The sequence below is a fragment of the Molothrus ater genome, chromosome 10 (assembly GCF_012460135.2).
Source record: "Molothrus ater isolate BHLD 08-10-18 breed brown headed cowbird chromosome 10, BPBGC_Mater_1.1, whole genome shotgun sequence".
In the NCBI taxonomy this organism is placed as follows: Eukaryota; Metazoa; Chordata; class Aves; order Passeriformes; family Icteridae; genus Molothrus; species Molothrus ater.
The window spans coordinates 24,564,671-24,625,618 of NC_050487.2; the positions used below are offsets into that span (position 1 = coordinate 24,564,671).

Consider the following 60,948-nt stretch of genomic DNA (forward strand, 5'->3'; position numbering starts at 1 on the left):
GGTGTTCCTCAGCTCCTGGAGGTGCCTTGTCCATGTCCAGTGTTCCTCAGCTCCTGGAGGTGCCTTGTCCATGTCCAGGTGTTCCTCAGCTCCCAGAGGTGGTTTTGTCCATGTCCAGGTGTTCCTCAGCTCCTAGAGGTGATTGTTCATGTCCAGTGTTCCTCAGCTCCTGGAGGTGCCTTGTCCATGTCCAGTGTTCCTCAGCTCCTGGAGGTGCCTTGTCCATGTCCAGGTGTTCCTCAGCTCCTGGAGGTGCCTTGTCCATGTCCAGGGTTCCTCAGCTCCTGGAGGTGCCTTGTCCCTGCTGGCACACACTTCTCAGCTCCTGCCCCACAAGAGCCGGGTAAGCCTGGCCAGCCAAGCCAGCCTCATCTTTCTTTTTCTGTCCTTCCAAGCTGCAGATTCATGAGGAAAGCTCTAAAAATAGTTCAGGGGTCTCGTCATAGTGACAAATGCGCTCCTGCCGGAGCTGGAGCTATATCTGTCCCTGATGTGAGCCGTGCAGGATACAGCCTGTTCTCCTCTGTCCCCTCTGAGCCAGGGGCTCTGCCGTGACCTGCTCCAGCTGAACGCCCTGACCTGCCCTTCCCTGCTCCCTCCTGCTCTGCCACCGCTCAGCAGGGACAGACTTGGGACAGCCACACCTGCACACAAGGACAGGGGAGGGGATGGACCCCAAGGACAGGTTCCCTGCTCAGGTCTTTCCCCATCAGGAGGATCCAGCGTGCAAGAGCCCCTCGCTGAAGCAGAGTGGGTTTGGGAACCCGGGTCGTGCTCAGCATCATCTCTCCCAGGTGCTGTTTTCCCACTTTACCCCAGCTGGGAACCCCAGCAGACCCACAGCATTCCACTGGGCTGGATGGGATTTCAAGTGACACACCGGTGGGGGTGTCACCCAGGCCAGGCTGCTTGTGCGTTTCTCGCCGTTCCCAAAGGTGGCCAGCAGGGGTTGGCACAGCCCAGGACCGGCTGTGCAGCCTGGAGCAGCCTGTTTGTTCCTGTCACACCTTCACGGTTTCGGGTGTCACCGGCAGTGCTGAGTCAAAGCCGGGGCGCAGCAGAAACCGCCTGTCCTGGGAGGCACGAGGCAGCAGAGGTGTCACCAGATCGCTGTCACGCTGCGGGGCAATCACCCACTGCCGTGCAAAGCTCTCCTTCCACCCCTGCTGCTGCCCACGCAGAATTCCAGCTGCTCGTGGCCAGGCCATGCATGGACACACCCTGGGGAAGGGCTGAGGCTGCTCACACCCAACCTCTGCACACCAGGAGCCCAAGGATCCAGCCTTAAAGGTCGTTATTGCTGCTGATCCACGCCCCAGTGGGACTTGATAAGATCCAATAAATCAAATTCCACGTGCAGAAAAGCACTGGAATACCGGTGTCTAAATGTGCTGGAAAATAGGTTTGAACTTCAGTGACTTCAAGGCTGATGTTCAATTTGTAAATGCATCAAACTGCTATATTTGTATATTTGTTTCTATTAATACTGCTGCTGCAGATAGGTGAACAGGTGAACATCAGTATGTAGGAAAAACTAATTTTAATACATGGTGAGTATTCCTTACTTCCTTGTTTTCCCAATACCTCTGGTGGAAGTTCAAGCAATCTGTGTGTGTTGTGATGGGAAACCTGAAGCCTCGAGTCCATAAATTCATGAACTGAGAGAAATGGGCTTCATTTAGGCACTAAATCTTCGAAAAATCTGTATAACACTCACAAAAATGCAGATTTACTGAGAAATCAAAAGGCAACAAATGTCATGTCTTGAGTAAGAGGTTTTAAGAGCAGAAATTTTCCAGTTCCACAGTGAATTTTACGTTCTAGATGACAGAATCATTGAAACAAACCTGCTTTCATACGTGAACAATGTTTAAATCGTTTCTCGGTACTTTAAGGCAGTCGTCAGCTGCGCCTCCGCTGCAGTAAATGAGAAATGAGCGAGAGGAATTCCGCTGAAACCGAGGCAGGGAGGGACTGGGGGAACGGAAGGTGAAGGCTCAGTTAAGCTGAAACAGAGAAGCATTTAGAGCCAAGTGTACCCCGACTGCCCTGGTTTCACAGCCGGTTATTCACCCTGCAAACTGCAGGGTGTGACTCCACCGCTCGGTTCCTCTTTTCTCTTTCAAAACCGGTGAGTAAGAGCTTAAAGAACTCGCCCTCTGGGAACGATTTCAAATAATCCTCCTTGTTCCTCTGAGCTGTTAATTCAGAGCCCCAAATTGGAGTCTCCATCAATCTTTCATAAAGGTATCTAACGAATTTCTCTTCAAGTTATAATTTGGCCGAGCAAAACACTGTTTATCCAGCTGGAATAAATCCCATTGCCAAGGTTTTTTTGGCACCAAACTTTTCTATCAATGCAAACCCAGTACTTGACACATGCGGGGGCTGTACTTGCCACAGAAGTCCTGTTCCAGCTGATAATGCAGATTTTTATGACTGAGATGGAAGGGAATTCCAGATTCTCAGTTAATTTATCACATTCAGCATGAAGAATTAAAGTCAATCTCCTAAATTACTTGATAGAAAAAAAAAGGAAACTAACACCTTTCAACTGATGTTTTACTTCAGAGAATTTAGAATTTATTGAATAAATTGATCAATAAGTTGATCTAAGCATATTCTGCATTGCCTTAGTCTTGTCTATTTGATATGACAGCAGAAACTTTTAGATATCAGCTCGTGTCAAAATATTTTGCTGCCTAAATTCCTGTCACGTTGTTTTCTTACAGCCATCATTCTTCAAGGAAATCAGATTTTCTGTCATCACAAATTCTTATTTTCCCAAAATAATCCCTTCTTTTCTGTTAAGGTAATTGCACGCTGTAATTTGTGTGTAATTTTCTTAGTAATTTTCTAAGAAACGTTTTGTATTTTATTCTGGGAAACATTAGCTGCCAAATGTGTAAATCCTGAGGGGATTTAGGCACTGCTCACCAGAAGAGAGAGTTTGGGATATCCAAAACTCGCTTTCCATGAGGTGTTTCCTTTTTCCCCTTTTTCTGTCGCTCAGCGTTGGTGTCTCTCACTGCAACCAGACACCTGGAAGAACAAAATCAGTTTACATTTGTGTACAACTGATTTGAAGAGGAGCTTCCATGGCCTGCAGAGCTCCAGGCCAAAGGGCTTCCAGGAGGAGCAGGCTCGTTAATGCCTCATCATGACTCAAGCAGCAATTATTGATTGATGCTATTTTCCAGCAGTGTCCTGGCAACCAAGCACTGCTCCTGCTGCCGAGGGGACAAGACACTGCTCGTCCTGATCGAGTTCAAAAATACTCCCATAAAAACATCAAGGAAACGGTCAGGCGGATTGAGCTGCGTAAGGAGAGCCAGAGCAAATCTCTCCAGCTTTTTGAAATATCAAAGGGTAACCTGGAAAACTGGAGTGCGTTAAAAGCTATAAATGATGGGTGTGTGCATGGAAAAAAAAAAAAAAAAAAGGGCAAATTCCACTGTGCTGACACCTGCTGCTTCCATGACTCGTTCTTGCTCCTTTCCAGCCCCTCTGGCACACGGTGGTACCTGGCAGAGAAATGGAAAGTGCAGTTTGCCCTCTGCAAATACCACCTAACCCGGGATTTCACTCCAGGGTAACCCAAGGGTCACACTCAACTGCTCCCAGCTCTCCTTTTACCACTATTTCTTTAACCTCCAGTGCATTCTGTGGGCTGTAAATTGCTTTTGCCATTGCAGAGGTGTTTGGCACCAGCATTTGGGTTCGTAGGACTTTTTTTGGCTCTGTTATCACAGCTCCAAAGACTGTTCCAGGTGGGTGGTGAGATTTTTTTTATTTCATGTAAAATTGTTTTTAAATCTCAGGGATTGTACAGCACATGGCTATAAAAGGGGAGGTTGTCAAAGGGCCAGGAAAATAGGGTGAACTATTCCAAATAAGTGAATAATAAATAATGTCCTTTCCAAATAGCCAGGATCCCTGCTGAGCCATGAACCTACACATAAAACAGCTCCCAATTAAATGCTTTATTTCCATTAAAAACCGACTATTTTAGTGATAGTTACAGACTCTGAAGTCTCAAAATATAACTGGAAAAGAAAGGTGAAAACCAAACGTACTGTGGTGACCTTTCTAAAAGACGTGTTTGTAAAACTGGCGAGGTTTATTAGCAACTATAACTGTGGTGTGAAACAAGGCGCTGCTCCACACCCTGTGAGGAGGATGAGCAGACCATGAGCACCTCGGCCTCCTCCTCACGGCTGATCCCGTGGATCCTGGGGGAGATGGGGAAGGGGCTGGAGCCCAGGAGGGGCTGAGGGAGCTGGGCAGGGGCTCAGCCTGGAGAAAAGGGGGATCAGGGGGGCCCTTGTGGCTCTGCACAGCTCCTGACAGGAGGGGACAGCCGGGGGGTCAGGCTGTGCTCCAGGGAACAGGGAAGGGAAGAGAGGGAACGGCCTCAGGCTGGGCCAGGGCAGGCTCAGGGTGGGTATCAGCAGGAATTTCCCCATGGGAAGGGTTAAACTTTGGCAGGGGCTGCCCAGGGAGCTTTGGAGTGCCCATCCCTGGAGGTGTCCCAGAAAGGGCTGGACGTGGCACTCGGTGCTCTGGGCTGTTGCCAGCGTTGGGATCCGTCACAGCTTGGACTCGATGCTGGAGGATTTTTCCAAACGCTGGGATTCTGCGACGGCTCCCAAGGGCCCCGGCGGACACGGGCAAGGCGGGGCTGCCTGCTCCCCCCACAACATGGCGGGCACGGCCCCTCAGGTGCCGCTGCCACTCAAACCCAGCGAGCCAATCAGGGGCCGCGGGAGGGCGGGGTTTCTCCGTTGGCGCGCGCGTGTGATGATGGCCGCGGAGGGATCTGGGACGCGCGGCCGTGCTGCGGCTGTTCCCAGAAGTGACGCAACCGCCGGGGCTGGCCCGGTGACCGCGTCCCGCGTGGTCGCGACAGCGGCGGGGGATGTCGCGACATGCGGGCCTGCCGGGAACGCTGAGACACTGCTGGCGCTGACACTGAACGCTTCCAGGGTAGCGTTCGGAAGCGCGGTGTCTGGGGGCAGCGGCGTGCGCGGCCGCTGTGCTCTTCCGCGCCTCTCGCCATGTGGGAATGTTTCCTCGTTTATTGTGAATTTATTACGTAGAACGGCTAAAACTACTAGAATTGGTCCATTTTTATTTTGTTTTTCCTTAATATTGAAGTTGGAAGTAACTTTCCGCTGTATGTTTCCAGAGTGGAAAGGCGCAGCACACTTTTTGTCAATACTAATCCACAATCACATTTTTATTGAAGTTTACGGATCTTTTTCCCTATGTGACATATTCCGAGCGCCAAAACCTCTAAGGCAGGGCATGGATCCAGATCCCGAGCCCTGGTTAACCACCTACGCGCTATTTCTATATTTTTATGTTTATTCTGTACCACGTCTCTGCCTGTGGCAGGAGTTGGACTGGATTGACCCTGGAAGAGCCTTTCCAGCCGCAACTCCTGTGGTGATCCGGCTTTATCCAGCACTATTCCCGCTCCCTCCGTTATTCTGCACTGCTTTCACAAGCTCCCGTTCCTGTCCCGTTCCCGGTTCCAATTCCCAGTTCCCGGTTCCCGTTCCCGGGGCGTGTCCCGCGGACTCTTTTTTCCCGCCGCCCCCCGCGCACGCGGCGCTGGCGCGTGCGTCACGCGCGGGGCCGCGCAGTCGGCGCGCGGCCGCTGCCGGGAGCGCACCCGGACCCAGCGCCCGCTCCGCCGCCATGGCCGCCGCGCACCCGGGCCCCGCCGCGCCCGCTGCCCCCGCCCCGCCGCCTCCTCCCGCCGCTCCGGGCATCCTCATCGGCGACCGGCTCTACTCCGAGGTGTCGCTGACCATCGACCACTCCCTGATCCCCGAGGAGCGGCTCTCGCCCACCCCTTCCATGCAGGACGGGCTGGACCTGCAGTGCGAGACCGACCTGCGCATCCTGGGCTGCGAGCTCATCCAGGCGGCCGGCATCCTGCTGCGGCTGCCGCAGGTGGGCCCTTGCCGGGGCTTCCAGGGGGGCCGGGAGGGACGGAAGGGAAGGGAAGGGCGGGCGCCGCCATTGTGGCGGCGGGAAGGGCGTGAGGCGGCGCGGGGGGGCGGCGGCGCCTCACACAAAATGGCGGCGGCTGGGCCAGGGCACTGACTCGGCTCCTTCTCCCTCCTCCTGCTCTGCCCTCACAGGTGGCCATGGCGACGGGGCAGGTGCTGTTCCATCGGTTCTTCTACTCCAAGTCCTTCGTCAAGCACAGCTTCGAGGTGAGCGCGGCCCGGGGGCACCGGGAGAGGGCGGCTGGGGCGGCCACGCGCCACGCAGGCCGCTCGCTTCGAGCCTGGCGGATTTGCTTCTAAGTTACGTAATTCTCTCTTTATCTGGGTTGGAAATTGTTTGCTTAACGGAAACGGGGCTTCTTTTCAGATTGTTGCAATGGCCTGCATCAATCTCGCGTCCAAAATCGAAGAGGCGCCTCGTCGGATAAGGGACGTGATCAACGTGTTCCATCACTTGCGGCAGTTAAGAGCAAAAAGGTAAGATCAGCTTCGTTATGAGCATAAGCACCCGTTACCACTAATGTTCGCTGCAGTTCTCAATTCACAGTATTTTTCCAGGCTAAGTTCAACGACCTAAAATTGAGAAGGGAGTGCCCGTTGGCTGCTGTGTAGGCAGTACAGTGCAATCTCGGCTGCTTCTGCTTTTGTTCGCTTGGTAGACCCGTTTGTCGTTGTTGACGTAGCTACGAGTTACAATTTGCAAGTATTGGTTCTAGTTTTAGGACCATGGTTGTGGTTTCAGGTCTGTTTGTTGGTTTTTTGGCGTCTCATAGTTACAGTAAGATAGTCTTAGGAGTGCCTAGCCAGTTAGTGAGTTGCTGTGTATTCTCCACTTTTTTAGCTGTACTTAGCAGTACTGATGCTTTTTTCTCGTTAATATGTGGCTGTCCAAGCGTGGTTGTGGTGTTAAGAAAGTACCACTTAAGAAGGAGCTGAACTTTCAGTGGTGCTAATGCCTTTTAAAAAAAGCTGGTTTAGAAAGTACCTGAGGTAAGGCCTGGTTTGGCCTGCAGTGTTGGCAGCTGTAGTGGTGAGGAGCGTGTAATTGAGTCTGGGAGGCTGAAGGCATTTTTAGGTGCAGAAGGTGAGAGCGGCGTTGTTCTGGTGTGCTTTGTGCAGGTGGAGTGGGGCTCACCTGGCCGTGTGCAGCTGGGGTAGAGCTGTCCCAGAGCTGAGTTCTAATGCTGCTCTTTGTGTTGAAAGCAGCGTTTTTTATGTGTAAAGCAAATAACCGATGCATTGAAAGGAGGAAGGCGTGGTTGAAGGGAAAGAGTTCTCTAGGTTATTGTTAAACACGAAATCTCCTTAATTCTGTCTGGCAGCAGTGTCACAGTCTGGGAGTGGAGATTTCACCTTGGTTTCTGGTGCCTGATTGCTCAAAGTTTCAGGTACTCTGTAGTTACAAAAGGATTTTGCTTTCAGGTACAGTGTTAAATTCACACTTCATTTCCTTGCCCTGTGTCACCAGGTGACGGCAGGAATTTAAACTCGTGTTGTGCAAGCTTTTCTGAGAAACAGAGTAGAAATCCCTTAGGGAAGCCAGCTGTTTGTTGGCGTCTTTATTCTGGTTATGCTTCTGTTGAAGCCAGAGCTTTGGCTTTTACTGCCTCCTGATGGCGTTGTCCTGGTTAGTTCTAGATCCAAGAAGGAAGAATTGGTGTTACACTTTGGAGTTTAGCTTTGTTCTGGCTGGCCTTTAAGGCTGTTCTCCCCGATGGCCCTGAGAGAGCTGTGTGAGGTTATGCCAGGTGTGAATTCAGTGGGATTGTGTTCCACTCTTATGAAGGGAGTCTGGCTATTGGAATTACTGGAGCAGGCTCAGTGATTAGTAACGTTCTGGCCTCCGTCCAGGCAGTGAAGGTTAATTAATCATATGCCTTGCTTTTCTTTGCAACGAGAATACAAATTAGTTGTTTCTTTGTGCTGTGTGAAGGATCAGAGAAACTGAACTTAACCTGTGAATTTAAATCTTTCCAGCTAGCCTGTTCCAAATCCCAACTTGTGCATGTTACGTGGTGCCTAAAGTGCATCATGTCCAGAGAAATCGTGCACTGCTACCCATTATTTTCGGGAGAAATGGGTATTGTTGCTCTGCGATTCTGAGTGAATCTGCATGAAATTAACCTTAAAAGTGCTGCAGTCTGACATTCAGACTTGCACAACCCCCTCCCCTTTTTTTTTTTTTAGCAAGCAGGATGTAAACGTTTTTCTGTACTTTTTACAAGCTGACAATTCCCATCACCTGTACACGTTATTAACTTCAACTCTTTTTTCCCTTGCAACCGACTATACAGCGACCAGCTACATTTACCAAAGCCTGGGTGATGTGGAGTGGTACATAAAGATGAAGCTGTCGTCATGGCAACAGTGAGTGAAGTATCGAAAATCCCCAAGGAGAAGCCAGTGCTCTGAGCATAGGTCACTGGAATCGGGGGACTAACAGGTTGGCCGCTGGTGAACCATTTGGAAGAACTCCTGTATCTTGTTATAAGCTTTTTTCTTTGCTGTCCAGGTTTTTAGAATACTAGCTTGACCTTTTTTTATTTTATTTTTTACTGAAGCTAACACTTAGGCTGTAGTTAGTCTCTCATACACAACCCAGAACTGAAACAGGCTGCTGTACTTTCTTTTTTAGTCTAGCATTTCTGTTAACTGAAGCTCTTAACCTGCACACGAATTTGGGGTAGTTTGGGTAGGCTTTGCTTTCTTTCTTAACCAGTTTTGGGTTCTTAGTTCCACTTTCTGGCTCTGTATAATTGCAGCTTGAATTCATAGTAAAACAAGGGTACAGAAGTCTTGAATTTGTATATTTTTATCAATTATGATGTAAGCAGTCCCTTCTATGTACTTGTTTGCAGAACTGGGAATTGCATTGGAATTTTCTTTTTATGAGACATGTAGTCAACCGAGGTGGTATTTCTAATGCTGAGAAGTAAGAAAAAGCTAAACAAGTGTTTTGGACAAGCATATTTTCTTTGGGATCTTTACGAGCATATGTGATGTAGAACTGCATGTAAAAATGTTTGTGTGCATGGAGAAAAGCTCGTACTATGGAAAAACTGCTTTTTAAATAACTGTGTGCCAAAACCTCTCTGTTCTGAGCAAAGTGCAACTGTTGTTTAATGTAGAATGTAGTTTGAAGTTGATTTTATTTCTCTGAACTGTGCCTGAAAGCTGCAGAAGGTCCTGAGACTGGAAATGTGACTGGAGTGGTGCTGTAATCTCACATGGTGCTTTGAGGCGCTCAGTCAGCTGTTCCTCACTCAGGGGCCCTGCACTGGGGCTGCATTAATGACAAACGTCCTTAGTGCCTTCAGACTGCTGCAAACCTGTGCTGCTTGTGGCTGTGATCCTGGAGACAAACAGAGAGCTGTGTTCTTGTACTGACCAGCATAACAGATCTCTGCTCTGATGTGAGGTGCTGGTGCCCTGCTGTACTTGTCACGAGTGCTGTGCTCGTTAGGAACAAAACTCCACGCAGGGCACTGTTCCTCCCAGTATTAGCTGTGCCAAAGACATCAGAGTTCAATATTGCACCAAATGAAGCTGCAGCTGTGTGGAGAACTTAGGTCTCATTTGTCAGTGTGATTTTTAAAAAAGGTATTTGTAATTTATTTATTGTTACAAACACGTTACAGTGTGTGTTATTCTTCTGGGTTGTTACACAATCTGAATCCCAGTCAAGTTTTTATCTAAGTGTTGGATTGACTTCCTAGAGGGACCACTGTGTGCTCTGTTCTTAAAGATGAAGTCTTGCCTGGAGCTCTAGTGCTGGTCTGTAGGAACAGATTCCCAGTAGGAACTTGCAACACTCCTTGGCTATACAGAGTTTGAAGCTTATATTTCATCTATAAGCTTATAAATTCTTTTTCTCTGCTTTGGTACTTGGTCCAAAGATAATTCTTGGACTGAGAATTAAGTGCAGCAAATGCACTGGCAAAGTTCCTCTTTTTTTTGGAGTAGAAAACAAAGAAGTTTCTCAAAGGGGAATTTCTGAAGTTTCTAACTTGTAAATAATTGTTTACCAACATTGCAGATCTTATGGCAAAAGTATTAAATTGGTGAATCAATGCAGTAGAGAACTTGCAGAACTTACCTGTGCCAGTTATAAGGTGCAGTAAAACACTTAAAGTCTCCTGCAGATTTTTCTTTTTCCATGAGTGGATAAAAGGCTGTATGTGGAAGTCCTGTCTGGATAAACTGATGGTTTTCATGGCTTCCTTAGGGCTGTAGAACTCGTGACCAAAGGAGTGTGGGACAGCAGAGTAAAGCAAAGCACACTGGGCACCTTGGGTTTGCTGTCCCTGTGCTGTGGAACCTGGGCCAGGTGTCACCTGTTGGTGCTGATCCCGTGGCCCTGTGCAAGGACAGTGAAAACTTCAAATGCAGTCAAGGCTCCCATCTGTCCTGCTGCACTTGGAGCCCCCTGAACTGCCTGCCAGAGCTCTCAGGGAATGCAGGGACATGTGCAAGGTGGGCTGGATGATCCTGAGCAGTCCCACTGGAGGTTGTGTTAATGGACTGGAAGTCATGGCTGTCCTAAGTGTGTAACCCGAGATCTCCCACCTGTGATGAAGCTTTCTGCTGACACACAGCCTGAGCTCCTGTGGGTGCTGCTCTTCAGATCCTGTTAATGCCAGTGATCTGGAGATGAAATTGTGGAGAGCGGTACTGAAGGAAAGGTTATTAACACCAGTAAAATTGATGGGAATGAGTTGGAAGTGAATCAGCTTCACTGCTGGGAAGAGCTCAGCTGGGTTGTTCCCCGTCCCACTCCAGAGCACTGTTCAGCCTGTCTCTGTGGTGCTGAAGTGTTGGACAAAAGCAGCTCCTCACTGAAGTAGTTATCCTAAAGAGCTTGAAAAACTTTTCATTTTCAGTTAATTTATGGGGAGAAAAGAAAACCAGCCAACCATAAACAGAAGAAAAAATCTCCCGATTTTGGGCTTATTTAGAGGAGCTGAAATGAAAAACTGTAAACTTGCCCTGATGAGTGAGAGTAACACTTAACTGGAGGAGTTACTCTGCTGGAACATGGAAAAACCTGGAGAACCTTTAAATAATGAGGCAGTAGTTGGATTGCAGGTCCAGCCTGGCACCAGGAAGCTGCAGTTGTTCATTCCAGAGCTGGCAGCTGCATCTCAGCCCCTTGGGAAGAGCAGGGACAGCTCATGCTTCAGGTGCATGGTGGTACAAGAAGATGCTTTCATTAGAGATGGTTGTGATGTCCTTTGCCTGTGGCCATCACTGCCTGTCCAGGTGACTGCAGAGGTCATGGCATAAACTGGGTTATTCCAGCCTTGGCATTAATTAACCCTTCCTGGGTGGGAACCTTGGTTTTTTCAGTATTTTTTTCTGTTCTGTGACCTGTCAGGGAAGAGAAGTGAGATCCACTCATGTAATTTGCCAGTTGGCAGTGAAATACTTTGTCTGATACAACAAAAGCTGTGTTTTGAATCCACTTTGCATTACTTTTTTTTGTTTTGAAGGTAACATAAAATAAATTTGTGACCGGTGCTTGGGGTGTATCGTGTACACAGACCGTGGTTTATTAGAGCATAACGAGCTGCAAAAACATTATTCTGCTTTGGAAAGCACATGGAATGTGTGAGGAATATTACAGGGAAAAAGCTGGTCTGTCTTCAGGAGGAAGTGGAGTAAAATATCCCATGTGGAATGTTGAAAAGTCAAGTCTAAGCACGGACAAAGCAAATGTGCAATGGAGTGTGACACTTGTGCATCAAGTGTACAGAAGGTTTTAGGGATTAAACATGCTCTAGACAGTTCAGGGTTTGGACTTGGGAGGAATTAGGATTGCCAGTGCTGGAGTTTAAAATGTCTCTCTGAAGTGAGCTGTTGTTCTGCACATGCATACAGCAGCAGGATCATCCCTGGTACCCCTGGAGAGGGGAGCAGGCCCAGAGTCCCAGGCAGCTCCGTGTCCCAAGTTAATCCTGTGCTTTTCACACATCACAGGGCAGGGCTGGCTTCTCTGAAGGGCCAATCAGCTGCTCTTCAGTGCATAGGAAACTGCAGTTTCTAGGGCATGAGTTGCTACTTTAATGCCAGTGAGAACCCTGGTCTGGCTTCTGCTTTGAAATCCTGCCTGGCAAATCCTTCTGCCACCTCTGGCACGGAGAGGAAAAGTTCTTGGGAGCGCCCCCATCAAGCCAACTCCTTCCAGCAGCTGGAGCAGTGCAGTTTGCATACACAGGAGCAGAAGGTTATTTTTTTTTATCTCAGCCATCTAATCTGTAGCTAGCCAAAAGCAGCAACTAAACTAGTTTATCTAAACTTGGACAGCACAAGATTAATGCTTAAACTTGCTTGCAGGAGTTGAAAACCGGTTTCTGTTGCCATTAGTTGGTTGGAAGGGAAAACAGAGTTGCCGTTATTTTTGGATATGCAAAACAGTTTTGATTTTATTTCTTGCAAACTATAGGACTCCAAGCCCACTGATACTTGATCAGAACTACATAAACACCAAAAATCAAGTAATCAAAGCAGAAAGGAGGGTACTGAAGGAGTTGGGATTTTGTGTTCATGTCAAGCATCCTCATAAGGTGAGTTCTCAGTAATAATGTAGTTGTAATTCTTACTCTACCTTGGTGGCATCACTGGGAGCTGTGGAACAAGAAACACAGGTGTCAGAATGACCTGAATTCTTCTCTTTATTCCCCTATAGTTACTAAAGCTTTTGCTAGAGTACTTGGGCAAACACCCTTTGGACTGTGAAAAAAGTCACTTCCCTGGGAAAGGGTAAAGGTGGCTGGTTTGAAAAGAGCAGAAAGTAGTGAGATAAAGAATTGTCTGAACGTGGTGGGCTGGCATGAGAGCTTAGAGTGTGTGCTTGGAGAGAAGGAGCCCCCATCCTTTGGGCATACTGTTTGATTTCATTTTGATATATGTATACAGATACTCCTGCTTTATGTGTTGAAACTGAGTCTCTTTTTTTCTTTCCCCCCTCCTTATTCCTCAGATCATTGTTATGTATTTACAAGTCCTAGAATGTGAACGTAATCAAACCCTGGTACAGACAGCCTGGTAAGTTGCTATTTTCCATTCTTTTCCTAGCCAGGAAAATAGTAGCAGAAATAACAAGCCTGCTGATCCCTAGGCAAAGCAATGAGATGTAAGTCGCCACCCAAACACATTTGGACAATCTCGTGGTGCTTGTTTCTGCTTACTATTTTCATGGCTTGATTCCAGCGTAGCGATGGAGAACTCAATTTAACTTTGTTCTTTTTTCTACTCTTTGATTGAAGGGTAGTCCCTGCTGGTAAGTCATAGAGCTCTGCCCTCTGCACCTCAGCCCATGACCTGGGGATGGCTGCTTTGGCTGCCCTTCTCTCCAGCCAAGCCAGTGCAAGCCTCAGCGAATTCACTGCCGTCACCCAAAGCCATCGGGCAGCACCTCCTAGTTCTGTCCTGGCGCCAGGATTTGTATATTTGGTTCTAGAAGTAACTCTTACAACTGTTTCTCAATGTCTTTGTTACCTACCTGCTGTATGTTAAAGGACACGTGGGGGACGATTCTGCCAGCGTTTCTTTGGTTGATTGAACATTTAACCTTGAGTTAACAGAGGGTGACAGTGCATGCAGCATGTTCACTTAGCAGCCAGGCTGGGCATGGGGGTGTAGAGTCCTCACTGACTGACTGCTTTTCTCTCTCCCATGTTGGGAATTTGGAAATCCATGGAGCTCTGCTGCTCACCCCGTCTCTGGGCGGGTGTTACTGGCAGTGCCAGCTCTGTGCAACTGCAGCAGCTCTGGAGGTCGGGGCCCAGTTCTAACTCACACATCTTTTCCAACACTCAGAGAGCAAATGGGGTGCATCTCCCTGGATGAAGTTAACGTGGCTCAGAGCACACCAAATTTAAATGTGCTCAGAGTTTTACAAACTCTGGCGGTTGCACGTAGCCTCTGGATAATGGCAGGTTGAAAATGCACCTTGCTCTCCTGATGGCTCTTGAGTTCTACATTGATCTTTAAATACAGACCCATTGCTGTTTAAAACAATCAACTGGAGAGATGCAAAAGAGTTATTAAATTGTAACTCAGTGGACACTTCCAGGGTAACTTCAGCTAGGAAGTGGCCATTCCACACTGCTTGGATTTCTGCTACACGTTACTGCCTTGGCGTTTAAAACGGTGGCAGTGCTGCAGACTGCCACAGTGACACATGTAAACATCCAGCACAACCTGAAGGAAATCACGTGTTCAATGTAACAACAGAAAAAATAATAAAGTCAATTGAGTCTCCAGTATTGTTATCCTCTAAAAGAAAAGCAAACAGGAGTTCCAACCGGTGCTGCTTTGTTTTTTCAGGAATTACATGAACGACAGCCTCCGGACGAACGTGTTTGTTCGCTTCCAGCCGGAGACCATCGCGTGTGCGTGCATTTACCTCGCTGCTAGAGCCCTGCAGGTGAGCCCTGCCTGCACTGAGCTCTGCCCTCCACTGCTGCTGCTCTGCTTCCAAGGAAATTCATGGAAATATTTCATCAAAACCTGACCTGAAATCTCCACTAAGCTTCTCCTTGTTTGATTTTCAGATCCCACTGCCTACCCGTCCCCACTGGTTCCTGCTCTTTGGCACCACGGAAGAGGAGATTCAGGAGATCTGCTTAACAACTCTGAAGCTTTATACCAGAAAGAAGGTGAGTTTGACATGTTGGGGTTTGATGCTCAGTGCAGCTTGAGCTGAGTTATGGTTGTCTAGAAAAGTTTGGGAATGCCTAATACAGATGTGCTAATGGGAAGGGCTCCAGTAAGGAGAGAACAAATTCTGGAAGTTACATTACTGGACAGATCATTAAAAGCCAACTCAGTATTTTTCAGAAATAAGATAAAATATAAATTACATTAGTTCACTTTCTTATCTGGTTGTTAATTCCACAGCCTAATTATGAATTTCTGGATAAAGAAGTAGAAAAGAGGAAAATGGCATTACAGGAGGCAAAACTGAAAGCAAAAGGTTTAAATCCAGATGGAACTCCAGCACTCTCAACGCTGGGTGGCTTTTCTCCTGCATCCAAACCATGTAAGTCTGTTTTCTGAATAGAAAAACTTTTTTAGGTTTTTTTTTTTTTGGTTAAACATAGATTTTAAAACCAGTCTCAAAACCTTGAAACCAGATTAGAAAGAAAAGAGATGCTTTATTCCACATTTCCCCAGATGCAAGAGTGATACATTAATAATATGCACCCTTAAGAGAATAATGAAGCAGAAGTTGCTGTGTGTTCTGTGATGTGAAGAATGGCTTTTTGGATTTAATTTGGGGGTGCTGCAGTAGCCTTCATGGCTCCTTTTGCAGTAGATATCTGTGAAAATTCCTGCCCCTGATGGCTTTTAATGTGCTTGGCAACTGCTTGGTGCAGTGAGGGCAGACAGCTGGTGGGCAGGAAATGGAGGAGGGAGAGGCCCAGCACTGCCTTGGCATCACAGGGAATTAACTGCAACATGTATTTTGAACTGGCCAGTCTGTCGAAGCTCTCATGGTTTCTCCTGAAGAGTCCTGAGTTTTCAGAGGTCTCTGGGCTGGGCAGTGTGAATTTCTGATGGAGCAAGGGAAGTGTTTTCTGCAAGGAGGGAGCCGAGGGTGGAACAGTTTAAAATCAGGAGCTCTGGTGGGCTCTTATCAGCCCTTCCGTGAAAAGTGAATCCGTCTCTGAGCTGTACCAACTGTCTGTAGAGACAGACTGACATATTAACTGGTAATTTTATTTGTTACTCATTTATATTTGTGCCATTATTGTAAAGATGAAATCTTACCTTGCTGGGCAGGCTTAGTCCTTTCTATAGCATTGGAAATAAATGGCAAGGTAACACATTCTGTATTGTGGGGTACAAGGGCAGCTTCTGTTTTGTACCTTTTGGCCTCAGGCCAGCATGGCTGTGTGCCCTGAAGGTGCCAGTGCTGTTTTTCCTTCATATGCAGAGGGTTTCCCCATGAATATCCCATTCCAGGAGTGAAACAAGTGGAGAGATGGGATGAAATAATAAATGCAGAGTTCGTATCTACACTTAGTGCAAATCCTGGTGAAGGTGCCTGAGCAGTGTACAGTGTGTTGATGACAAAGGATGAATAAAGAACTGATTCTGAATTGAAATTTAATTCCTAGCTTCCCCAAGAGAAGTAAAAGCAGAGGAGAAATCTCCAGTGTCTGTGAATACCAAAACCATTAAAAAAGAGCCAGAAGAGAGGCAGCAAACCTCCAAGAGCCCTTACAATGGGTAGGTAAAACTCTCCAGCTAAGAGAAAGCTTGAGTACAAATGCAGTGCAGGGAGCTCCTCCCGAGCCCCCGTGGTGTGTCAGTGCTGAGCAGTTGGGTTTGTGCCCTGCAGGCTGAGGAAGGAGAGCAAGAGGAGCCGCAGCAGCCGCAGCGCCAGCCGCTCCCGCTCCCGGACAAAGTCCCGCTCGCGCTCCCACAGCCCCCGCAGGCAGTGAGTGGGGCTGGGGATGGGGATGGGGATGGGGCTGGGGATGGGGATGGGGATGGGGATGGGGATGGGGCTGGGGATGGGCTGGGGATGGGGATGGGCTGGGGATGGGGATGGGCTGCTGGGGGGTTGCTGCCTTCAGGGGCACTCCTGAGTGCCGGCCAGCAAAAGGGAGGGGGGGAAGCTTGGCTTCACTTCAGGCTCTCAGTGCTGCATGTGGGGCTGTGCTTGAGAGCTCAGGCTGTAAAATTAGCCTGTCCTAACTGCACTGTACCTGGGGAGTCAGTGCTAGGCTAGTGCTAGTCTTCCCTTGATAGTCCTCACAAGGATCCCATTACAAGTGAGAGCAGTCTGTGGGAGCACAGTGCCCTTGGAAAGGGACAGAAGTGTCCCAGGTGTGCAGCCTCCTTGTGTCAGTGCTCCCTGGTGCAGTGCCTGGCTCTTCAGGGCTCTGCCCCTCTTGTGGTACCCGAAGAGAGGGATGCAGTGAGAGCTGCTGGCTTTAAATAGGGTTTCCTAAGAACATTCAGGCTCACATTGGAGGCTGCCAACTTAGATCTCAGTGTAGTCACTGAAGGAAAAAAGCAACACCCAGTCAGTGATCTGGTGTTGACAGAAGACCCTTGAGACAAGGTGGACAAAAGATGCTGCCTTCTGGTTTTAGTTTGAGCTTAAATGAGCTCAACTAAAAGACTCACAAGAGTGGTTGGGGTTGGAAGGACCTTTAATCCCACATCACTGACCCCAGCCTTCCGTGGGGCAGTTTCCAAGACATTCCCTGTCCTCCCTCACTTACCCTGAGGGACAAAGGCTCATTCCTTGCAGTACCTTGGGAGCTGTAAGCGCTGATGTCTGTTTTTCCCGCCGTGGGGACACGCTGTAACTGTTGTTGCCTCTCACACAGCTACAACAACCGGCGGAGCCTGTCGGGCACCTACAGCTCCCGCTCGCGCAGCCGCTCGCGCAGCCACAGCGGGAGCCCCCGGCGGCACCACAACCACGGCTCGCCCCACGCCAAGGCCAAGCACGGCCGCGAGGAGCTCAAGGGCAGCAGCAGGCACGGCCACAAGCGGAAAAAGTCCCGCTCCCGCTCACAGAGCAAGTCCCGGGAGCACTCGGAGGCGGCCAAGAAGCACCGGCACGAGCGCAGCCACCACCGGGAGCGGCGTGAGCGCTCGCGCTCCTTCGAGCGCTCCCACAAGGGAGGCAAGCACCACGGCAGCGGCCGCTCGGGCCACGGCCGGCACCGCCGCTGAGCCCTGGGGCCGTGGGGCTGGGCCAGCTCCGGCACTGAGCCCTGGGAGCGCGGGGCTGGGCCAGATCTGGCACCGCCGCTGAGCCCTGGGACCGCGGGGCTGGGCCAGATCTGGCACCGCCGCTGAGCCCTGGGACCGCGGGGCTGGGCCAGATCTGGCACCGCCGCTGAGCCCTGGGAGCGCGGGGCTGGGCCAGCTCTGGCACCAGCACTGAGCCCTGGGACCGCGGGGCTGGGCCAGCGCCGAGCCCTGGGACCGTGGGGCTGGGCCAGCTCCGGCACCAGCACTGAGCCTGGGGCTGCGGGGCTGATCCCTGGGGCTGTGGGGCTGGGCCAGCCCTGGCACCGGCACCGAGTGCACAGACTGGGGGGCACCGCCAGGGCTGCAGCAGCTTCAACCCCATCTGTTTTCCTAAAAGGTGTAGAAGAATTTTTTTTCTCGTGGGAAAGAAACTGTTACCAACTTTTGCACATAATACCTTAGCAGTATCCCAGAGGTGGCAAACGATCAGGTTCACTGTATGTATTAGAGTTGTGTATTGTTTATTGAGCTGAGAACTGGAGAAAGGATTTCTGTAAAAAAGCAAAACGTACATTATTTTTATACCAGTCAATTGCAGACGCTTATATTTAAGTATAGTTATTTGTTTAAACATGGTGGAGACTTTCTTACACTGGTTTTAGTCTGCATGTGTTCAAAGATTTTTACAAAAAATAAAATATAAAGCTTTTTTTTTTTTTACTGCCTGTTGGATGCCAAATGTGTGGAAACTAAACTTGGTTTTCTTGCACACCACAGCTTTGACCCCTGTGCCTGAGTGGGAGTCGGGGATGTGGGTGTGCTCCTGTTGGGAGGGGAAAACTGGGAGAGCTTTGGATGTTTGTGTCCTCCTGGGGGTGCATCTGGGGAGCCACACAGCAGTTGGAATCAATGGTCATGGACTTGTCTGAAGTTCAGCAGGGTGAGGCAGGGCTGGGCTGCTGCTGTGCCCTGTGAGAGCAGGAGCTGCTGGGACTTGCCTGGAGCTGTGCCTGCTGTGGTACAGGAGAGCTGCAAGGGGAGAGGAGGATCTGATTCTTCAGCTGCTGCTCAGGTAATACCAAACCTGGAGTCTCCAGGTGAGAGGTGTTTGCTGTCCTGCTCTCCTGGGCTCTCCCCAGGTGCCTCTCCCCATTCTGGCTGGGGCCCAGGTGCTGCTGGCTGGTCTCTGCCACAGGGGCACCGCCAGGCTCTGCTGGGCAGGTGTTCCACAGCCCTCAGAAAGGAGAGGACACCTGAGCAGGAGCTCCATGGTTGGTTCATCCCTGCCCTGTCCTGCTGGGCCCCCTTTGCAGCTGCTCTGGAAAGGCAGAAAGTGAGTGAGTATTTTCGAGGAGGAAAAGAAAATGTCTGTTTCTTGGTTACCACTGTTTTTCAGTCTGTAACAACTGTGTTTGTGTGTGTGGTGTTCAGGAAAATGTGGTTGTTGCTATGGGAATTGAAGGAGCTTTTTTCCCCCAGAGAGAGCTGCTCGGATAGTCCAGAGCAGAGACAGCCTGGGTTTGGAGGAGCAGCACCTCTGCCTGCCTTGGGTGTGGGATTTGTGCTGGAGTGACCCGTGGAGGGCTCAGCCCTGGTTTGTGTGAGCACTGAGCACTGCTCTGCTTTAGAGCTTCCCTTCCCTGAGCCCAGGGGCTGTGGGACCTGGGGGACCCTGAATGCCCCTGAATGCCCCATTCCCTGCAGCACCTGGCAGGAGGAGCTGCTGGGCACGGCCCCTGCACCACAGCTCCTGGCTCTCCTAAGACTTGGATGTGAAGTATCCCTGAATTTTGATGTTTTCATGGAGCTGAGTCACAGAAATTAATCATTCGGCAGGGCTGATGGACTTCAAGCGCCTGTGCTGATCTCCCGAGTCACCTGAGGTTACACTCTGCTCTTATCTCAGTAGCTATGACAATTTTTTTTGACTCCCGGTGTTCCCCCCTCACTCCCGGTGTTCCCCCCTCACTCCCGGGATCCCCCCCGCCATTCCCAGGATCCCCCCTCACTCCCGGGTGCCGTTCTGGGATCCCTCTGTAGGTGGAAGTGTTGCCGAGCCCAGCGGAGCCTCCCGGCTTTGCCGGGGCTGCGCACACCGAGGGACACCGAGGTGAGCAGGGGACAAATGTCCTGCCTTGGGCCATGGGGACAGAGCAGCCCCGTCCCTGGGGCATGGCCTCGGCTGGACACCCCAATTCCAGCTGCTGGGAGCCCCCAGTTCCAGCTGCTGGGAGCCGGGGATGGATCAAGGCCTCCAGGGGTGGCACCGGCCGCCAGCTGTGGGAGATCTCCCGGGAGTGAGCAGGGACAGGGGCAGCTCCGGGGACAGCCTGAGTGACCCCAAAGGGGAGGGAGGGGGGATCCCTCACCCTGGCCTGGGCTCTCCAGGTGTCCCAGAGGAGCCGGGGCTGCCCCATCCCTGGAATGTTCCAGGCCAGGGTGATCCCTCTGAGGCCCGGCAGGGGCTGGGCAGGCCCAGGGCCTGTGCGCAGGAGCCGAGGGGGGAAATCCACAGCAAAATTGCCTTAAAGCAAGTGAATGTCCTGAAAGGCCCTCACAGATTTAATTACCCCTGTTCAGGGATTGCTGCAGCTTCCCAAAATTCCCTGTGACTTGGGAGCCCAGGTTTGTATGGAGCAATCAGGAGCTGAGACTCAAATGCCTGAGGTCCCCTTTTTAAAGTGATTTAGAGGGTGAGAAGCTGAGGTTTTATTCAAGGCCTGAAGGCTTTTCTATGCCTCAATACCCGTTTAAAGGGTGAGAACCTGAGGTTTTATTCAAAGCCTGAAGGTTTTTCTATGCCTCAATAGCTCTAAAAAAGGAAACGCTTTCAGCCTCTTTCTGCCAGGTGGAGATGGTTCAAAGTTTGCCCCCCATGCTGAGGATACAGCGGGGTGACAGTGACTGAAACGGGACAGAGTGGAGGGGAGAGGCTGGAGCTGTCACCCTGTCCCTTCCAAGGGCATAGAACACCTCCTCCAAGGGCACAGAGCACCCTCCTTCCTCCCCCTCAGCATCCCCCGGCAGCTTCTCCGAGCTGGGAGCCCCGGGCCAGCCCAGCCCCAAACCAGCCCTCCAGAATTCCGTATTTTTCTCCACCGGGATGCTCCGATGCCGTGGCCAGGCAGGGTGAGAGCACAGTAGTGCTTTGCGGTCAAGGAAACCGCAAGAACGAGCGGAGATGTTATCTCTGACATCTGGCTGCGATCAGCGAGCTCTGGCTGCCGTCCCTAATGGACGGGATGGCCCCGGGGCTGCTTTTTGTTTCAGGGCTCCTCGTGGCTTCCCCGGCAGCAGCGGAGCCGACACTGGGATGCCAGAGCTGGGGACACAAAGGCAGCATCGCCACCCTTCCCCTGCCCTCTGCAGAGCCAGCGGCGACCTCGGCGTGGCCAGCGCGCAGTGACGTGTCCTCAGCCATCTGTAACCCCAGGTGAGACCGGCTCATCCCTGCCACGGCAGGGACACCTCCCCCTGTCCCAGGTGCTCCCAGCCCTGCCCAACCCGGCCTTGGGCACTGCCAGGGGTCCAGGGGCAGCCCCAGCTCTGTGGACACCCCGAGCACAGAATGTCCTGCTCCTGCTCTCAGGTTGTGGTGATCATGAGCTTTAAGGTCCCAGAATAACTTTCCCTGGGTCAGGCTAAGAGGGATCCCTGGAGACTTTTGCCTTCTGGGATTTGTGCATCTCCTGCACATATCCTGCTCTGTGCCAGGAGCCTGCCCAGATGTTTTGCTCTCCTCTTATTTCAGGCACTGCCTTTGGATTAATTGCTCATGATATGAACCCTGAGTTGTGCTGTGATCCAGGGGAAGGGATGTCCCACAGATCCTGGGGAGAGGCTATTCCACAGATCCTGAGGAGGGAATGTCCCACAGATCCTGGGATGGGGATCTGAGCCCTGGTTCCAGAGCCCTCCTGCACGGCTCTGCCAGCCGTGGTTCCCCCAGGTCTCTGCTGCTGCCAGGGTCAGGTGCACACACAGATCCTCTCCCGATGGAAGTCCTGTGGACAAGGGGCTGTTTCCCTGTCAGATGGATCTTCAGCAGGTTTGGAACATCCTTTCCCAGAGCCAGCCAGAGGAAAGGATTTCTGTGGATTTCTGTGAACACAGAAAATCCTGAAAAAATCCTGAAAAGCCACAGAAAATCCTGGTCTCCAGAACCAGCCTTTCATCCAGAGATCAGACATCCAAGTTCTCCCTGTGTCCAGCTTGAGCAGGTGAATTTGTGCCTCATCCAGCTCCAGCTACTGCTTCCTTCCACCACCCTCCAAGGAGCTGCTGGGGTTATTTTTAGAAGGAACCCACAAAAACACCCCCTCAACCCAGACACCAGCAAACAGGATGGGGTTGGCAGCCACTGACTGGGGCCGTGCTGCTCCTGGGTTACACCCACGGAGCCTGCTCTGCCCGGGCGCCTCCCAGCCGTTCCCGAGGAGCCTTTTTTGGGTATTTTCCCCCAAAGGCACACGTGGTTCTTTGTTCAGAACTTGGTGGTGATTAAAATGACCGCTCAGTCCCGGAAAGTTAAAACAAGCCCTGCAGCCAGCACAGTGCACAGGAAACAGCTGGGGAGAGGATGCTGGAACGGATTTCCATAAAAGCCAATGATTCACGGAAATGTTTGGCGAGCGGGGCCAGCCCCGGGCTCCTGAGGAGCTTCTCCCGACCAACACAATTCCCGAGCCAGGCCCACCCCGCCCGTCATTCCCGAATTCCCAGCGCCCGCCCCCAGCCCCGGCCGTGGAGCAGGGCAGAGGGAACTCCCAAAATTCAGCCTGGGGGATGCTTCAGCCCCGATTTCTGCTGCCAGTGAAATGCTGCTCAGCTGCCCTGGACTGGGGAAAGGGATGTCAGGAGAGGGCAGTGCCTGAGTTACAGGGGCTGGAGGGACAGGACACAGGGAATGGCCAATCCCAGAGGGCAGGGCTGGATGGGATATTTGGAATTAGGAATCCTTCCCTGGCAGGGTGGGCAGGCCCTGGCACAGCTGGGGCTGCCCCTAGATCCCTGGCAGTGCCCAGGGCCAGGCTGGACACTGGGGCTGGAGCCCCTGGGACAGTGGGAGGTGTCCCTGCCATGGCAGGGGTGGCACTGGATGGGATTTAAGGTCCTTCCAACTCAACAGAGTCTGTGATGATGATGATGGTGATGGTGAAGGACATCTGGGCAGGACAGAGTGTGACCCTCCAGCAGGAGGAAGAACCTGCTGCATTCTGTGGCTCTCCAGGCTCCTTTCCTCTGTGCCCACCAGATTTCTTCCAGGACTCTTTCCCCAGAGCTCCAAGCAGGTACTGCCAGCTGGGCATTGCTCCCTGGAGTGGTGCCAGGCCAAACCAAACCACTTTCCACAAACCATAAATCAGGAGATGGAAAATCCCCTTTGGTTCAGCTGCTCCTGCAGCGCAGGGCTGCTCCTGCCAGGACATTTTCCATGGATGTTTCCCACCCACTTGGAATGACTCAAGCACAGGGGCTCCACCACTGCAGGGATCCTCCCTGGCTGCACAGCTCCAGGGAGGGCATTTTCCTCTCTCTCACACTGAGACTTTCCTTTCCAGATGTCAGCTCTTTCCTCCCATCTGGACCCCCTGGGTTATTCCCCCCTTTCCCTGATGTTTCCCACCCTGAGTTAATTCCGTGCCTGGCACCAGTGCCTGGGCCCTGCTGGTCTCAGCCACATCCCCCTGCAGGGAGCAGAGGGGAGGGTGGGGTCTGGAAAAGTGGCCTCAGGGACACCCTGGGCCAACCCCCTCCGTGGAAGGGTCTCCATCCCCCTGAGAGGTCTGGTGGCACCCGTGCCCCTGCCTTGGCTCTCTGGGCAGGAGCAGAGTCCCCTGGCACTGAGCCCTGTCCCCACTCCAGAGCCTGGAGGGCCAAGGAGAACAATCCATGGGAGCCGGCCATGACCTGGGAGCAGCTCCACACAAATGACATTCCTGGTGTGAAAATCCCCCAGCATTAATCTCAGCCCTTTTTATCATCCCACCCCAATGAATTCTGCGTGTGCTGTGAGGATTAAACCCCTAGTGTTTCACACCATCACAGCTGTTTGGGGTTTGTTCTTCCTTCAGCAGGGCTCTCTCAACCACCTGTAACCACCAACATCAAATTTTCATGATGGAAATAAGGGCCTGTTTTAAATAACTAAAAATGCAGCTCTGGGGGGTTGTCTGTGAAAGGAAATCTCCCCAGTTTCATTATCCTACTCCTATTTTGGTATTGAAAATGCACAGCACAAAGAAAGACAGTCATGCTTTTATTCTGATTAATACATTTTAATGATCTGTGGCATCAGTTTCTATTTCCATGCACTTTTAACACTGCTTGGGAACTAAGATGCTTTTTCCTGCAGTCCAATTTCTTCTTTTGTAGAAAAACTCCATCTGCAAGGCACAGTCGGGATCCCAGATCCTACACACACCTCAGAGCAAGGTCTAGTGATCATCCCAGCTTTGGTTTGTGATATCCCAGTGGGAATGAAGTGATATCCATGGCAAGCTGTGCATGGCCACTGCTGATCCCAATTTCTGCTGAAGGAGCAGCAGGACCAGACAGGGGCTGGACTCTCCATCAAATCATCTGTGGAGAACATTACACTTTGGGCAACTTCAGGTGGGAAAAGGATGAGCCACACTGAGGCACTGACTGAGATTCCAGGGCTCCTCTTGTGCTGTCCCTTTGTCCCCTGGGAGCAGGGACGGATCCCCCTGCCCACCCTCCTGGCAGGGTCACTCAGGAGGGGTTTGGCCACACCAGGGATGTGTCTGGGGCTCACACAGAGCACCAGCCCCAGCCCACCGAGCCCCATGTCCCTGCCTGGCACGGGGGATTGATCCTTTTTGGAAAGGGTCAGGGCTGCAGGAGCTCCCTCCAGAGCAGGCACCAGCCTGGCTCTGCCAGGGGCAATCTGAGCCTTTGCAGCAGGGCAGGACAGGACAGCCCTGTGCCATGGGGTGTTTTCTCCAAGGGAAGGGCTGGAATTCTGCCCACAGCCAGCAGGGCAGGATCCACAGGAACAGGTTTGTTCCTGGAGCTTTGTTTGGCTTTGCCTCGTGCCACGAGTCCTGGAGGGCAAGGCCCCTGACACCACTCCTACAAGAACTTCCTGCAGGAAGCTGGACTTCCTAAAATGTCAGGGCTCTAATGAGGTGTCCACATCCTCCGTGGCATCCTCCGTGGCACTTTGTGCTCTGCCTCTCATCCCACCATGGAAAACACTTGGTAAACTTTCCTTGACGTGGTGAGATTCATTAAATTGTTTGCAAAGCCAGCAAAAAAGGGTCCCTGACATTTCCATATTTTGTTTATTGCTTAGCAGCAGAAGCTCTGGGTTCTGGGAGGAAGGGGGAGAAGGGAAATATTTGTTCTGGACTTGGTTTGGCTCCAGGACCTGGCCACTCCCTCGTGCCTGAGCCAGTGATCCCGTTCCTGCCCCCGTTATTTTACGTGCTGTTCCTCCCTGGCCACGCTCCCCCTTTACTGCAGCTGCTGCCCCAGGACACAAACAGGGAGATAAGAGCCCAGGTGTGAGGTGATGGAATCATGGAATCACAGACTGGTTTGGGTTGGAAGGGACCTCAAAGCTCCTCCAGTTCCTGTCCCAGGCTGCTGCCAGCCCCATCCCTCCTGGATCCTGTGATGCTGGGCCATTATTCCTTTCCCAGGGCCAGGACATTGGAATGGGATGAACTTTAAGGTCCTTTCCAACCCAAACCTTCTGGGATCCAGGGATTTTCTGATTTCAGTCCCACTCATTGAAGATGTGCTACTCTTTGTGCTCCTCTTGGAGAGACTCTTTTCACTTTTCCCATCTTGAAATGCGCCCAGCATTTAATTACACCATGAATAAATTATTGGACAGATAAAAGTCACTGCACCAAAAATAAACAAATATTTAACTAGATTTTAAATTGTAGGAATGGATGAGTTCGGGAGCTGTTCCTTGGGAGGCTGGAATGGTTTCCCGGGCGGAGCTGTCAGAGCTGGCTCGGCCGGTGCCTCATCCCGGCGGGGACCCGGCCCCGGGGCTCGCTCGGCGGGGCCGCCCTTCCCTTGGGAGGCTCCAGGGATCCGGCGCTGCTGCCGCCGTGCCGGCCCGAGCCGGGGCCGCGGGCAGCCCTGGCCGTGCCCAGGGCTCCGGAGAGGCGGAGATCCCCGGCGGGGAGCGAGCGCGGCGAGCCCGGCAGGGTCCCGCTGAGCCGCCGCAGCTCCAGCACCTGCTCCCGGGCCCGGCCCAGCGCCGCCGTCAGCTCGAAGCGCTCCTCGCACTCCCGGCGCACCGTGTCCTGCAGCAGGGAATTCTGCAACGAGAAACGAACACCGGGAATGGGCCAGCCATCACACCCAGAGCACAGTCCCTGCGGCAGGGAATTCTGCAACCAGAAACGAACACCGGGAATGGGCCAGCCATCACACCCAGAGCACAGTCCCTGCGGCAGGGGATTCTGCACAGAAACACCGGGAATGGGCCAGCCATCACACCCAGAGCACAGTCCCTGCGGCAGGGAATTCTGCAACGACAAACACCGGGAATGTGCCTTCCATCACACCCTGAACCGTCCCGGTACGGTACACTGTCCCTGCAGCAGGGAATTCTGCAATGACAAGCAACACCGGGAATGGGCCAGCCATCACACCCAGAGCACAGTCCCTGCGGCAGGGAATTCTGCACAGAAACACCGGGAATGGGCCAGCCATCACACCTGAACCGTCCTGGTACACTGTCCCTGCGGCAGGGAATTCTGCAATGACAAGGAACACCGGGAATGTGCCAGCCATCACACCTGGACTCTCCTGGGACAGGCACCCGGCCTGCACTGTCCTGTATTCCCTGGGGAGCCAGTGGAACATCGAAGGGAAGTGCCCAGAAGCTGTTCCTGCTCTCCTGCCCAGCGGGGAGAACTGGGAATGCTGCTCTTGGGGAGGGAAGGCAGTAATGGACAGAGGTGCAGTGACACCAAGGGGTTAATGCTGCTTTTCCCTGTAACGCTCTGCAGTGGGAGAGCACAGCCTGCCTGGAGCCTGGAGCCAGGAATGGAATCAAATGTGGAACCAGGTGTGGAACCAGGAATGGAACCAGGTATGGAACCAGGTATGGAATCAGGTATGGAATCAGAAATGGAACCAGGAATGGAACCAGGTGTGGAGCCAGGAATGGAATCAAATGTGGAACCAGGTGTGGAACCAGGTATGGAACCAGGAATGGAACCAGGTATGGAATCAGGTGTGGAATCAGAAATGGAACCAGGAATGGAACCAGGTGTGGAGCCAGGAATGGAATCAAATGTGGAACCAGGTGTGGAACCAGGTATGGAACCAGGAATGGAACCAGGTATGGAATCAGGTGTGGAATCAGAAATGGAACCAGGAATGGAACCAGGTGTGGAACCAGGAATGGAACCAGGTGTGGAACCAGGTGTGGAATCAGATATGGAAGCAGGAATGGAACCAGGGATGGAAGCAGGAATGGAACCAGGTGTGGAACCAGGGATGGAACCAGGTGTGGAACCAGGTGTGGAATCAGGTATGGAAGCAGGAATGGAACCAGGTGTGGAACCAGGGATGGAACCAGGTGTGGAACCAGGGATGAACACATGGAATCATGCAATCACTCATGGTTAGGCCGTGCAGTCCCCCTGCTGTCCCAGCACTGCCAAGGCCCCTGTCTCCCATCCTTGGGCACAGATTGGGCACAGCCTCACTGGAATTCCACTCACACCTTTCCCAACCTTTCCAAGGAATAAATCAGTGCCAACCCCAGCACCAATTCACTTGGAGAGTTTTATTTTCACTGTTGACCAATTCTTTTTCCTGCCACTGAATTGCTTTGGACATTCCAGCCTAATCTTATCTGCAGTTCCTGACTCCACATTTCCCATGGAGCAGCTCTCTCCTCCCTTCCCACTATATTCCAAGCATTCAGCAAATGTTTGTGGTCAGAATATCAACCAGTTGAATTTCGCTTTGCATTTAATTCATTTTGATGCATTCCTGAGTTAGGGAACGTGGCTGCACTGGTGGGAGCTGGGGCACCAGTTCAAGGAATGAGAAATACCCGTGTCTTCTACTCTAAAAACTGGGAATTCTTCATTGCTTACTCATGTTTGGGCAGTGGGATGTGAGGCTACCAACTAAGAAAGGTCTTGCAGGATCTGAAAAATAATTTTTAGTAATATATTTTTCTATGAAGCACTAATTTAAGCATTTGCTGAATTACAAGTTCACATCTTTTGTGATGTACCGTATTTAGGAAATGATGATGGATTTGTCTGAGAAGTCTTTGCATTTCAATGGATTTTCTGGTCACAGACCTTTGAATGATTTTAGAAATCACATGTCTCCAAGTAAAAATAACCAGGCATTTCCTGGGTCCTGTTCCTACCTCCTCCTGAACTTGACTCAAACTGTGAATCAGCTGTGTCTTCTCCTGGGTTAATTTTTCCAGTTCATCTGACTTGTGCTTAATTTCTTTCCTCAGTTTATCCAGGAATGATTCATTGTTGCTCTTTTCCATGGTCAGCTGGAACTCGAGCTCACTGATGAGCCTTTTAAGGCTCTGGATTTCTTTTTCCTTGTCTCCATCCTTCTCTGCCACTTTCATTTGGGCATCTTGGAGCTTCTTCTCCAGAATTTCCATCTCCATCCTCAAGCTTTTGGTGGCACTGGATATTAAACCTGGGATCTGGATGAGATCAGACAGGAATTAATCTCAGTACCTCTAAATATGGAGAAGTAATAGCAGACAAATGGTGACTTGAGGAAAAAACCAACAAATTCAAACTTGCAGGTCCTCAGAGAGAAAAAAAAGCTCTGAATTTACATAATTCCCTCCGAGGACACCAGAGAGCTGTAAATTAATCACCACTCACTGAGAACACAGAGATTAATTTGTGTGTTCAAGATCAAATAGAGACACTGAGGTATAAAAGGGGAAATTTAACTTCAAGTTAAATTTATTGCAAGTCGGTGTTTCCTCAGGGTTTAAAAACCATGGTTAAACATTTGCCAGGTGAACAAAGCCAAACTCATTTTCAGCTCTAAATCACCACGACCCAGATTTTAAATAACAATAAAACCTCATCACATTCCTTTCGTCTTTCCAGATTTCCCAGGTTCTCTCAGGAATTGTATCAAACCTTTTGGAAACTCAGGTTCCAGGTACAATTTCTCAATTTCTGCATCAAACTTGAGGGGGATCTGGAGCTCCCAGCCCCCTGTGGTGCCAGCACCAGTCCAGCCCAGCAGGTTTTACTGGCCCTGGAGCTGCTGGGTTCCCTTGGGAAGGGGAAAAATATGGGTGGGATGGTGGCACCTCATCATAGCCTGAAAGAGCCCCAAGCTTTTAAGAAGTGATGATGTCAGATTAAATATATAATTAGCAACTCTGGGGACATAGATGGAGTTTTGGTGGTGAAAATACGAGATGAGAAAGATCTTCCACACCAATTAACTTGAACTGGAATAGTTATTTTCAGCTTGTTCCATTAAAAAAAAATAAATATACAAAGACGGTGAAAAAGCACTGTATCATCCAGAGAGAGGATGACACACAGAGGAGGTTTTATCCCTTCACATTCCCATTTTTTACAGTTTTCTGTGATCTTCTGCCACAAGTTTTCTCTGGAGCATTGCACACCTTCTGCTGGAGCTCCTCGTGTTCTCTCTGGTACTTTGTGATCAGCTCCTGCTGTTTTTGTCTCTCCAGCTCCAGCTCCACTCTGGCCTCTTCCCTGACTTTCAGAATTGCTTCTTTGTGCCGAGCCTCCCCTTTGGCCAGGTCCATCTCCAGCTGGGGGACAAGAGGGGTCAGTGCCATTGTCACACTGGGATGGGATGATGGGATGATGGGATGATGGGATGATGGGATGATGGGATGATGGGATGATGGGATAATGGGATAATGGGATGGTTTGGGTTGGAAGGGACCTTAAATCCCACCCAGTGCCACCCCAGCCATGGCAGGGACACCCTCCACTGTCCCAGGTGCTCCAGCCCCAGTGTCCAGCCTGGCCTTGGGCACTGCCAGGGATCCAGGGGCAGCCCCAGCTGCTCTGGGAATCCCATCCCAGCCAGGAATTCCCAGTTCTCAATGTCCCACCCATCCCTGCCCTCTGGCACTGGCAGCCATTCCCTGGCTCCTGTCCCTCCATCCTTGTCCCCAGTCCCTCTGCAGCTCTCCTGGAGCCCCTTCAGGCCCTGCAAGGTCACAAGGAGCTCATCCCAGACCCTTCTCCAGTTGGAATACTGGGTGAAATTTCTCCAGTTGGAATACTGGGTGAAATTTCCCAGCCCTTACAGCATCTCCAATAATTTACATTATAAATTCAGCCATCATTTCCCCAATAGAAAAATCTGGATTCTGGAGGAAACCCTGAAGGCTGCATTTAGGAGAACACTTTTCCTTTCCCAGGCTGTTCCTATTCCCTTTGAGCAGCTGATTCTGATGGATTTAATTGCAGCAGGCTGAGAGCACAACAGGCACATTAAATGCACAACACAAACCTAATTATTTCAACGATTAAAAGCACAAAAGCCCACAATGAGCTTAATTACAATTATCTAATTCCACACATTATTATGAGCAGAAGTATAATAAATCTCCCCAATGTCTTTAGGGGGAAAAGAGAAACTGGAAATATTTTCATTATTTTTTAAAGCAAAATTTACCCAATTCAGGGCGTGGAAGAGGTGCAAAATCCCCCACTAAGTTATAGCTTAAAAATTGCTGTATTTCTAGGATGCCCAAAGTAGACTATTATAATAATTACAACAATATCAAAATTAATAATAATAATAATAATAATAATAATAATAATAATAATAATAATAATAATAATAATAATAATAATAATAATAATAATATCAATAATAATAATTTATTGTCATTATACTAGAATTATATTATATATAGTTAAATTATATTAATATAGTAACAATAATTATATTAGTATAATTATCATTATTCCAAATATAATTATTATGTAATTAATATTAAATAGTCTATAATTCTATAATATTAGTAATTAATATTATGTGATACTAATATTATTATATATAATAATTATTCAATAATGATATATTATTTTAATGATTATATGAAATATATTATTGATTATAATTATATTATATGTATATATGATTATATTATTTATTATTATTAATATTAATATTTCTATGTTCTTAGATAGGAGTTGGGATTCTGAACATAAATTCCCAGATTTATTAACTCTACCTATTATTGCAGATCCTGATCACTTGTTGGAGGCTCCTTGACTCCACAGACTAAACAATTAAAGGCAATATAAAAACCTGAGCTCATTCATACAAAACATTTCCCATTTAATATTTGAAATGAATAAAGCTGAGATCCAGGACAGAAATAAAGTGGAGGTTGATGTTCCAAGAGAGCACATTGGCCACTCATTTATTTACAGCCACTTACATGCCCCTGGTTAATTAATATTTAAACAGGAAGATAGAAGTGTGCAGCCATCCTTCCAGGAGGGATTTCTCCATGGCAAGGGTGGCTCAGGCAGGACAGGAGCACACCTGGAGGTGCCCAGGCATGACTGGAGTGGCACTCAGGGCTCTGCTGGCACTCAGAGGAAACTCAGTAATCCTGGGATTCCATGAATCTGCTGCGTTCCAATGGAGTTATTTCTTAAATTACTTCCTGAAAGTGACTTCTTTTTGTTCCACTCAAACCATTTCAGGTTTATGTGTATTTTAAACAGAAAACTTGACCCTCTGCTGCTCTGCAGTGGCACCATCCAAAGGCAACGTTGTCACTTTGTCACTTTGTTGATTTTTTTGGCTGCTGAGCTGAATTCTGGGGCCTTGCTGTGGCTGCATTTTAATGGCTCTGACACCAAAGCTGAAATTGCTCCCTCTCCCCCACACCAATCTTTATTTTGTCCTCATGTCAGGTTGAAAACCTCTGATTATGGAGCCAGCCTGATCCCCTTCCCAAATTATATCCTGTGACAGGGAAGGGAAGGGGTTTCCAAAGAAATGTAACTGATCCTAATTGCTACCAGTCCCCAAGTTTTCCTGGGACTAAATAAAGCTTTCAGACACTGAAACAAAAAATACAGTAATTTCAGTCACCAATTATGTGAGGCTAAAATCAGACAAGTCACAGTTATTGCTCAACTCTGCTTTTAAATATTCCTTCACTGATATATGCACTTGTTTTAGTTTCTTATTCTTTTTAATAAATATTTTTACTCTTTTTAATACATAAATATATTTTTATTTCTTGTTCTTATTAATAGATGAATATATTTTTATTTCTTATTCAGTTCAGGGTTTTTTGGTGCTCATGGAGAAAGCTGCAGATGAAAACACAGATGGTTGACATGGTGACAGCTGTTCATGGGAAGCAGCTTCCCAAATCCCACTGGAAGAGGCTGGCAGGAGAACTCCTTGGACAAAGGGCATTAGGGACAAGCTGTGGCTGCCCCTGCATCCCTGGCAGTGCCCAGGGCCAGGCTGGGCAGGGCTGGCAGCACTGGCACAGTGGGAGGTGTCCCTGCCATGGCAGGGGTGGCACTGGAGGGGCTTTAGGGTCCCTCCAACCCAAACCAGGCTGAGATCCTGGGATTCCATGAACTTGAGCCAACGTTAAATGTGCTTTTGGAAACAGGAGGCTCCCCATACAAACCCTTCCCTGGGAATTCAGGGGTTTGAGGCCCCAGAGGCCAAAGGCAAACACCATTTGTGTGTTCCTGACAGAATTTTTGGCTGAGTCACTTCCAAAGCAGGCTGTGTGTGATTCCATGGCTGCACCACCCGTGGCACTGGAGGAGATCATTCCCTGGTTTCCTTTTCCAGTGCCCTGTGTGGAACTGAACCCCCCAGAGCAGAGCCCCCAGAGTCACCTTGTCCCTCCAGGAGTCCTCACTCTGCACCTTCTGCCTCAGGGTCTCCTGCAGCTGCTCCGTCCTGCTCTTCAGCAGCTCCCTAAAAACACAAAATCCATGTAAACCTGGGCTCTGGCCACACTGCTGCAATCCCCTTGCCTTGCAATGAAGTCCTGCTCGTCCTTGCCCAGGAATCACCACTTGGAATCCCCACCATGCACTCACTTGACTCCTGAATTCAATGTTTTCATTTAATGTTTCAAAGAAAATACAGTGCTTGATCTTCCACTTCAAATGGCATTTTAATACTTCTCTGATATTTTCAAGACAAATCTCAAAGAACACAGAGAAACTTTAAATATTCCACCCAGAACTTGTATTTCATGAGCTTGGAATATTAGGATCATTAATTTAAAAACTGTAATGGGTTTGGAATGAAAACTACTGAGTGCTTTCTGTCGTTCAAGGAACTGTTTGTTACTGGGGCTTGTAGGGCGAGACTCCTGGAGAGGGTAAATTCCTTTCATTGATGTTGTTAACAACTTGTCCACCTCAAAATGCCTCAATATTCCCTCAGCCAGGGGATACTGGAATATTGGAATAGGATCTGGTGCTTGGGGAGGTGTGAGAGCAGCTTCCCACCAGTTCAGCCTGGCTTGAAGGGTCTCAGCTGTGAACAGAGCTCCATTGTCCCTGGGATTGCTTTGAGATGTGCAAAATAAAGCACTGGGCTTCTGAGGGCTGTTTTCCCTGAGTGCCTCTGCTTTGGACTCAGCAACCTGAATCCATATTTATTTAATTACCTGCAGCAGAATCTCCATCTCCAGTTTTACTCTGACAGCCACAGGCTTGATTTCAGCATTTAGAAGTGCCAGGAGGCACCAACTGTTCTGCATTTCAAGAGTTTGAATATTCCCTGCACCTTGAGCACAAAGAGCAGCTGAACAGCTGCAAAAATGGGGCTTTGGAGCTCAGATTAAATTCAAGCTGAAGCTCTGCAGTCCAAGCAGAACTTCTCTACTCTTATTTTTAACAGTACTTTTTCTTCTCTTCATCCAAGTTTTGTTTCTCCCATAATAATTTAAAATCCCAATCCAGTGACCTCCAAAATCTCCAGAATTTCCAGGAGCACCTGAGTCCAGCTCAGCTCCCTTTACCTTTCCTGTTTCAGCATCAGCACCTCCTGCTCTGTTTGGCTCAGCAGAGCTTTCAGGGTTTCCAGCTCACTCTCTGATCTCCCAGTTCTTCTTTTCAGATCTTCTTCTCTCCTTTCTTTCTCAGGCCACCTCCTCCTGTAAATGTTTGCAGGCTTGTTGGCAAAGGAGAAGGGATTCCTCCTTTTCCTTCAGCTCTTTCGTAAGTCTACAGATGAAATAAAGAAATAACAGCATTGTAGTTATTATATTCTTATTTATAGACAGAAATAATAATGCCTGGAAAATAAAATATTGGTCAAAACTCCATGTGTTCTTTATGAAGTTAAATCTACTGACTTGACAGATTTTTTTTATTTATTGCATAAAAACTGCATTCATATAATAAAATGTTTGCTATCATTGCTCAAAAATATGAAATATCATTTCAGCATTTACCTGGACTCAGCAATTCCATTCTCATATTTGATCTTTTTCAGTTCGTTTTGACAGACATCAAGTTCTGTTGACTTCACCCTAAAAAAACATTGGGAAAGAGGATATTTTCCAAAGGAATGAGCCTTTCCTCCTGCAGCAGCCTCGAGATCACTTCTGGGTGTATTCTCCTCCTTGCATTTTCCATTTCAGGTAAAAGGCCACGAACACAAAGTTCTGTCAGCTCCAGCAATGGTTATTGACCATTGGAAGTTACACTTCCAGTGTCATCTCAGCCTGACCTGGATCACAAATGTTGCAAACAAGAAGGGAGATCTTGCAACACTGGTGACAATTTTGAGTAATAAATGAATAAAATGGAACAAATCCCAATTTTGTAGGTAAAAGGGCTGGAAACTTTGCAGGTTTCATGTCATTATGTCACCATTGCAGCAATTAATAACCATGGTTAAGGTTCATATTTACATTTAAACAGATATAGAATATGTTGTTTTATTAAACTGTGCCCATATTACGCTGAAATGTTAATTTACACTTGGAAAGCCCTCCGTGTTTATTTAACTGTGTTCATGACATCTTTGTTTCCCACTCAATCCTTACATTATCACTGAAGCACTTTGTTGCTAAGCATCCCAAATATTTGCAACTCGGTCGTGGTCAGACCCCTGAGTGCAGGAGCTGGAACAGGAGGTGCAGAGCAGCACAAATCCTGTGCTCAGGTTCCAGGGAGTCAGGAGCACAGAGTGCAGGTGAGTGCTCAGGAGCCTGGCAGTGCCAGCTCTGACCCCTGAGCCTCACAAACACAACCTGGCCCTTTCCAGCATCCTGGATGCTCCTGGAGGTGATGTCCCCCAGCTGCTCCAGTGCCCACGGAGGTTTTCAGCCCTCAGCTGTGGGATTTGTAATGTTCTGTGCTGTTGGGGTGTCAGGCTCCTGCTGTGGGAGTGCTCTGAGTGCTGGGGAGTGCTCTGGCAATGGGAGAAAATCCTGCAAGGTTTGGGTTGGAAGGGACCCCCAAGCCCATCTTGTTCCACCCACACTTTCCACAGACCAGGTGGTTCCAAGCCCATCCAGCCTGACCTGGGCACTGCCAGGGATCCAGGAACAGCCACAAATTCCCTGGAAAACCTGTGCCAGGCCTGCCCACCCTCCCAAGGAACAATTCCTAATTCCCAATATCCCCCCCAGCCCTGCCCTCTGGCAGTGCTCTATCACCATAGATTCCTTCCTTCCTTCCTACATAAAAACGTGTATATACACATTTTTATCCTGAACTTCCATGGATTTTCCAAAATGCCTCCTACACCTGTGTGTTAGGTGAAGCACTGCATCAGGCTCCTTCTCCCTCCTCTGCAGCTCCAGCAATCCCTGCTGCAGGAAGGCAGCCCTGCTCCCATGGCTCAGGCAGGTGCTTAGAAATAATCAGATGAAGATAAAACAGTTCCTCTGTTGGTCCAAACCTTCTCAGAGCATTCTGACAAGCAGGAAGAAAAAGTCTTCTGACTTGCTGGAAGAAAAAAGTGGTTGATGTGTTTTATGTGCAGTGGGAAGCAATCAAGGAATGGGAATCTTACAGCAACAGCTTCTTGTAGTGGTCCATCTCTGCTGTCACCTTCTGCAGCTGCAGGCCAGCTGTCTCCACCTGATTTGTTAAATCTGAAAGCAAAAACACGAGGTTGTGTCTCTGTTAATGTTAAATTAATCACTTTAGTGGTTTGTTTCCAGGTGGGACCTGCAGCTCCTCACTCCCATCTCAGGCAGAGCAGGGCACACGAGCAGAGTGAATTTACAGCTTTTTGCTGGGGTTTGTTTGTGTGTTTGGGGCTTTTTATCCCACCAGAAAACCCCAACTTCAACTGCACTGAAACATGAAATGCTTTAAATCAGGTTGTTTGCTTTAAATCAGATTGTTTGTACATAAAGCTGAGAGCAAACAGATGCAGGAAGGTGGCCCCAAAACTCACCTGGAATTCCCTTCATCTGAAACCCTGGCAGAATTAAATGGTGTTGTACTTGTCTTATCCTCTACATGTTATCCTTCAGAACACATCACCTCAGCTCCCATCAGCCACTGCCTTTTTCCCAGTACAATCCCTGTTTTTTTAGTTAAATTATCTCACCTGGCTTCGTGTCCCTTATATCCTCCTTTTTCTAGGCTTTCAGACCCTGAGAACAGCCATAACTTGCAGATGTGAAGCCCTTTAAACTGAAGCAGCAGCACATGGCTTAATCAGATTTTTGTCTCCATGGACATCTCACAGAATCATGGAATGCCTTGGCTTGGGAGGGACCCCAAAGCTCCTCCAGCCCCAGCTCCCCTCCACTGTCCCAGGCTGCTCCCAGCCCCAATCAGCCTGGCCTGGAGCACCTCAGGGATGGGGCAGCCACAGCAACTTGGGCATCTCTAAACATCCTCGTGAACCAGGGCTGCCTTTCCAGGAAACCTAGGAATGATTTGAAATCAAAGGTTCTAGCAAAAGGACAGTACCAAAAGATACCTGGAAAAAAAAATCCAATGACAAATCATTGCAACAGGTGTGGAAGTGAAAGGAAAAACAAGATTATTCTTCAGAAAGCAACAGCAAAGTGAAGTGACCCTGTCTCTGAAGGGAGCAGCTCCCAAGACAGTCCTTCAAAGCTCCCTGATGTACCTTCCCAGAAGCCAAATCTGTCACTCCTGTTCTTAAATTTATCATTTCACCCCAATTCCCTGAATTTCTGTAACTTTTCCCACATGTGTCTGTCAGTCATTTCCTGCAATGATGATGGATGATCCCAGTGTGGGATTTCCTGCCAGCCACACCTTATCTTGATAAATCCTACAAGTGGAAGAGTCTCCTCTTTTCAGTAAAGGGAAAAGGAAAATTGTTCATAAGACTGCAACAAAAATAAAAAAAAATCAGGGAGAGAATTATACAGGGTAAAACACACAGGACCTGTTGGATCTATCAAACTATCAGCATTTATAAAGAGCTTTTTGAAGAGAAAAGTAAAATTTCTTGGACTTTTCTAAACCCTTGGGAAAATCATGGAAGTTAATTGTAGAAGCAGCTTCTCCACCACCTGCTGTGGGTGCCAAAACAAATCAAACAACAAACAGATCAGTAATTTTTGTGTAATGCACCTGTGGCACAGCCCTCAGGTGCTGTCCCTGCCACGGGTGGAAGCTGGACCGAGGTGAGCAGAGCTCCAGGCTGTGACAATGGTGGCACTTTCCTTCCTCCCTGAGCCAGCAGTGGTGGCCCAGCTCCCTCTGGACACACCAGTCCCTCTGGTGCCCTCACTGGGCATTCCTCAGCCGTGCCCTGTCCTGCCCTTCCCAAAGCTAAGGAACCCAGCTTCCATTTCCTGGCAGAGCCTGTGGGAATTCCTGCAGAAAGGGAGAAGCTGTGGCTGCAGCTGCCCAGCAGATGTGAGCACAGCCCTGCCAGCAGGAACGTGACCCTGTGCAAACACACGAAGCCCACGTCGGTGTGGGTGGACACCAGAAGGAGCAGAACCCTCTGCCCATCCTCACAGGCTGCTGTGGAGAAGATTTTCCCAAACAACTCTCTCTGACCTTTTTTAAAATTGTTATTTTAAAAGATTTCTGCCAATGATTAATAACTGTGGTCTTTTCTCTTCTCCCTCAGTGTGGGAGTGTGGACACAAGTTCTGGAATAAAGGAAAAGGAGAGGGATGATGCTTGGTTTGGTTCTGTACTTTGGGTGGTCTCCCTCAAAGCTGTTTCCTCTTTCACTCCATTTGTTCTCAGAAGTTTTCATGCTCACTGAGCATGGACAGGAGTTTTTCATGAGGGAAGAGATGGATTTAATTACACAAATAGTTTCTGCAAGTCTTCTCTTGAGAGAATTCCCACCAAAGTCAATGGGAGCTGGTGAGCAGAAAGTCCCACACCCATGGAGGCAGATTCCAGTGAAAACCATGGTAAAAATGAGGCAACTAATGAGGAGCATGGCAATACAAAGGGAAACTTGTGCTGCAAACCTGCTGAACAGAGGAAAATGTATTCAAACTCTTATGTAAAAATGTTCTCTGGTAATGAAAATAAAGCCAATTGCAAAACATGCAAAGCCAACAGAAAGAGCTCCCACTGTGCAATACTGATACTGGGCCCAGTGCTGCAGCAACCACCACGGCTCAAAGACCCAGCAGGCCAGACCCATCTCAGTTTCATTCCTGCTGAGCTTTACTCGTTGTTGTGACTCAGAATGGCTCCCAGCACAGTCACAAACCTTCCAGTAACCTCTGTGAGCTGTGCTGGGACAGGGACAGGGGCCGGGGGCACGGCCCGAGCGTGCACGAGGACCTGCGGAACCACAGAAACAGAAACAGAGCAAACTGGGGGCTGTTTCCTCTTCCTTGGGCAGATTGCATCACTGCAGCCCCTGGTGTGTGCAAAGCAGGCAGCAGAGCCTGCCCACAGCTGGCTTGCAGGAATTGAACCACCCAGTTTGCATCCGAGGGCACGGTGCCCCAGCTCCTGCCTGGAAACAGCAACAACTGGTAAAGTTTTCAGTGAAAAATAAAAATAATAAGCAGCACATTGGGTAAGCAGCCACTCTGGAAGCCATCAGCTCCACAGCTAATTCCTAACAGATTCCCAGGGAGGCTGGATCAGAGGCACACGTGGTAGAGCTGTGTAATTTTCTGCTTTTCCTGCAAAACCTACAAAATCCAAACCAATATAATTGCTGACAATTTGAGGGTAATCTAAATACAAGCTCGATGTTTCATACATATGCACAAAAAAGAAGATTATTTCCCTGAAGTTCAGATTTCATGGGGAGGTTGATGAGCACTGCTCAAACAGATCATGGAATCCAGAACCCCAGGATGGTTTGGGCTGGGAGCCTTCAATCCCATCCAGCGCCAGCCCTGCCATGGCAGGGACACTCCCAGTCCCAGGTGCTCCCACTGCTCCAGCCTGGCCTGGGACACCTGCAGGGAAGGAGCAGCCACAGCTTGAGGCTCATCTGCCATCCCCACCTGGGATCCTCCACCCTCCCCTGGGGCCCCCTCAGCACCAGGGACCAGCCTGGAACCCACTGGGAGCTCAGAGCTGAAGGTGGTCCAGGAACTGGAACTGAGAGCACACAGATCCTGGCCAAGGCACACTGGAACCCAGCCCCTCGTGCTGGATTCCCCTTGGATTTTGGGAAATAGGAAGTTGTAGCAATTATTTAAAACTTACTTAATAACCACCCCTTGTATGGGCCCTGAATTTGGCCAATCAGCTGCGCCAAAGGGGGCAAAAATATTTTTCTCAGAACACCAATTCCAGGCAAATTCAGATGTACACTTAACACAGATAGTTCCCAGTACATTTATTTAAAGAGCATAGCAGGCAATCTGTGAGAAATATGAAATACATGCATGAAAAATTACAGTGTCAGGCAGGAAAACGTTGCCTCACCACGTGTTTCTAAGGAGACCAAAGCAGTGAAGTAACACCCCAAGGCCCTGCACAGAACAGAACTAATTCTTTGTATTTCTAATAGCTCATGTACTGTGTTCTCTACGATAATTTATTTTTTTTTGTCTACACAACAAAGTCCTTCTTTTAATTTGTGACTCACAAAAGTCTGGAAGGAGCCCAGGGATGGACTCCAGATTTCGATCCTTTCAGGAGACCTCAGCAGTGCCATCAGGAAGTGTCCAAATCACCCAGAGCTGCCAGGAACTGGGAGGATGTGCCAGGGGAGGAGGGGCTGGGGTTTATCTCCCCCAGCATTTGCTGCTGACCACTGCCAGGCTGGGCTCCATGGGCCTGTGCCTCGCTCTTACACCTTCATACAGAAAACCAGCAGAGAAAAGCAGAAAAAGGGACCAGATCCTAAATAGTTCTGAGTGGCACAAATCAAGGGCAGCCTCAACAGAATAAACCAACAACTGCAACCGTGCAATCATTACAATCTCCAAGACCTTCAAAATCCTTAAAGAGGGAAAAAATGTTATTTTGGCAGAGCCTGCTCCCCTCCCACGCCCCCAGTGACACAGTGCAAGCATGCCTGCACTCAGAAGGATTGGATTTGCTCCTCCATGGCCAGAGTTCACACTCCACCATCAAAGGCCTGGGTCTAAAGCCTGAATTTTCTGCCTGTATTCCTGCCTGTTTGAAGCCAAGCTAACTGGGCTATGTCACAATTCCTACAGACCTGCTTCTCCTACACATTAAAATTACTTTGAAATACTGGAAAAACTAAACAGGAAAAAAATGGAGATTCTGACCTTAATTTTCCTTGGGGATAATTTTTTATCCTCAGCGTTTAGGGCAAGCAGACAAAACAAAATACAATAAAGACACATCCTTTAATGCAGAATTATGGTTTGGGTTGGAAGGGACCTGAAATCCCACCCAGTGCCATGGCAGGGACACCTCCCACTGCCCCAGGTGCTCCAAGCTCAGGTCCAGCCTGGCCTTGGGCACTGCCAGGGATCCAGGGGCAGCCCCAGCTGCTCTGGGAATCCCATCCCAGCCAGGAATTCCCAGTTCCCAATCTCCCACCCATCCCTGCCCTCTGGCACTGGGAGCCATTGCCTGGCTCCTGTCCCTCCATCCTTGTCCCCAGTCCCTCTGCAGCTCTCCTGGAGCCCCTTCAGGCCCTGCCAGGGGCTCTGAGCTCTCCCTGGAGCTTCTCCTCTCCTGGCTCCACAGGAGAACCTGGATTCCTGCTTTTCCTCTGGAAGCAAAGTGTGGCCCTTCCCTCAGTCACTCTCTGCAGCAGCCTGGTCCCAGCCCCTGGCAGGGAGCTGGGATTGTTTGCCATGGATTCCTGTGCCTCCTGTGGCACTCAGGCTGCTGAAAAGCTCTAATGAGCCTTTGCCTCACTCTGCTCCACCAGCAGCCCTGCACTCCCCAGCTCTCACCCTCCCCAGCCTTCCCACACAGCTGGAATTCATAAAAAAATACATTTCAACAGCACTTGGAGCATGAACAGTGCTGTCTGCACTACCTTCAGCTCAGGAAACTATTCCCCCCTTGCATTTTCAAAGCTCTTCAAAGTGGTTTTTAAAGTGCCATTAAAGATGCTCCAGGAGATGAAAACACCTCCTTTCCTTGAGGAGGGCTAACATTCCCTCTCTTTTCCATGAGGAGGGATAGCATTCCCTGTCCTTTCCATGAGGAATGCTTGCATTCCCTGTCCTTTCCATGAGGAATGCTTGCATTCCCCTTCTTTCCATGAGAAGGGCTAGCATTCCCTCTCCTTTCCATGAGGAGTGGTAACATTCCCTCTCCTTTCCATGAGGAATGCTACCATTCCCTCTCCTTTCCATGAGGAATGCTACCATTCCCTCCCCTTTCCATGAGGAGTGCTACCATTCCCTCTCCTTTCCATGAGGAGTGCTTGCATTCCCCTCTCCAGCTGCAGTTTTCCATCCTCTCTCATCAGCCTCATCATGGCAGCAGACCACCAGGTTTAGACTGGGAGCTGGAGTAGCCTGTGGAGCAGGAGCAGCCAAAGACTGAAAATTGGGATTTTGGGAGCATCACCAGCAATTTCAACCCACCCAGAGCAAGGCCAGAGCTGTCATGAGCTAAAGAAAAGCCACAAGGACTTTGGGGAAGAAGAATGATTTTTTGATTTGTGATGAAGTAAAGGATCTAGCTGGTAATAAAATGAAAGCAGAAATCCTTTAGGAGCCCGTGCTACTGCAGCCAGCACCAAGAACACAGACACGTTATCACCATTAGTGATTTTTGATTTGGGGAGTCTGATTGATTGAACAATTACCCAGCAGACCTTACCCTGTGTGGAGCACTTGTCAAGACCTGTCACCTCCCTTAACTGGGTGATGCTCTGTGAGGCTGAAAAGGGCCTTGAAGCCAGCAATCCAACTGATCCCACAAATCCCCCACAAAGGGAATCTCCAGAAAGCCTCCCCAAGCATGAGAGCAAAAAACAACACCAGAAACAACTGCTTGGCCCCTGCTCTTGCAAATGCCTGCTGTGGTGGGAAATAATCATGACTTTACAATTCTGTGAGAAATATGCAACAGAATAATCTTCAAAATATTGGTTGCAGAAAGGAAAATCCTTTAAAAACACGTAAATCACAAATCATGGTAGTTTTTATTATTTCTGGAGTGTCAAATTATTTTAAAGAGGGACTTTGGGGTAGTTTGTGGGAGGGAAAAAAAGCAAAATAAGGCAAAACCCCAAGCTCCCCCCAAAGCATGGACACTCAGGATGTGGCTGATTTCCACACCCCACTTCGGACAGGACAAATCCACTCCCTGGAACTGATTTCCAGTAAGATGCTGTTTGTTCCCACTCATTTATTTTAATACAATGGCAAACTCATTTCATATTTAATGATTGTTTCATGAAAAAGCCCTGTTTGGTATTTCAAAGAGAACCATTTTTATCAGCAGTGCATTAACTGGGTTTATTACCCTGATCCAGCAATGTGTTCCCTAGAGCCAGGCCCCTTGAAATCCTGCTGGATTTGTGTTTTACTGATCCATTCAGGAAGGGTGGAATCCAAATGCCTGAGCCAGCAGCTTTCCTGCCTTGAAACTCCTTCTGGATACCCACATCAAACGTTTAACTGCTCCTTAATAACTCATTTATTAGCAAGTGACTGCTACATTTTATTAATCAATCTTAAAATGTCTCACATAAAACATCAACCAGCTTAGATGGTATTTTTACTCATCATTAAGATTTTGCAGGGTCCTAATATTCTGTGTGAATTCCATATATGGAATAAGCTGTGGTTTTAGTTGTGTTTTCTCCATAAAATCTCAGTTGTTTTATATTTCACTGCAAATTTTCAGCCTGGGATAGTGGAAGGTGTCCCTGCCCATGGCAGAGGGTGGAATGGGATGAGCTTTAAGGTCCCTCCCGACCCAAAACATTCCAGGATTCTGTGATAATTAATTGTGATGGGCTGATGCAACATGCCAATTTAGGGAGGAAGCAAATTCAGGTTTTCAGAAGACCCAAGAAGCCATGCAGGCCCCCCAAAAATATGGAACACATTGAACAACCTTTAAAAGATGTAATAAAATAGAGACTGTGAAAACCTCTCTTTCAAGATAAGAACAGGCAATTGTAGGTGGAGTTAAAGGGGGCAAAGCTGAAACTGGAAGTGTTTGTTTGCCATGCTCATGAACAAACCCTGAACCCATTGTTTGCAGCAACCTCTGGAGTAAACAGAGGGGAAAGGGAACCCCAGCTAAGGGCAGTTTTCCCATCACATAAACACAGCAATACAAGTGTTTGATGTTATGATGTATTTCAGAGTGTGAGAGACCATCTGGTGAGATTTATGTGCACTGCTCCTTATAATTTCTACAAAGACAGAAGGTGTCGTTGCTGGAGCTTTTTAGCAGTATTGTTATAAAAATAAATAATTCAATAATAAGATATTATTCTGTTATTACAATCTAATAATGAGTGACATGTCCATGCTAAGGGATGGTGACTCAGGGATGGGATCTCACACCTGCTGTCTCCACAGGTGCTGCAGGAGCAGTGAAGTGACCATCACTGGGAAGTGACCATCACTGGGAAGTGACCATCACTGTGAGCTGCTGCTTTCAGGGTGTCCCCAGGCTGAGCACAGGGCAGCTGGGCACTGCTGTGCCTGCCTGGGGACTGCAAACCCTGCCTGGAGCAGCACAACCTCACTTGTGCTCCCAAGATCCCAAATACCTCTGAGCCAGAGCTGTGAATGCAAGAGAGAAGAGATCCAAGAGGCACCCACATAAATAATCCTTTTGCAGTGAGTTTTTGTCTGCACACAGCTCCCAGGGTGGCATTCTAAGTGCTGTCACTGCTCTCATCCTTCCCAAGAGCATTTTCTGCTTCCTGGGACACAATCAAGGGCAGATCATTGGAGTCTGCTGTTAATGACTCAGAGGAAAGGGCCTGGCCTGACCTGTCCTGCTTTTCAGTCCTGCTCTGAGAGCCAGAAGGTCCTTGCTGGTCCTGCACTCAAAATGAGACCAATTCTCTGAATTTTACCCTCAGAGCCTGATGTTCTGCTTAAGATGGACAATTAACAGCAGGATCGTATTCCACCACCTTCACTGTTTCCCTCTTTTTCTTGCCTTGCCCTCTCAGCCAGCTGCCTGGTGCTGCCAGCAGGGTCCAGATTCCTTGGAATGACATTCCCTCCTTCTGACTGCAGACACCCACCTTTTATTCAGGCCTGTTGAGCCTTTTCACAGTAACAACCACAACAACTCTGGTGCTTTTAAAAACACTTCCCCCCCCCCCACCCGGGATTTTTGCTAGAAAAGATAAGAACTTCTCTTACCCAGAGTTTCCTTCTGCAGCTCCCGGCACCGACTCTGGAGCTCGTTGCCCTGCTGAAGGGAAGTTTGGAGCTGCTGAGTTTTCAGCTCAACTGTGTCAGCCACCTCAGTGAGGTGCTTGACCTTCTCCTGCAGGCACTCGTTCTCCCGCTGGGATTTTGCCAATCTTTGGTTCAATTTGGGTATTTCTGAGGAGGCAAAACAAACCCATGCAGACTGCTGCTATTTTATGTTAGTCATGAATAAGAACATCAAAGCTTTTAAATGGCATTCACAGGCCAGCAAAAATAAGTAGGGCTAAACAGTTTTGATGTGGAAAGCTGGATTTGAGGATGGGTGTGATATTCCTGGTGTGGCACTAGTCTGAAGGGGGAAATGTTGGATGAGGGATACAGAGCCTGTGTAAGAAAGGCTCCACTCCAGCTCCCCTGGCCCTTGTGGGAGCAGGAAGGGGCCAAGGGAATTCTGGCCAGCCCAGAGGCTGCTCTGTGCCCCTTGCAGGCACCAGGACCCCTCAGATAAGGGGGGCTGCACTTGGCAGAGCTCGTTCTCACCCAGGAATGGGAGCAGGGAGAGCTGCTGCTCTTGGGTGTGGGTTTGCTCCAGAGGTCCTTGCTGGTCCTGCACTCAAAATGAGACCAATTCTTTGAATTTTACCCTCAGAGCCTGATGTTCTACTTAAGATGGGCAATTAACAGCAGGACTGCATTCTCCACCTTCATTATTTTCCCCTTTTTCTTCATTTGCCCTCCCAGCCAGCTGGAAGGGAAGGGGGGCAGCCTGTCCAGTTTGGGGGACAGCCCTGCAGGACACTCCAGCAGCTCCCACAGGGATGCTGGACCAGCACCCTGGAGGATCCTTTTTTCTCTTGCCCAAAATGGTTGCAGGATGCTTTACCTGTCAGAGCTTCTTTGCTCATGGCTTTTATTTGCCGAAAAATTTCCTCCTTCATGGCAGCAAAGTTCTCCATGTTGCTGGAGATGACCTCTTTAATACTGTCTAATTCACTTCTAATGAAAGGGAACAGTGAGACAGCCTTGCTCAGGGTGGAGCAATGGTGTTCCAAGGTAGTTCTGCAAGAAAGAAAAGATACCAGATGTATATTTATAAATTATTCTGGAAATAAAACTTGGGAATTGGACTAAGCTTGACAACTACGCTGCCATAATCTGGTAATTTATGCTGCATTGGGTTACAATAATTCAGTGTATGAAATGTGCTGTGTGTTGAATATATGTATTATAAGTTTCTCCATCTAAATGTTTAGAGCTTTTATACATACATGAAGAAAACTGGGTTTGTTTCATCATTTCAAAATCTGGTACAGGAAACCGTACAATCATTTTTAATTGAGAAATCAGAGTAATCATGTTTAAATGACTGTATGCCCAGGTTTATGGTGAGTCTTTATAAATAATATATATGTAAGAAATAGAGCACTTCCAACATCAGCATTTCTTTTTGGGTTCTCACCTGAGCACCTGTGACTGCTTGTAGGCAGCTTCCTTCTCCTCTTGGAAATACTGCAAATCAGCTTTCACAGTTTTCATCTCCTCCTGCTTGGTTTTCAGTTCCACTGTCAGGGTTTTTATCCTAGAGACATAAAGAAAATCATCAGAATTGTTTGCAGCAATAATCAACCTCCAACTTTGGTTTCAGCTTTCTCAGGGCAGGAGCCAGCTCTGTGCTGGCCTCAGGCACAGCAAACACCTCCAGAACCATCCCCTCGAGGTGTTCCTCACCTCTAACATTTACCTTGGGAACTTTCTTTGCAGCACCAGTTTGTTTTTCAGGCACAGCTATCCCAGTGTCAATAAACACAGTTTAAACATTGCTCTTTCAACAATTCAGCACTTGCTCCCATAATTGTCAGGAAATGAATGGAACTGCACAGGAATAAAAGAGCTGAATCCAGTTCCCTTCCTGTGGTACATGTGAGGAACAATCCCACACAGCACATCAGCCCCAGCTGTTTTCTGGAGATAACCATCCTAAAGCAGCCTTCCAGCCCCAAAAATACCACTCCAGTGACAAGCATCTGTTAAAAACCAGCCCCTGTTTAAGCTTTCAACACCTACTGCTCACACAGAGAAAATGATCTATTTGTCTCCTGGTGACTCATTGCCACAAGTAAATAAGTAATGTTTGAATAGACAAGAATTTTACAAAACCAAAGGCTGGCAGAAGCACTACATCAGCCTTGACTTCAATTTGAAACAGCAGAAGAGAACGAGGATGATTTATGCTGAAAATATATAAAAATTAAACCGAACTATGACAGTGCATTAGTTACTGTTATCGCACAGATCAGCACCAAAATGCACCTTTAAAACAACATCAGTTCTGGTTAAGAAACCTGGATCTGCAGAGCTCTGACAAAATCTGAACTGAACATCTGGGGGTTAGAAAGCAAGTTTTTGGGGCTCAGTTGTGAACCCTGGAACAAAAAAAAACCAAAAAGAAAAAAAACCCAAAAAAACCCCAAAAATTGAAGACATTCCTGGCATTACCTTTTTAGAAAATTTTACCCATTGCTACCTGCAAATTTCCAGGAGGTGGAGAGCAGGAGAGGAGAGAAAATCTGTTGGATTGTGACTGGGAGCAGAACTGTTGTCACTCACAAGAAAATGTCCATCCCCTAAACAGCTACAGGAATTGAAATCAGTTTGCAGCTGAGGAAAAAATCAGGGATTTATCAGTGACCAATAACAAATCCAAACTCTGGGAGCCAGGGAGAGCCAGATGCTCATTTTCCATTCTCATTCTGGAATGGGGAGTATTTGAAGATCTTTTGGATTAAAAAGAAACTGGAAAATAAGGAGAGACACATTTTCTTCCTCTTTCCATTCCAGAGCTGACATTAAAGGGATGTTTTCTGCTCAGTCACACACTAAAGAACCCGTGGAAAAGGCAAGACCATTATAAACCCGTTATTTTGGGGGATTTTAGCACAAAGGGAGAGTGCAGTGGACGGTCAGAAGCTGGCATTTGGAGAATGCTAGGCACAGGCTGATGTCAGAGAGCATTCCCAGCCTGTGCTGGCATCCCCTGGTGCTCCTCTGGGGCAGAGGGAGGTGTCAGGACACGCTCACCCCGGTGCTGGCAGGGACAGAGCAGCACGGAGAGCCCAGAGGGAGCTGCAAACACCCTGAGGGTGCCAGAGCAGGAGGAGCAGCTCCCCTGGCCCGGTGGGACGGAGCAGCACTGGCACTGCCAGCCAGGACAGAGGCACTCAGCAGCCTGGAACACTCTGTCCAGAAAAGGCCCCACCCCAGCATTTTCACTGCCATCAAACTGGGGGAGCTGCCCAGAGCCAGGAGCTGCTCACTTTCATTTCACAGCCAGGAGCTGCTCATTTTCAGTTCAGAAAGTGGTGAAGTCACCACCCCTGGAACGTGGATGTGGCACTTGAGGACATCTTTAGCATTTACATCTATTTTACATTTCCTGCACTGGATGAGGCTGAATGTCGCTAATTAAATTAATAATCATTCAATTAATTACCGAGACTGAGGTGATTCTAACACAGAATAAGGTTGAGCAGTAGGATCAGTGCAGTTTGCTCCCCTCCTCCTGCCAGGATCCCAAAGGAAAGGTAACTAAGGACAGGCAAACTCCCAGGTGGCTTTCAAGGTTAACCACAGGTACCAACAGGGATAGCTGAACCTAGAGGGAACAGAAACCTGAAACAGCCTGCAACTGATAAGAGATTCAATCCCTTGGTCTAGCAGAGATAAAAGTAAGAAAAAGGCATGTTTGGCTTCTGGGAGCAGTGCTTTGTCAGCCTGGCCAGACCCAGGATGTTGAATAGTTTATACCACAGCACAAGGTAGTCAGAGAGGCCCAGGACAGCAAGGAGAAGATAAGGAATATTCAGCCAAGTTTCTTAACAAGGCACCATGGTTGATTTATGGCTGGAATGGAAACCTACTGCAAGTATCCCACTTGATTTCAGCAGCTTTTAAATCAAGCAGAGCCTTAGGGGAGAAAAGTGCAGAGATAAAAATTTTATTAACTGTTCCAGCTTTACTACAGAAAGTCAGCTCAATGAAAATTTAAAGTTTAGCTCTGGCAAATGAGCCTCAACAAGAAGAATGTGCTGTCAGTGCATTTGCTCACACACTGCCACCAGAGCTGCCACCCAGGGTCGTTAAAGGGACAAGGAGCAAACAAGCTTTAAAAATAGATATTAAACCACAGAAAATATTAAATATCGGGAAGGAGGGGTGGAAGATGTTAAATTTAAATTTAAAAGATATTGCAAGAAACATCATGAGTAACTTACAAGATAAATGCATTTTGTTCACTTTCGTGGGAACTTGTGCTCTAAAATGAATCTTTTATTACTAATATTAGCAAGCAAAAGCCTAACTAAATCCATTAATTGATTTTTTAACAGTATTTGAGTGATTCTCCCAAAAAAAGCAAGTTTCCAAAGCATTTCAGTCCAATCTCAAGAGCACCTTCAGCTCTACATTCCTTGGTGTGAGGCAGTCACACAAGGAACAACCCTCCTAGGGATCCCAAAAATCAAACTGAGCTGATAATTAAAATTAGAACCTCATCCTTACAAAAAAAAACTTCTGTCTGTTTCAGTCAGATGAGCCAAAAATTACCCAGGAGTTTCTGGTAGCTTCAATCCATCAGCAGCAAACTCGAGCAAACTGCATTTTTACAAAGTACCTTTTATTAATTGACTATAAACGTCAATTCTTTATAGTCCTACTGTAATTGATTAATGGACTATAACAATAGATTCCAAAATGTGTGCATGGCAAGGGATACAGACCCTGTAATTATGAGCTGAAAGAACACACTTGAAGGTCCTAATTGTGCCCTGAAAATCCAAACGTGGCTCTGAGATCCATCATTAATTACTGGAGTTTCATGGTACAAAACTCCCCATTGAAATGGGGCCTTCCCATATCTGTAAGGATTTGAAACCCCCTGTTTGTGAAGCAAAATGCCCCTGGCATTTGCCAAACTGTTCCTCACTGCTTTAGGATTCTGTACCAGCCCTGCAGAGAGGGAATCCTGAGATTGCCAGGGAAAATCACTGGGAATTCTTTACTGTGAGACAGCCAGCCCAAATCTCAGACCTGTGGCACTCCCAGTCCTGTGGAATTTCATTTGGAATATTAGAGATTTATTACAAGATGATAAGATGAGATATTCATCTTTTCCTTTTGGGAGTGTGTGCAGGGGAAATCCCTCTGAGTGCTTCTGGCCTTTCCTTCACCTTCCACATATTGACTGCTCCCAAACTGCTCAGGAATTCTGAACCTGCTTCCCCAGGACGCTGTGAAAGATGATTTAAATCAAGTATTACAGTGTACATGGGCCATCTGAGAACAGAAATACAACTGTTATTTGTATCTGAAGCTGCTTTGTGCTGCAATTCCCTGCCACACGCAGGAGAGGATCTCCAGAGGAGATGATGCGCTCTGACCTTTCCGTCTTGGATTCGCTCTCAGCCCGGCAGCGCTCAAGGTCGTGGTGGAGAGCCTGCAACTCTGCCTGAAGCCTCTGCTCCCGTTCCAGGCTTCCCTTATAAACTTTAATCTCCTTCTCCATTGCCTTCACTTTGTCTTCCATCACCTTGAACTCGTGGAGTGTCAGGTAGCTGACTCCGCAGTATTTGCACACTGTCTGGTCCCGGGGCATCTACAAAGAGAGGAAATGCTTCAGAGTGTCTCAGAGAAACAGGCTCAGCTAAAAAAACCCTCAGTCATGCTAAGAAATAATCTAATGCTAAGATCAGATGATGTTATTGCTTTAGCAAATAAAGACAAAGATCTTCATTAACAAAATGAACCCCAGCTAGAGCAGCACTTTTCCTTCCTGGCAACTTCCCCAGATACATCAATTTGATATGTGGGAACTCCCACTGAAATGCTGAAGTGCTTCTGAGTTAGGTTGGAGGTATTAATGGAAAATGAAATGCTGTGTTTTATAAAGCTATTTCATTAATGAATCTGGGATTACCAGATAAATGTTATTTCTCTGGGTTTCCGACAACTCAAATCCAAGTGAAGGAGGCAAGAGGAGGGAGAGTGAATAAAGTGAGGTAGTCCCCAATCTTCACAAAAATAATTGATGAGTGATGCTGATGTGGTGTCCATGGCACTGGGGTGCTGTGGATTCTGCACCCCCTTTGCCAGGAATGAAGGACTCAGGACTGGTTACAAAACACAGAGCATGTGACACCCATCCAAAGGAAAGGCCATGCATTAAACTGGGAAACAGACTTTTCCAACTGAGCTGGGTATTAACCTTGAAGCAGGGAACATGCAAGCACCTGTTCAAACAGTTTAAATCCAATTAAGAAACTTTGCTTTACAGAAGAAAAAAATGATGTTTTGAGACACTGGGATAAACAGAAAGAAACCCTACCGAGAGGAAAGAAAAGAACTTTCAAAAATCTTAAATTGAAGACTCATACAACAACCTTTAGGAGTTTAAATATAGTTTGAGATAAACAGTGTTTTAGGGTGCCCTAGACAGGCTTTATTTCCCCATTTCTTAATGTTGCTCCAGTTTAAACCCCCCCTGGTTGCAGCTGCTCTGGAGGAGCCGAAAATGCAAGTTTATTTTTCCTGGCAGCTGCAGCCTGTGCTTGGAAACCTGAAACTGTTCTTCAGGATAAGTACCCCGAAGTTCCAAAGCACTGGAATGAGTGGAAAAGGACAAAACGAGCTGTGCAGGGAGCACAGGAGGAGGGGGTTTATCAGGGAGGACACGGTGCTCTGTGCAGCACGGCCACTGCTGCTGCTCACACAAACAGCTGAGAACTTTCGCTGCTGCTCCCATCAAAACCAAGATAGAATCACCAGGAGGCTGAACTGGAAAGGGCTTGTGCAAGTACCAAAACTTCTTAGTTTACAGTTTTGTTACTGAATGTCAAAATAAATGAAGTCATAGAACAACAAATACTCCCTGTCTGGGCTCAGCTGGAAGTGCTCTCCTTCCCATCCATTCCTCAGGTGAAATGAAAATCTGGGAGGATTCCTGATCGGGTTGGATTTTTACAGTATTTGCTACAGAGTCAAAAAATCACAGAATAGGAAATGCTGTGTAAATCAGGACCTTGCTCTGCACATTAATAATTACCCTGCAAGCACTGCAATAAGTGTACAGATTGAACAGCTTCCAAATATCCACCTTAATACATGGAACAGCTCCCTGGCACCAGGAATGGATTTGGCACACGCTGAGTGATGCCAGCCACAGTTAATTTAAACCCTGCACATCTGTCCAGTGCACCTGGAAAATTACCAGGACCCAGATGAACGTGAATAGAGCAAGGAAGGCACTGACCTGATCTCCCATCCTAAATCCAAGGTTCCTCTCTCATGGAATCACAGAAGGGTTTGGGTTAAGAGGGACCTGAAATCCCACCCAGTGCCAGCCCCTGCCATGGCAGGGACACCTTCCCCTGTCCCAGGCTGCTCCAGCCCCAGTGCCCAGCCTGGCCTTGGGCACTGCCAGGGATCCAGGGGCAGCCCCAGCTGTGCCAGGGCCTGCCCACCCTGCCAGGGAACAATTCCTAATTCCAAATATCCCATCTGACCCAAGAATTCCAATATCCCATCTATCCCTGCCCTCTGGCAGCCTTATAAATAAATGGTCTTTCCAGGAGAAAAGCTCCACCAGGCCTTGTCTCTTGGACACCAAAGTTGACCAACCATTAAACAAAATCTGTAGGAAACAAACTCATCAGTTCTTGTGCTTACAAATTACCTTTTCTGACCTTTTCTGGAACAGTGAAACTGCTGAGTAACCACAAAGGATGTGTATTAAACACAAATTCATGGTTTCAGATTCCATATTTCACTGTTTCCATTTGATAAAAACACCGTTGTCATCTTAACTTCAAAGCAGGAAAAAATCAGGGGAAAATCAGTTTGGAAGGAATAGAAAAGGAAACTATCAGAGCTCTGAGTAGAAAGGGGACTTACATGTCCTGAGTGAGCACTGAGGACAAGCAGTGAACAGAAAAAATCAATTAGGAATTAAAAAAACAGCTTTGTTGAGGACAAAGGGCTTGATCTGGGAAGATATTTATCCATAAGACTTTGAGCTACAGTTGTGAGTGATGCACAGATGCTGTAAAGCATCTGGGGGAGCAGTTTCCACTCTGCAGTTGGTTTTGGAAGGAAATATTATCCCCTGGTTACAAAGATTTCTTTAGCTACCAAGGCAAGGGGGGACTGAGCCAAGAGGGATAATCACTCAAATTACATCTGTCTGACTCAGTTTCATCTGTAGAGCATAAGCTGTAAGGAAAAAAAGAAAAGAAATTGGTGGTCTGGACCATTTTTAGCCTTTTGAACGATGAGACAGGAATTTGTACCACTTGAACTTGACCAAATAACTCCAGGGTGTGTCAGCTCGTGCACCACCACCCCTCCTCTCTGGAATTTCACATTCCACCCACAAACATCCCCGGATGGAGAGCTGGATTCCTGTTTAGAGGAGCGAGCTCCTCTCTCATTTGGCAGGGCTTTGGCGTCACAGCACGCAGCACAGGGACCACTCATCACAGAAGCCCCAAACTGCTCAGCCTGGCCATGGAATGCCACCATCCCACAGCACCCACGCCCCCGGGTGCCCCGTCCACAGGGCTGAGAAACCCCTGCAGGCCTGGGGACCCCACCACAGCTGGGCCAGGCTGGAATTTCTCCCTTTCCATGGAGAAATTCCTCACAACACCCCTCTGTGCTCCTTGGTCCACAGCCCTTGCTCCCCTGGTGGATCTGTCAGGACTGAGATTGAGTCAGCAAGGACTGGTCAAAACCAAAAAACTCCGTATTTGTCCAAATTAAACTTGTAGCTGGAAACATGAAAGTCAAGAAAAAATAAATAATCCTTATGCTGCATCTGGGTGGTCTTGAATTATTTCTGTATGTTGATTTATTCTACTTTATTACCAAATTTTACTTTCTTTTTTGTTTCACTCCTCTCCCACATTATTTTCATGTTTCTCATCCTGTCTGTCCTTGTTCTGACACACCAGTCAATCCCTACTGCACAAAAAGAAATGATGACTCAAACCACACCATTGATTTTTGAGGAAGAAAGGGGAGTCTTTTTGATGTATATTCAAAATGAGGAGGTACCAGATTGAAATTTATATTTGCCTTAGTCAAAGAAATATTTTTAAAAGGTCTCAGTAGAAACTTCACTTCTTTTAAAAGAAACAAAGTGTGTTATGAGCCAAGTTTTCAATCAGCATCTACCCCAAAGCACTACAGATGGTACTGCTGAGCCACTCTGCTCACATCATTATTTGCTCCCTGCCCATAAAAATCACAGTTGCAAAATAAAAATCCCTGTGCTCACTTTGAACACGTGAACAGTGGAGAAACAGGCTGGGAGTAAAACCAGGAGGTTGCTTCACCCAAAACATGCCCTGGGAAAATCCCCGTGTCACTACAGGAAACAGCACTGGGAGCTCAGGGAGCTGAACCCATTGCAGCCTGGAGGAAACCGAATAATGAACCCTAACCCTGTCACACTCACGGAGCCGGCAACACCAGCACAGGGCCAGCACCCCTCCCCTGAGCTCCCCACCTTGCCTGGGATGTGGCAGGGCACGTTCCAGCTGAGAACCCCGCCCCAGGGCTGCCGCCAAGCATCTCATGACAAAACACAGCACACAAAGGGTGATTTAGCCCATTGTTAACCAGAGCTTTGCCTGAGTAACTCTGCAGCCGTAGGTGGGATTGTCAGGAAGCCCCTCCTGGCTGTAACTGGGACGTGAGGAGATGCCAGTCCCTGCAGTCCCAGCAGCACACCTGGACACTGGTGCAGAAAAGGTGGAAAACCTTGGCTGTAGTGAATATAACCCTGGTTTTGTGAGAAAACCTTGGATATAGAGAATACAGCCCTGGTTTTGTGAGAAAACCCTGGATATAGAGAATACAGCCCTGGTTTTGTGAGAAAACCTTGGATATAGAGAATACAGCCCTGGTTTTGTGAGAAAACCTTGGATATAGAGAATACAGCCCTGGTTTTGTGAGAAAACTTTGGATATAGAGAATACAGCCCTGGTTTTGTGAGAAAACCTTGGATATAGAGAATACAGCCCTGGTTTTGTGAGAAAACCCTGGATATAGAGAATACAGCCCTGGTTTTGTGAGAAAACCCTGGATATAGAGAATACAGCCCTGGTTTTGTGAGAAAACCCTGGATATAGAGAATACAGCCCTGGTTTTGTGAGAAAACCCTGGATATAGAGAATACAGCCCTGGTTTTGTGAGAAAACCTTGGATATAGAGAATACAGCCCTGGTGTGATGAGAAAAGCTTGGCTGTAGTGCCTAGAGAGGGTAGGGAGTGTCCCTTAGTGGAGATGCTGAACCATCTGGGTACAACCCCTGGCAGTGCCCAGGGGCCTGGAGCCACCTGGGGTGGTGGAAGGTGTCCCTGCCATGGCACCTGAAGGTCCCTTCCAACCCAAACCATTGCAGGATTTTCTCCCAGAGCACTCCCCAGCACTCAGAACACTCCCACAGCAGGAGCCTGACACCCCAACAGCACAAAACATTACAAATTCCACAGCTGAGGGCTGAAAACCTCCGTGGGCACTGGAGCAGCTGGGGGACATCACCTCCAGGAGAATCCAGGGGGCCAGCAGGATGCTGAAAAGGGCTCTGCCATTCTACCATGCTAATCTAGAGGGCACAAACTGGAAATTTATCTGCTTTTAAATGCCTGCTGGTGCCACTGCAGCACGTCCCAGGCACAGAGCTGTGCTGTCCTGGTGGACGGGACAGGCCTGTGGGCTCCCAGCCACAGCTGGAACTCTGTGTTCCAGAACCTTCCACAGGAAAACCCCAGTGCTGGGTTCACAGAGAGCAGGAGGAGGGGAAGCTGCCATGATGTGCTCACACAGAGCCCATACTGTGCCCAGGCTACAGCACATGTGGAGAGGCTCCCCTTGCTGCTTGTGGTGTACCCGATAGCCTGGGGACACCACAGGATGTTCTGTCCTCATGGGGAACAGCCCCGGCCTCAGCTCCTCACTCCTGGCCTCAGACAGCTCTCAATCTCTCAGGGGATCTTGGCCCTATTAAGTTTATGATTTATGGTAACAAAGCTTTTTTTTTTTTTTCAAATAAAATATGCAATTAAATATAACTGTGTTTGCTGCTTTGAGGACTTGGGTCATTCTGTTGCTGTTCTGTTTCCTGTTTCAGGGAGATCCTCAGTGCAAAGCTGCATCTTCCCTCCTATTTCCTTCCACTCCCACAGAACTTTAATTAAAGTCCAAAGGCACAAAAAAATGATTCATCTACCACTGGCAACAAACAACTACCAAGGTGAAATATAAAAGCCTCGAGGGAAAATTAAACCAAAATAAAACATTAACCAAGCAACAAAACCAGAAGTCCCCAAAAATACACATCCATGACATTGGTCAGGAAACACTAACTCCCTTCTGTACTCTGCTGGGCTCTGTGACACCTCTCAGGCTGAGCTGCTTACAGAAACTCTATGTAAATACATTAAAAGTAGGCATTAAAAGCCACTGATTTCCATCTTTACTAACAATTAGTTCCCAAGAAGTATGCAACTATAAATACAAAAGAATACTATAAAGTTTAATAATGGACATGTAGATGTTTTATTCACCTATTGATTTTCTTTTTTTTCATTGAGCACCCATCTTGCAATGAATGTGAAATGCAATGTTGTGAAAGGGATGTGAGAGCAGAAGAAGGAATGAGAGAGAGAAGAAAGCAGGGACATGTAGAAGTTTTCACACAGTTCTCTGAGGCAAAATAGATCAGAACATGAAGAACCAAGGTCCCTTCACATCTACCATTCCCTTAAAAAATGAAATCTCCTTCCATGCAATGTTGTGAAAAGGGCGTGAGAGCAGAAGGAATAAGAGAGAGAGAAGAAAGCAGGGACACGTAGAAGTTTTTACATAATCCTCTGAAGCAAAATAGATCAGAACATGAGGAACCAAAGTCCCTTCACATCATTCCTTTAACAAAATGCTGAGAAATCTCCTTCCCTCTAGACTAAAACCTCCTTGAAAATAAAACCTTGATAAGCAGCTTGTGCAGCTCCAAGGAGAGGAAAATGAGAGCCTGTCCTGTGAGGCAGCTCCTGGATGCCATGTGAGTGCCACAACCCAACATCCAGCATCCATCCATCCATGCATGCATCCATCCAAGCGCCTGGCCAGGGCACATCCCTCACTCTGGGCAGCACTCAGTGCCTGAGAGGCTCCATCCCTGCAGCCCCATGTGCTCCCTGGGCCTGCACACCCACCCTGGGAGCACGTGCTGTGCTCCATCTGGCACAGCCAGCCCCAGCTGGCACACGTCCGGCTGGCAGGGAGACCCCAAGGGAGAGGCTGTAAAATCTGGGCAGCAGAGAACGGGAAGGGAACGAGCACATGTGTGCAGAAAGGACGGCAGATACAAGGAGAGGAAATGGTGAGAATGACTTGTAGTGCCTTGTAACCATGCTGAGGAGGAGATGAGCACAGCACAGGATGTGTCAAACCCCGGCACTTTCCCATCCCAAACCCCGGCCTGTCGCTGCCTTGGAGCTCACACGTGGCACGAGGAGGATGGGACAGGAGCAGAACTCTGTCCATATCTGCAAATCCGGTGTCCTCTGCACCAGAAGTTTTGTTAAAGGTACGAAGGGATCACCTTTGTACCCAGCACTGGTGGCACCTCCAGAGAAGTGACAATGCCACTGGGAGAATTCCACAACGGCCTGGGACAGCTCCTCCAGAGTTTCAGAGCAGTCAACCAAAGCACACCCAGAAATGTGAGGAAAAGACTCATTTGCACCTGGAAGTGAACCACCACCTCCTGTGAGCAGTTACTGTGCCTTCAGGTATTTTCCAGAATGAGCAAACCCAGCTCTGTTATTCTTTCTTAGAAGATTTTAAAGCTCTTTTTACTATTTTTGCTCTTTTCTAAATTCCCATCAGTCACGTCATTACTTTTAAAGCCTGCAGCTCAGAACTGAAACCTCAACAGCCCTGGACAGATGGACAACAAAGACCCAAGTTTCACACGTGATTCCTATTACAATTATTGAGATAGTCAAACTATTAATAGATTCTTTCTGTGTAATGTCCCTTTGTTCATATTATTCTGCTTATAACCTGATTACAGCCCTCAGGGCTGTTAAGTTTGACAAGGGGGTTATTATGGATTTTGTATTGATGCATTGGATTAATTTTAAATGCCTTATTTTAATCCAAGATCCTGGCTCAACAGTAACCAGCAGCCACTGACACTGCTGCTGACAGAACTCATGTCCCTGCATTTCTGTGCATGCCCTGGCTGCTTCTCCCTCCTTGTGCCAGCACACGCCGAGCACATGGAACAGGAACTGCCTCAGGAACTCATCCCAACATAAAACAGGCCCAAGTGCCACCAAACTGCAGCTTTAAGTCATTAAAGGAAATATTAAGCAGTAACCAGCTCCAGGAGGATTCCCTCGTTCAACAGTTTGGTACAACTGTTTCTGGGAGAAGCTTACACTGATTTTTGCTCACCACTGTACCCCGTTGGGGCTAAAAAACTAACTGCTAAATAAACAAACTTAGTGGGATCCTTCCTGCCACCAAAACAGCTGCTCACGAGCCTGAAAGTGTTCCACAGCTTCTTCCCTTCTTCTTTTTTAAGGCTAAGTATTTATTTTCCCTTTCTTTATCCATCTTACCCATCCTTGATTTCTCAGAAATCATCTCAGAAATTGTCTGAACAGTTTCCAGGACTAAGCCAGGGAGAATTTCTCCAGGCTGAGTACACAAAGCTTTTAAATGACTTGTCAATTATGAGCTGCAGACCGAGGAATGAGGACAGCTGGGTGTTGTACTGCCAGAGTGAAAACTTGATAGTGTTACAAAAAGTGACTCGTGTTCCACTTGAGTGCAGCCTCCTCCTAAATTGAGCCATATAAACAGCAGCGCTGTTACACCGGCAATCATCTGTCTGGCAAACAAAGGAACACACAAAGACACGAGGGGAAAGGAAGGGGAATGTTCCGTCCCCGTGTGTGTTGATACTCCTCTGGAACATGTCATGCTCTGCAGTCCTTCCGAGCTCCCGGCAGCAAAACACGCCAGAACAGGGGAAATCTGAGACTCACCTGCAGTGACAGCCCCGGCACAGGGCGAGACGTTCCCCCAAAACTCACCTGCAGTGACAGCCCTGGCACAGGGCGAGACATTCCCCAAAACTCACCTGCAGTGACAGCCCCGGCACAGACTCAGGTGTTCCTCTGCAGGGTTCCTATAGAATTACCGTAATTACACCACACAAAAGAGTGAGGAAACCCAACACCCAACCCAACCCAGGGCCAAAATGTGCAGACAATGCACCGGTGCTCACAGGCCTGTGCAACATCCCTGAAGTGCTGCAGGAGCTCCGAGTGTCGGGGTCTGGCATTTCCACAGCTCGTACCTTGCGGATCTCCTCGGGCAGCGCGTGGACGGGGCCGCGCCGCTCCATGGCCTCCCGAGGGCTGGGCGGCGGGCTCCGGTAGCGGGGGGGGGGGCTCGGGGTTCCGGGAGCGGCCGGGGCTCGGGGGTCAGGGCCCGCCGGGGTCCCGGCCGGGGGGACCCGTGAGGGGCGGGGGGGGGGGGCGCGGCGGCCGCCGCCATTTTGTGGCCGCGGCGTCCGCCGTAACCGCGGCAACGGCGCGTGCGCGTCACAGGGGCTGAGGTGAGCGCGGCGAGGGGAGCGCGGCCCTTGCTCGCCGCAGGATCGGGGTTAAATGCGCCCCAAAACCCCCCTGACACCCCAAAGCCAGCCCTGACATGGCAAACACGGCTCCCCAGAGCCGGTCCTGGCACCCCGAAACCGGCCCCGACATCCCGAATTGGGCCTTGACACCCCAAAGCCAAACCTTGACACCCCAAATTCGACCCTGCCACCCCGAAGCCCCCCAATACCCCGAAGGGAAACCCTGACACCCCATATTCGGCCCTGCCACCCCAAATTTGGCCTTGCACTCGTAAAGCCACCCCAAAGTCCCGAATTTGGACCTGACATCCCAAACCTGTCCTTGACTCCCCAAATTCTATACTGACACCCCAAAACCACCTCTGCCCCCCCCCCCCCCGGCCTGCCCTGACAGCCCAAATTTAACTGTGACACCCCAAAGCCCCTCCTGACGCCTCAAACCTGCATCTGGCACCCCTAATTCAGCCCTACCAGCCCCAATTCGGCTCTGACACCCCAAAGCCACCCCTGACACCCCCAATTAGTCCCCGCCACCCCAAATCCGGCCCTGCCAGCCGGGTCATCTGCGTGTCACACCCGAGGCACGAGCTCAACCTCGGGATGAACCGGGAGCCGCCAGCTCCCGGTGAGACCCACTGGAGTGAACACACAGTCACGAAAATAAATAAATCAGGGAAGGATTGGAAGCGAGATTCGGCAGTTTCAGCGGGATTAATTCCACTTTCTGCCCTTCTTTCCAGCGCTGATGGGTTCCTGTTTCCTCCAAATCCCAGTCCCTGTTGGGACTTGGCTTTATCACACAGCAGGGACCATCTGCCCAAAGGAATTCCTACATCCCCAAAGCAGTTCCTACATCCCCAAAGCATTCCCTGCAGCCTTATATAAAACAATAGGCCCCCAAAACCGTAATTTAGGGACACACACACAAAACTGGGGACAGGCCATGGCAAAAAAAAAACAACCAAAAACCCGAGGTGACCTTAATTAAATTTATGCACGACCCATCTCTGAGGTGAAGCATCAGTAAGGTTGGGAGACGAATAGGGGAGAAAAGGGGAGTTGGATTGAAGAAAGTGGTGAATTTTAGGGGACAGAAACAAAAGCTTTATTGGAAAAAAAAAAAAGGAAAATTGCATCAGTAAGGGGGAAAAAAAGGAAAAATGGGTGAATAAGTGCTGTCTCAACAGAGGTATGCTAAACCGGGGAAAGACGGAGGGCACAGTGCGCCCGTTCGGGCTCTCGGCGCCCTCCGCCTCCCCCCCGGCTTGGCACGGCGGTGCCACGCGTGTCACCGCGGGTCCCTCGCGTGTGGCCGCCGTGCCCCGTCCCGCGTTGCGTGCCGAGCTCCGAGCCGCGCTAATCCCGCCTTGGCAGCCGCCTCACGCCCCCGCCTCCATTTTAACCTCTTCGTGCTTCCACGCCAGGCGCGGGCGAACGGGGGGGAGCGCGTGTTGCGTGTGAAGGGCGGCTCGCCCCCCGCGGGGGTCATTAATTAAGATCTGCATTAATAGGAGCTGGCGAGAGCCCGCCTTGGCTGGGAGCGGGGTCTGGCCGCGCCGTGCCGGCAGCTGTTCCCGCCGTGCGTGATGGCGGCGGGCGGGGGGGCGGCGGCGGGCGGCGGCTCTCACGCGATGGCGGGGCTGACGTGCCGAGCCGGGGTGTCGTGAGGCGCGGCCGTGAGCTCAGCGCGGATCACCGCGGGCGGCGAGCGGGGGGAGCGCGGCAGGGCAGGCGGGGGAGGCGGGGGGGAAGGCGGGCTGCA

At 48.8% G+C, this 60,948-nt stretch overlaps 2 protein-coding genes across 2 annotated transcripts; one reads left to right on the forward strand and one right to left on the reverse strand.

Moving 5' to 3' along the window:
- The first annotated feature begins 5,679 nt into the window (after positions 1-5,679).
- CCNL1 (cyclin L1) lies at positions 5,680-18,459 on the forward strand. The gene is made up of 11 exons (XM_036388713.2): positions 5,680-5,961; positions 6,153-6,227; positions 6,388-6,497; positions 12,463-12,583; positions 13,000-13,064; positions 14,349-14,448; positions 14,576-14,680; positions 14,922-15,063; positions 16,145-16,256; positions 16,369-16,467; positions 17,369-18,459. The coding sequence occupies exons 1-11, from the start codon at positions 5,704-5,706 to the stop codon at positions 17,718-17,720; spliced, it is 1,539 nt and encodes a 512-aa protein (XP_036244606.1). The 5' UTR covers positions 5,680-5,703; the 3' UTR covers positions 17,721-18,459.
- Positions 18,460-23,987: 5,528 nt separating this feature from the next.
- On the reverse strand, positions 23,988-59,091 carry LEKR1 (leucine, glutamate and lysine rich 1). Its single transcript, XM_036389183.2, is given in 13 exon segments — positions 23,988-26,044; positions 28,126-28,425; positions 29,380-29,532; positions 32,624-32,705; positions 33,763-33,884; positions 33,886-33,967; positions 34,198-34,275; positions 35,769-35,850; positions 44,464-44,649; positions 45,359-45,534; positions 45,935-46,054; positions 49,911-50,125; positions 58,905-59,091. Coding segments are annotated over 13 exon segments (1,968 nt in total). The 5' UTR covers positions 58,953-59,091; the 3' UTR covers positions 23,988-25,720.
- Positions 59,092-60,948: the final 1,857 nt, after the last annotated feature.

Coding starts and splice junctions, on each gene's coding strand:
- CCNL1 (XM_036388713.2), top strand. CDS start 5,704: ATGGCCGCCGCGCACCCGGGCCCCGCCGCGCCCGCTGCCCCCGCCCCG. Junction 6,498..12,462: donor CGGCAGTTAAGAGCAAAAAG/GTAAGATCAGCT, acceptor TGCAAACTATAG/GACTCCAAGCCCACTGATAC. Junction 14,449..14,575: donor TCGCTGCTAGAGCCCTGCAG/GTGAGCCCTGCC, acceptor TTTGATTTTCAG/ATCCCACTGCCTACCCGTCC.